This window comes from Antechinus flavipes, chromosome 6, assembly GCF_016432865.1.
Source record: "Antechinus flavipes isolate AdamAnt ecotype Samford, QLD, Australia chromosome 6, AdamAnt_v2, whole genome shotgun sequence".
NCBI classification, from domain to species: Eukaryota; Metazoa; Chordata; class Mammalia; order Dasyuromorphia; family Dasyuridae; genus Antechinus; species Antechinus flavipes.
Window position 1 is genome coordinate 218,354,771 of NC_067403.1, and position 72,089 is coordinate 218,426,859.

Consider the following 72,089-nt stretch of genomic DNA (forward strand, 5'->3'; position numbering starts at 1 on the left):
ATTTGAAGAAAGATTTGGGGGGGGGAAGATAAGTTCTGCCTTGGGCATATCAAGTTTGAGATGTCTATGGGACACATTGTTACATATTTATGCCTGGAAAATGCTAGTTTGTAGTCACTGTCCAAGGGAAGGTCCCTTATGGAGATGTTATCTGGAAGTTCTGTCTCTACTCCATCCCCAGCAGCCATAGCTGCTAATCATCCAGAAAGGAATATTGATGATGTCCAAGTTCCTGGAAGATATAGAAATTGATGATGTTTTATAAATGAAAATGATACTATAAAGAATATGCGTTACCATCTGCCTTGCTACTACATCCTAAGGACCCCAGGGCATTTCCATCTGCCCTGATGCTAAAACCTGTATATTTTGTCTTCTGTTAGAATAGAATGTGAGTTTTATTTGTGCAAACAATGGTGATTTTCTGTTTATATCAATTGTTTTGCTAAGTCCTATATATAATGTGTTTAAAAATACTTTTTCATTCATCCATCTATCCATCTAACCATCTAATCATGTATTTAGTATGCATTCTGGAGCTGAAAAAAAGGCACAGATGTTTAATAGAGCAGATAGAACATATGAGAACGCTAGCACTGAAAAGGAAATAGGCTGGATTCTTAAAGGTGAGACCAGTAAGATATAATTACCATACCTATGCTATAACCTTTTAAGTATTGAATAGATGGGAAAATACAAACAAGTGTGTTCTTTAAAAGCCATAGTCCTCACACAATGATGTCTTGAGAAAGGGAGTGTCACATGCACCAGAATTGTGTAGGTGTAGACAAGCTGGGGAAAGAGGCATCAACTATTGCAGCTTGGAAACTTTCCCATTAACTGACATGTCCTCACCTCATAAAAGCGGTATTGGGTAAGTGAGAAAAGCAAGCACACACTATTGTTGGGATCTGATCTTGCCTCTCCTTGTATTTTTTCAAAGGAGTTTATTGTCTTTTTTTCTTTTTATGTATATATGTAGTTATATTATATTATTCATGTTATTTTTAAAAAATAATTGCCACATCTCTTCCTCCTTCCTGCTCCTTTCCCCCTCATTGAGAAGGCAAGAGACATATCAATCATACATGTAAAGTCACATAAAGTATTTTTTCTATATTAACTATGTTTCAAAAACAAATCTCCCCAAAACATAAAGAAAATGAAAACAGTATTCTTCAGTTTGCACCGAGTTCATCAGTTCTCTCTCTAAAAATAGCATTTTTAGCATTTTTCATCATGGGTCATTTGGAATTGTCCTGGATCCTTGTCTGATCATAGTAACTAAGTCTTTCATAGTTGGTCATTATACAATATCATTGTTACTGTGTATGCTGTTCTCCTGGTTTTATTCACTTCACTTTGCCTCCATTCACTTTCCCAGTTTTTCCTGTTCATCATTTCTTAGAACACAGTAGTACTGCATCATAATCATATATCATAATTTATTTAGTCATTTCCTACTTGATGGATACTCTCTCAATTTCTAATTCTTAAAGCAGGTTATTGTTGAACAAAATCTGGTCTATTATTCATAGCATAACCTTTTTGACAGTGTTTAGATACTTTTTTCCTATTTCCTGGTTGTATGAGTTCATCTCTTTCACAAATATGATCATTTAGATCTGGGTCCAGGGATTTATAACTTGTTCTATATATAATGGGAAGAATTAAGAGTCTTTAGAAAGAGTCTTCAGGAAGAATTTTTCAGTATGTGGGCAATTGAAGGAGTCTGGAGATCTGGTCTGAAAAGTTCTGATGAGTAGACACTATCAATTTTTGAAAATGGCTCAGTATTATAGGTCTCCATTTGGTTCTTGTTAGGGAATGTGTTTGGAAAAGTAGCAAACGTCAATGAAGAAAAGATATTTTACAGAATATTATCATTTTATAAGAACTGATTTCAGGCTGATTTCAGAAAGGTTTGGACTTGCATGAACTGATGATAAATGAAGTGAGCAAAACCAAGAGAACATTGTACACAGGAACAAGATCATGTGATGATCAACTCTGATGGACTTAGCTCTTTTCAACAATGAGATGATTTAGGCCAACTCTGTGTCTTGTGATGGAGAGGACCACCTGCACCTAAAAAGAGCACTGTGGAAACTAAATATGGATCATACTATAGTATTTTCCTTTTTTGTTGTTTTTTGCCCGTTTGTTTTCTTCTTTCTCATTTTTCCCGTTTTGATCTGATTTTTCTTGTGCATCAAGATAAATGTGAATTCTTAACTTTAAGTAACTTTCCATGTGTCCTGGCATGACCTCAAGGGAAAAATAGCCAACAGGTGAGAAGAAATGTTTCTCATTAGAGATCAAATTCTTCCAGGCTTAAACCTACAGACCACAGATGAGGGGATAGATCAGCACTCAAGGCCCTGATTATTAGCTAATTAAGTCACTGTTTTCTGCATTTAACAAATGCTTGTTGATTGACAAACATACACGCATCACAGATATAGATATTTAAACAAAATTTATATATATATATGCTTATACATTTATATATATGTATATATATACACATATACATATAGATAATAGATGGAAAGACAGATAAGATAGATAAGACAGATAAATATTTGCCAGAGAGCATAACTATCTGTCTGTCTGTCTATCTATCTATCTAATTGCCAGAGAACAACTAGAATAGCTTATTGGACAGGGAGCAATCAAGACATTATTACATCCATAAGTCTTGGAGTTATCTGAGGTAAAAAGATATTTAAGTGATTTGCCTAAGGTCAGGAAGTTACTCTCAGGAGTCAGGATTTGAATAGAAGTCTTCCAGCTCCAAAATCATCCCTCTACTCTCTTTTTCAAGTTTTCTTGATTCATTTCATATCTCTCATAATAAGTAACTTTCTCAATTAAATTCAAGAAGCACCAGACAAAATATTAGCTCTCAAGAGCAGAGTTTTTTCTATTTCTTTTTGGGGGAAAGGGGAAAAGGTTTGATTATATTGCCAGTTCTTTGCATATCACCCGGTGAGTAATTAAAAATGTTTGATTAATTGACTTATGTATGGCAATGGGTTATCTTCACTATAGGAATTTACCCTAGCATGGATTTCTCTGAAAAAATATTCAAAATTAAAAAAATAACTCATGAATATTTTTAAGGCCCAATCTTCCCCACCACCCCCATTCCACTTCAAAGTTGTTTTTCAGACCATGGAGAGCTACAAAGAGTTTTACAGCACAGTCCAGAATCTTATTTTACCATTTTCACATCAGCAGGACATATCAAACTCAGTTTTTATTTGTTTGTGAACTTAAAATGAGATTTTTTTCTCCCTCCCAATTACATTATATAACTTTCATTCTGTTTTTCTGTGATCATTTTTTTTGTCTTGTAAGTTATATTTACTTACATCAGATTTCATGGGTGAGATTTATTGGGCTATTACTACTTGATAACTGCAGCAGCCTAGGGTCCTCCCAAATGCATAAGAAACTTCCAACAGGCCTAGCTGGCAGAATTGTTTGGACCACATAAAATGAGAAAATATCTTGTTCTGTGCTTACCTCCTGGTATAGTGCACACCTCCTCCTGCTTTATTCCAGTCATTACTTTTTCACTCTAGGGATGAAGACACAGTGTTCTACACTATTCTTATTTCTCTCTATTATAAGTGGAAAGAGAGCTTCTGCTTTTTTTTTTTTTTTTTGATCCAGAACAATAATTTCATCTCATTTTGGTGTGGAAATTCTCTCTACTGAGGCTTGTTGAAATTTGATCTACAATAACATCTTATAGTACTGCCTGAAACACCAAGAAGTTCAATAATTTGCTTGTGGTCACACACCTAATATGTTTGAAACAGGACATGAACACAGGTTTTTCCTAATTTCTATAATCAGTTCACTATCCCTTACTTCCAGCTGCCTCTCATTTATCCTTTTAATTGTTTTTATATTTACAATTTCCTCTCCTCTTACCTTTTATAATTACTGATTACAGTTTCCACTTATGGAAATAATCAGAGTGCCTGTTGCATATCATTAAAGAATATAAAATAAATATTTTTCCGTGAAGTCCTTTCATTAGTAATAGGGAAAGTCTATACAATTTTCCAAAAGTCAATGAGGTAGATTCTCTCTCTCACTTTTATCTGTAGTCCATCCTGTGGAGAGATAAAATACCCTAGAGTCATGAGGAAAACTTGAGTTCTAGTCTCTATTTTTCCATCCCTTCCTTCCTCCCTCCTTCCCTTTCTTTCTTTTCCTTCCTTCCTTCTTTCCTTCCTTCCTTTAACTTCCTTTTCCTTTCTTCCTCCCTCCCTGCTTCATTTCCTCCCTCCCTTCCTAATTTTCTTCCTCCTTTCCTCCTTTCTTTGTTTCTTCAGTCTTCTTAAGTACAAAATAACTAATGTGGAAATGTTTTATGTGATTACACATGTATAACCTATATAAAACTGCTTACCATTTTAGGGAGGGCAGAGAGAAAGGGAGGGATAGAATTTAGAACTCAAAAAAGGTCTTAATTTGTAATTGGGGGAAAATGTTATTTAAAAAAAGAAGTAAAATGTTTTAATGCAGTATTGATAGAACTATGAATTTTTCTAGCCATTCTGGAAAGCAATTTGGAATGTTTTAAAAGTCATTAAATTGTGCTTAACCCTTTGAAAAAAATAATAAATGGAAATGGTTTATCAATTGCAAAGACTCTAAAGAAAATACATTGCTAGCTACCTTTTATTGCCCTCCAAAGGCCACTGGACTTCTCTCTCTCCTTTCAAGCTGAACCATTCTATTGCATGTGCATTGTCTCCCCAAATCACAAATCAAAACTGTGTTTTACCTCCAGTGATTTTCAGCAGCAGAGAGAAGATGGCCAGATTTGAAATATACTAAAGCTCAAATGATGATAGAACTAGAAAGCAAGAAAATTTATAGAAGAAGGTCACATATACCTGAAATACTTAACTATAATGTTAAGACTGAGAAGGGAAGAAAATAAGGCAAGAGAAGAAGTGATATAGACTGGGAGTTCAAAGAGGGCTGCAAGGCTAAGTGAGGAAAGAAAATAAATATAGGCAGCAGAAGTCAGGAAGAGAATGAAAAGGGTTCATAGTTGTGAGCAGAGACAAAAATTTCAGAGTTCTGGATCATGGTTGTGAAACAGTTATAAGTGATGGTATATAAGGTATAGCTACACTTTTTCATCTTTCTGATGTGGAATGAAGACAAAGGTCCCATGATTTGGAGAGTTGTATAAACTGGGAGTCTAGAGAGCTTGAGGAGATAACTTCTCATATATAAGTGCAAGAGTTGGAATAAAAAGGGCTATGATCCAAGCACAATATTTCTTGCCAAAGAAAAGTAGGATGAACCCAGGTGATAGATGGCTGCAACAAGGATCTTTATAGGATGATGCAGAATATGGTATGAATCTCAAAAATAAATGATTTTCAGTTCCCTTTTTGTTCTAATGGTCTATTCACAGTATGTTTATCTTCCTTCAAATGTGTCATAAAATCTAGAAATTCAAGAAAATCACAAGAGGGAAAGGTCCATTTCTTTTCTTTTTTCTTTCTTTCTTCTTTCTTCTTTCTTCTTCCTTTTTCCCTTACCTTTAGAATGGGAAATATATCTACTTGTTGGCTACAAAAAAGGGTTTACATCCATTATTTTACTTTGTATTTAAGAGATTCAGTTCATCTTCTCTAGAAATTAATGATATCCTGAAGTGGTTCAAATATCTCAGGTGATTATGTTTATAAGGTATGTTTCAAAGGCTAATATTTTTATCCTTTTCTCTCTTTTACTCAAAAGTAATGATGACAAATAAAGGATGCCTTCCCCATATGCATGATAAAAATGAGTGGAAATGATAACTGAGAGATGGGGGATGGGTACGTGGGAATGAAAGTGGGCACTATTCTGGTAAATGACCAGTGATAACCAGGAGTGAAATACCTAAAAGATTTCATGTCCTTCTTTTGAATTGAATAGATGAAATTTAGAGGATTGGAGAATTTCATATCAATAATATATTTATTTATTTATTTTGTATAACTTGAAAACAGCAAGCCAACTTGATCTGAAAAATTGAGGCACTGGGCTTCCATGTTACAGAGTCATGAGGAGAGACAGAAAAGAGACAGATAGAAACACTATTCACTCCCAATGCTTTTGAATGACAGCAGTCATCTAAAAAGTGTTAGGCAATGACAAGACATGATGAAGTCTTGTATTAGAAGGGTACTCCTTGTGCTAAGGATTGTTAATGTCTGAGGATTGCCATACATCTTTTGGAATAAAAGTTGATGATTTCTATTTTCCCATTTTACCTTATTCCTTTAAATACCTGTAGCACTCTGCACAGGTGGCCTTAGACCGCTGAAAGACAGTCTTGTGTCAGTGTGTTACTGCAGGAAGATGTGATTCCTGATTGGTTGAGAGACTTCTGAAGGAAATAAGCAGAGAAGAGAAACAGAGAAGAGGCAATATGAACTTTGAGTGGCAGATAGAAGACCCTGACACTGCAGGCATGTGGGGAAGAATTATCAACATATCCTAAGCATATCTCTTGATTTCTAATATCTTTATGCAAAAATTGCCAAGAGTAGGCTAGATCATGTTCTCCTTGATTGAGCCAAGGTTTCATCTTACTCCTGAGTTTTGAAGCCCTCAACTCTTCTGTATTTTGTAGCTTAAACTAATCTTTATAACTTCCTTGATTACTGTTTTATTGTCTGCTTTGATAACTATTTCTGATGATTGTGTGCGTGTGTGTGTGTGTGTGTGTGTGTTAAGTGTTCAATGGGAGGAAAACTAAATTGAAGTTAAACTAATTGTTTTCCTCCTAATCTGAGGAGGCACTACTTTCTATCCAGAATGACCAGGGAAAATGTGTTTTTTTAAAAATCCTGACCCCCAAAAGAACATTGTACTTTTAGACTGCACATATTTAATGTGTAGTAATAGATAGAATACTAGCCCAATATCTCTCCTGAATTTGAGAGAGCAAAGCTGTAATTTTCCAATGATGGTTATCATCTTTCTTTCCACAAAATTACAGTCTTCCTTGGAGACCCTGAATGAAGCATTCCAGATCCTAGATCTCTTTACATAAATCCCAACAATACACACTGCTCTGGGTCCTCATAGCCCAGTTCAAAATATTACATAGATTTTTTCTTAATAATATTGTTAGCTGCATGCTAGCATGTGGAATATTGATTTAATTCAATGAGGTTGTTCAAGTCAATTCCAAGATCTGTGATGGAAAGAGTCATTTGCATCCAGAAAGAGGACTATAAGAATTGAATGTGAATCATGACATAGTATTTTAACCTTTTTTTGTTGTTGTTTACTTATTTGTTTTTTTTTTCTTTTTCATTTTTCCCCTTTTGATCTGATTTTTCTTGATTAATATGGAAATAGATTTAGAAGAATTGCACATAGTTAACCTATATTAGGTTCCTTTCTGTCTAGAGGAGGAGGTGGGGTGAAGGGAGGGAGAAAATTTTGGAAAACAAGATTTTGCAATGGTGAATGTTGGAAACTATCTTTACATGTAATTTGAAAAATAAAAAGCTATTATTTAGGAATAAATAAATAAATATGAGGAGCATGGTGGTGAGGGGAAGAAAATTGGTTTAATTACACTAGGATTACCATGCTTAACTTTTTCCAGGGGGGAATATGAGTTAGGACAGTTAGAAATTGCCTCAAAGTGAATCTGGTCTTTTGTTCCAAAAGAGTATCTAAACTGTATGTAGATTTTGTATACAGATACAAAAGAGTATCTGGAAAAAGTGTTTTCTGTCCTGTTACATAGTACTATTTATGTAGAAATTGGTGTATGTAGAGAATTTTACCATAAGTATGGATTCCCATTGCCTTCCTCTCCAGAAGAATTTAAGCTTTTTGAGCTCAGTGACTTCCATTGTTGTTCTTGTATTCCTCTCAGCATAAAAGTTCTTTGAGGGCAGTAACTATCTTTTGTCTCTTATATTTAACATGGTTCCTGGAACGGAGGAGGATGTACTTTAAAAAATCTCTATTGATGTATTTGTAAATAAATATTAACTAGATTGAATTGAATACCCATATTGTGTTGAAACTTACAGATACCAGAAGAGGAATAAAGATATTTATTTATAAGCAGATTGGCTCTCAAGAGTTTACAATTATAATAGTCTTCACAAAGGACTTTGTTCAAAACAACCCTGTGATGTGGATAGTATTACCTCCATTTTACTTGTGAAGAAGGTGAAATTCAAAGAGAAAGCCCAGCACTTACTCCACAAAAATCTCCCTCAGTAATGGTAGAAATTTTAACCACTGTTATATTGGGTATATATTCTAAAATGGTTAAAGAAAGAGTCCAATATATGCAAAAATATTCATCACAATACTTTTTGTGGTGTTAAAGACCTAAATCAAAGTGGGTCTCCATCTATTGAGGAATGAGTAAACACATTATAGTATACCAATGTTATTGATTATTATTGAATAATAAGAAATACCAAATATGAATTATTAAAATAAGCATGGAAAGGTTGCATGGATTGATAATGGAATAAAATAATCAGAATTTTAAATGATTTACAAAATAATTACCAAAACAAATAAAACATTACTGAAACGGAGTTTATCTCTGAGTAACTTAAGAAACAATAATGGTTCCAGAAAAGAATTAAACACTTCTCTCCACTTGGTAGAAAGACACAGGATTGACTCCTCAGACAAAATGATGGCTATGTTATCACATAAGGTCACTATATTGGTTGATTTTGCTTTATCTTTGTTGTTTTTTGTTTCAAAAGAGGATTCAGCAGGGGACAGAGGCAGAATATAATTATACAGAAATGACTGTCATAAAAAGGCAAGTCATAAACCTTTAAAAATTAATCCCACCACTAAAATTTCACAATTCTCTACCATTAAAATGTGGCTCTGAGAAAAATCGCCACAAAATCTTAAGTGAACACTGTGTAATTGTAACGATTAATCTTGACCCTAAAGAAGAGAGAAGAAAATGTACTTTTCTCCTTTTTTCTGAGAAGATAGAAGACTGTGAGTGCGAACATTGCCTATTAATGTCAAACTCGATTGATATCAGTTTTGCTGAAGTTTTGTTTCACTCTTCTTTGTTTTATATTCTTTGCCAAATGAGATGGTTCTCTGGGAAGGAGGGAATAGAATGATATTTTTGGAAACAAAGGTAATATAAAAACAAAAGATATTAATATTTGTGTTTCAAAAAAAGTTTTTTTTTCTCTTCTAAGATGCAAATAATTCTGATGATCAAAAGTTACATCCTTAGTAACTTATGGAAGATTCTCTCCCAGTGCAAGGGGAAAGATGATTGATTAAGGTCCTTAATAATGTTAAATCAAGGGCTGACCCCACTTTGGAAGATAATGTTTTAGACTAGAGGAAAAGGTTTGGCTTCTTTATCTGGGATTTGCAGTTTTCTAAATGAGCAAAGAAATTTGACCAGATCATAGGTTTTTCTGGGTAGGGCGCTCACTTAACTTGTCTAGCAATTCCTCTGCCTGCAGTGAGAGGGAAAATGGTGCAGGGGAGGCAGGGCTATGCAAATGAAAATATAAATAAGGCACAGCCCTAGGTCAGCCAGCACCTGGTCTGGAAGCTACCACCAGCTCTGCCGCAGGCCATTCATTTTACAAGGGCCAGACACTGGCAAAGCCAGTTTGTTTCCCTGAATGTCATTTGTCCTGAATTTATTTCATGTTCAGTGGGAAAAAAGGGAGTGGGACTGGTAAGGACAGATTGGGCAGATATTGGTTATTTGCAGACTAGTCAGCCTGTTCGCCATCTGCAGCTTCCTTGAGCCAGGCTCATTAGCAAAGGTTTTTCTGTGGCCATTTTAAAATCAGTGTTAAGCTGGTTTGCTTCCTGCTTACTTCTTCCACTTCTCCCCCTTTCCCCTGCGCCCTGTAAGACAAGAAACCTCCAGGGCCTGTGCTTGGATTTCTGATATATTTGCTCCCACCTGTTTCTACCAACATGTCCCCAGAGCCCCACTTGCATGCCAGGTTTCATGACCAGGCCAGCTGAGTGTGTTATAAATTATTTATGTGCTAATTATGCTTCATTAATTTTTAACTCCAAGTCTTGCTTTCACACCAAAGAGAGTTCCTACAATACTGTCATTTCCATGGTTTCTACAGAAAATGTGCTTGGAAGGGGAGGGGTGGAATTGGAGTTAGGATAGGGCTGAGGGGTATATAATCTTTTAATAAAGATACATTTTATAGTTTTATAGGTGTTCATATAATTTGCAAAACTTGTGGGCTTATATTTTTGATTTTTAGTAAAAACCTAAAAGTAGCCCTTTTTAGAATATAATATATAAGCCTGTGTGTGTGTATGTGTGTGTGTGTGTGTATGAGAGAGAGAGAGAGAGAGAGAGAGAGAGAGAGAGAGAGAGAGAGAGAGAGAATAAGAGAGAGAGAGAGAAAGAGAGAATAAGAGAGAAAGAGAAAATAAGAGAGAGAGAGAGAGAGAGAGAATATCAGAATATCAGAATCAGTATATATGAATGATTTTAACTTCACTGAAGTCCTCAGAGACCCAGTTCAGAATTTTCATAACTTGTATCTTATGTTTTTTTTTTTTTAAAGACCTTTAAAAATGGAATCTTCTTTGGATAGTATCTATTCAGTTTCATCCTTTGCTTTACAATATGTCTTCTTCTCCCTTAGGACTTAGTGATTCAATCTTAGGGACATTTCTATCAATCTTTACCCCACTCAGCCTCTGGAAATCACATGTGACTATAGTGTTTGCTTTTTAATGGGGAAGAGAAGAGGAGGAGAGAGAGAGACAGAGAGTGACAGAGAAACAGAGACAGAAACACAAAGAGAGACGAGAGAGAGAGAGAGAGAGAGAGAGAGAGACAAAGACAGAGATAGTGAGAGAGACAGACAGAGACAGAAAGAGAGAGAGATCAAGAAAGAGAGACACAGAGAGAGAAGCAGAGACAGACAAAGAGATTTGGAAAGGTAGGGGAGGCAAAAGATAGGGGACGCAGAACTAGGCTATAGAGAACCTGGCTGAATTATTTCTCTGCAGATTGCCCTTGGAACAATGCTGCACCTCTCAGTTCTGATTTCATTAGGGGGCCTTTCCCTTTCCCTTCATACTACCTTTTCCTAAGTGTATTTTCATTCTGGGACTCATTTTAGTTTGGTTGCTTTGGGTATAAAATGATATTGCGTGTAAGAATTTAATTTGCCTTTGTGTGAGTGTGAATTGTGCTGCCTATCTGATTTTTTATGTAGGAGGGTGTATTTTATGCAGTCGTTAATCAATTGATTTTTATTGAGCTCCTATTATGTACAAGGGAGCATTGGAGATGGGATATAGTGGAGAGACAAGAAAGATCAGTTTCTTCATCTTGCTAGCATCTTGCTTAGAGCTGGTGCTAGTTTCCCAGATTTAGACTCAGCCCCTAAGAGCAGCACTTCTTTCTAATCTGCACCTGCATTTTTTTTTAAACAATAAAACTGGTCTATTCAGGGGAAAGCCTGAAAAAGAATGGAAAATGAGGTTTCTAATTTGCGCTGGAGCTTGCAAAACTGTGGGATTCATAGAATCACATGCTCACAGATGAATGGTGCGATTTCAGAGACCACTGTCAGTTAAGAAGGAAACAGGAATCAATACAGTCAAGACAGAGAGCTGTCCTTAAGGAGTTGGAGAGGGAAGTTTACCTGTCAATAAATCCTGATGAAACTGTCACCTGGAGCCCAGGAGGTAGAATCCTGCAGGAGATAGAATCCTGCTTGTATATGAAGAAAAAAAGAGGAGAGAGGTTGATTGTGTACATTTAGGGCTTACATGTCTCCTATAAATCCATGACACACATACTCCCATCCCTAAAGCAAACTAATATTGTTCCTTGGCCCTTAAATCTATTTTAATGCTGATCCCTTTTATTAAGCAATAAAACAAATACAGTAATAGGTTTTCTATACGTTCCAGGCGTTATTAATGAGAAGTAGTGCAATATCATTGATGGAGAATGAGTTTTGGTGTCAGAAGGACTTCCTGCTTCTTCCCTGTGCTGGCTGTGTGACTCTCCACAAATCACAGAAACCTGCATGACCCCAGACAAGTGGCTAAGATTATAAATTACAGAACATTCCCATTTTGCTCTATGGTTGTGGGTTCCTTACACAAATGAAATCACAGATCCAGGGTAAACAACAAGCACAAACCCAAAATACTATTATTATCATTATTTTCTGTAAACACTCACACAAAAGATGATTCCTACCCACAAGGAGCTTACATTCTCTTAGGAGGAGGCAAGGCACAGACAAAATAAATGCACAGTGATGCATGACTTCTTTTAACACCCTTTGGAGGTTCACTGAATAGGGTTCTACCTGCATCAAAAACCTGGAAAGGAGATGGGAGGAGTGTCTTCTGTGCCTTGTCACTCAGAGTGGATCCTGGATAAGCTTTTCCCTAGCACCAGCCTAGTATTTGCATCCTGATGACACTTACATACTCCCCATCTCCCTCATTTTTCTTACCCTTCTATACTCCATATAATGCTTTTACTTTGTCATCCCCACTCATGACAATGGAAAAATGAATGTTTTCAAATGCAACTGCCTGTGCAAAGGGGATCTCATGGAATGAAAAAAAAAAAAAAAAGGCTTGTCTGCAATTGTACACATAGTGTGATTTTTTTTTTCCCTCTCTGGAATTCCTGAAACAATATACTGACTGGAAAGCTGCTAAAACCAGAAGTTTCAGAATATCAATCAAAATATCCATGGGCATCAACCCCCACCCCCACTCCCCATCCCTGACTACTCAGGGACCTCAGTTACTTGGCTCATGTCTACTATGGTCACAGATCAGCCTCAGGATCTGAATACATTTATAATCCCCTGCCCCCACCTGCTTTGTGATATAGCCACTTGTGATTTAGTCCAGGGAGGGTAGTCACCAGCAGTTTGCAATGCAAAGCAAGGTTCAACTCCGAGTTCACTAAGAATCACTAATAGGTTTCAGCTCTGACTTCAATTTGTGCTTATTCCTCAGAAATTAATTAATTTTTAAAGGCCAGAACCAAGGGAAGAGCCAACAAAGCCTTTGGGAGTCTAAGAGAGACTTATTTAGAAATCAATTTTTAAAAGCCAGGTGGAAGAATTTTTTTTAACTAAATAGACATCTTTTGGTTTAAAACAAAGAGTCTGAATAAATACAGATTTAGATTCATATAGCTATTAAAGAAAAAAAAAAGATTAGGGATCAGAATGTGGTCATTTTATTTGCTCCTCATATTGCAAAACACCCTGCTTTTTTCTGAATGTGGCATTTAAAATGTCTCCTCTTACATGGAAAAGCCCTGTAAGGTTCAGCACATCATGAAAAATTAATAGGGTTTGAGTGGAGAAGACCATTCTTTTTCCCAGACTTCCTCCCTGTGGACTGTTATCACATGATGTTAAGAAACTGACAGGTTTTCAATGGCTGGCCAGCATTGCTGAGATAGATTTTGTTCATGGTCCCTGGTACATTTTCATTCATTTTGGTAAGTCAGAGAGTATTGTCAGGTGCCTTTAAGACCATTAGTTCACTCCCTCTAGATATTGCCCTCGTGATAAGAAATAGGAATAAGAAAACAAATCTCAGCATCCTATGGTTTAATATTGTTCAAAAATAACTCAAAGTCTTCCCTCCCCCCACACTCCTCTAAAAGCAATATACCAAGCAACTACAGGAAGAAAAAAGAACCAAAAACATGAGCATTGCACCATAACTCTTCTCCCAAACAATAATGATAATTCACATTTATGTAAAATTTTAAAGCTTGCAGAGAATTCCAAACACATTCTGCTTCTTTGAGTTTTATTTTCTTCCCCTGTACAATTCTCATAGTAATAGCAGCCAATCTCATAGTGTTATTGTGAGAACGAAATGAGTGATTGTGTCTAATGTGTTTTAAAAACCTTAAGAGTCATTATAAATACCAGAAGATGTTAATGAGAATTAACATGATATAATCGATAGAGAGCTGGTCTTGGTACCAGGAGAAGGATCTAGACTCCCAAATCTGACCCATATTGACTATGTGACCTTGGGTAAATAATTTAACCTTTCAATGCCCTTGACTATTCTTTAAGAATGTGTAATTTGAAGAGCAGATGAAAGTCTGCATGGTACACATAGATTCCTTGCTAGGAAGCTCCTCCTGATACTGAGAAAATTAAAAACCCAGGCCACCAAAAAAAAAAAAAGTTTTATTATTTTTATTATCACTTTATTTGTGTCTAATGATAACTGAAGTAGGTACAATTAGAAACATTTCCATTTGACATATAGGCAGAAGCTAAATGAATTGCCCAAAATCTATCTTACCTATCTGTCTGTCTATGTAGCTATATTTACCTAATATATATGTCTGTCTATCTAATGTATATGTGTATATATGTATATCTATTTTATATGTATATACATCTATATCTATTTATCTATGTCTACATCTATATCTTTCTAGTACATATATGCATGTGTTTATTTATTTAATATATATGTATACATACCTATATCTAATATATATGTAGAACTATCAAACTATCTAATATATATACACACATATATATCTCTATCTATCTATCTATCTATCCACATGTATATACATACACTTCTCTGAAACCGGATTCAAAAATCCAACTTTTCCTGACCCAAGTCCTGCACTCTATCCACAGTACCACACTGTCTCTTACTTTATATAAATACCTTTCCTTTTAGCTTACATAAAAAAAGCTTATGTAAGCTAAAGAAAGTAAGAAAAAAAGGAGGTTGAGGAGAGATTCATTCCCTTTTTGGGCTTGGGTGATTGCAAGGATGATAGTGCCCTTGGAATAATAGAGAATTTGAAAAAGAGAATGCAAAGTGGGGAGAGTGGATTCTGTTCTGAATATGTTGAGCTTGAAATGCACCCCCTCCCAAACTCTTCATTAGAGTGCTAGGTGAAGAAAAACTGATGACTTTTCTTTAGCAACTGCAGTGCCCTGAGAAGAAAATTGCTTTGTAATTCTGCAGTTCTGGTGACTTGCAAAGAGATATGACATAAAAATCAGAGCTGCTAAGCTTTAGAGGAGCTGTTCTTAAGCTTTATTCAAATCTGAGCTAATGTTCAGAACAATATCAAGACATGGTTGAGGTTATGTCCAGTTCAGAAGCAAGTAGTGATAATAATATGGGAAGATTGGTTTGGCTCCATACTGGACCCAGCTTTGGGGATAGAGAGAATTATGGGACTTCAGTATTTGAAAGGATCTAGGGGACCCTCTAGTCTAAAGCATATATGCACAAACTTCTTCTCTGTAACATGTGCAGCAAATGATCACAGAGCCTTAATTTGAAGACCCCTCCCCAATGAGGAGAAGCCCACTTCCTCCCAAGACAGACAATCTCATTGATTGCTAACTCTATGAGTTAGAAAGCTTTCCTTTAGGCAACTAGATGGTGCAGTAAACAGAGCACAGGACCTAAGCTCAAATTTTATCTCAGATACTTAACGCTTACTAGTTCTGCAGCCCTGGTCAAGTCACTTAACCCCAATGACATCACCCCAAAAAGAGTTTTCCCTCACATCAAGCCTAAATTTCCTTTTTTGCCTCATCCATCCATGGTTCTTGATTAGGACAATCTTTGGTCAAACATGGCAAATTTAATTTCTCTTTCACGTGACATCCCTTCAAATACTTGAAAACAGCTGTCATGTTTCCCCCCAGAGTTTCTAGGATCTAAACTAAAAATCCCTCATACCTCCAACTGAATCTCCAAGTCCTTCCTCATTCTGATTGTGTGGACACTCTCGAGCTTATCAATATGGTTCCTGAACTGAGGCGATCTAAATGAGCACAAGACTTAAAAAGATGCAAACTGATTGGGGCAAAATCAAGTAGGGGTACCAATCACCTCCTTATTCTTGGATAATAATAAGCTTCTGAATGCAACCCAGCTGTCAAAAGCAATTTATTAAATGCCTAGTATACATCAGCAAAGTGCTGACTGGGTTCACAAAGAAAGGCAAAAATAATCTTGCCCTCAAGGAGAGTACATTCTGACTGATACAGGAGAATTAGGTACATACAAGAGACATACAGAGTAGATAGAAGGTGAAATGAGAAGGAAAGGCATGCTAAGATCTGGAGGAACTGGACAAAAAAACCCCAAAACTTTATTTATAAAATGTGATTTGATCTGAGACTTAAAGAAAGCCAGAAAAACAAAGACTGATTCGAGGGAACATTGCCTCCCAGGCAAGAAAGTCAAGCAATACAAACGCCCAGTGATAGGAGTCAGAGTCTTATAGGACAGTAATTGCTAAGTAGTAGAGTATGTGGAAGAGAGTAAAGTATTAAAAGTGGAGAAAAATAGGAAAAGGTAAGATTTGAAAACTTTAAATGCCAACAAAGGGTTTGCTTTTGACCCTGGAGATAATAGAATCCAGGAGGGTTTCAATGGATAGAGTACTAAGTCTAGTGTCAGAGACCTGAGTTCAAATTTATCTGTGGGACTCTGGGAAAGCTGCTTGATCTTGTTTGCCTCAGTTTGTTCATCTGTAAAATGATTGTAATAATACACCTACTTCCCAGATTGTTGTGAGGATCAAATGAAATAATAATTATTGCTTGCCAGGGACATGATAAAGTGATGATGATGATGGTGGTGGTGATGGTGGAGTCATTACAACTCATTGAACATGGCAGTGATATGATCTGATTTATTTTTTTGGAGGGTGGATCATCTTGGAGACTGAGTAGAGGATGGATTGGAGCAAGGAGATACAGGAAGAGGGGGTAAATGAAGGTCATTGAAAAAGTTCATGTAAGAAGTCATGAGAGCTAGAAGTAGCCCAATGGTTGTGAAAGGAGAGAAAGGGATATGAGGAGAAATGTTGTGAAGGTAGAGATGATAAGATTTGGCAACATTCAATTAATATTGAATGAGTGTGAGAAGCCAAGCATGACACATAAATTGTGAACTTGGGCGTCTAGAAGGATGATGGTGCTTGTGATGGGGATAGGGCAGGGGCGAGTGAGTTCTGCTCTGAACAGCTGAGTTTGAGATGCAAACGGATCATTCAGATGTTCATGGGACTGTCCAGAAGGCAGTTTATGAGGCAAGAATATGGCAAAAGGAAAAGACTAGGGTTGGACAGGTAGATCGTAGAATAGTATCTGTTGAGAGATAATTAAATCCACAAGAGCTGATGAGACCACCAAGTGAGAGAACATGGAGAGAAAAGGATAAAGACCTAGGACAGAGTCTGAGTAAGTTAGTGAGCATAGCATGGGTGAAGAACAAGATTTCCAGACAGGTAAATGGCACAGTGGGTAAAATGCTAGACTTAGAGTTCAAATCCTATCTTAGTTCCTAGCTGTGATCACTAGGCAAATCATTTAATTTTTCCCAGTCTTGATTTCTTCATCTCTAAAGTGGGTTAGAATAATAACATCTATGTAAAAATGAACTGAGATGGGGGGCAGCTAGATGGTGCAGTGATAGAGTGCTAGCCCTGAAGTCAGGAGGATCAAATCTGCCCTCAGACACTTAATATTTCCTAGCTGTGTGACCCTGGGCAAGTCACTTAACTCCTCAGCAAAAAACCAACCAAACAAAATGAATAAACTGAGATGATATTTGTAAGGCACTTTCTATCATTATACAAATGATAGTGATCATTATTGTGAATCATTATTCATGAATCATTACCTGTGAGTCATCATACACCTTTGGGATGTGATGGGGAACAGTAAGTAGTACTCATTTTGTTAAAGAGGTAACAGGAGAAAAGGCTGAAAAAATAATATTTTCTGGGCTTCAATTTGAGATGACTTTAAAGGCCAGCCTAGATTATGCAGTAACTAGCACTAAATTTGGATTTCAAGAGTCAGAGGATCTTCGTTTGAATACTGTTTCTGCTATTTATTATATCTGTATGACTTTGGACAAGTCACTTCAGTGCTCTGAACCTTAGTTTACTTATTTGTGAGTTATATTGTGGACTTCAAAGCTTACATTCTACTGAAACTCACAAGTTGATGTGTTTGATTTTTTTCTCAGATTACAAACTGTCTACTTTGCCTTTGTTATCATTAGACTTTGCTAATGTCAGCCTAATCATCTGGATCAGTCCAAGAATTATTTAGAGCAAATGTGAAGTTTGTAGAATTGCTTCAGAAAAAATTCTGGCTGCCCCAGAATTGAATTGGATGCCAGGAAAGCATCAGGGGGTACAACCCTGGGAAAAAATAGAGTTGATAAAGACCCAACAAGAGAACAGGCCAATGGAGGACATCTTCTATGTCTAAAATCCCATTTGGTCAGGCATTACAAATTTAAATATTTACAGAGCAGCTATAGGCTTGGTCTTCAACATAAAGCTAAACTAAAGGTGTGGCAGTGTCTCTGACCTGGAAGTTCTTAAAATCTAGCTTAAAAGGCAAGATAAAAATAATATTAAAGGATAACTAACAGGAAGTGAGACAGAACTTTAGTGTCATGGAATTCAGAATGAGATTACTGGTGAATAGACCAATATTCACCAGTAATAGACCCTGGAGGAAGGAGGACTTGAGGTGAGTCTTTCTTTCTTCCTTCCTTCCTTTTTCTTCCTTCCTTCCTTCCTTCCAGAACATTAGTGTCATGGAATTCAGAACTGGGATTTCTGGTGAATAGAACCTGGAGAAGGAGGACTTGAGGTGAGTCTTTCTTTCTTCCTTTCTTCCTTCTTTCCTTCCTTCTTTCCTTCCTTCCTTCCTTCCTTCCTTCCTTCCTTCCTTCCTTCCTTCCTTCCTTCCTTCCTTCCAGAATATTAGTGTCATGGAATTCAGAAATGGGACTTCCGGTGAATAGAACCTGGAGGAAGGAGGACTTGAGGTGAGTCTTTCTTCCTTCCTTTTTCTTTTTTCATTTCTTCCTCTTCCTTCCTTCCTTCCTTCCTTCCTTCCCTCCTTCCTTCCTTCCTTCCTTCCTTCCTTCCTTTCCTGAGGCAATTGAGGTTAAGTGACTTGCTCAGGATCACACAGTTAGGAAGTGTTAAGTGTCTGAGATTAGATTTGAACTCAGATCCTCCTGACTTCAGGACTGGTGCTCTACCCACTGTGATACCTAGCTTCCCCTTGAAGTGAGTCTTAAAGAAGGTATAAGACATAATGAATGAGAATGAACTTGAAGCCCTCAATTAGGGAGGAAAATTTCAAACAAAAGCACTTTGTAAAGTGGTTCCCACTGAGGTGAAATGAGGAATGGTAAGTAGGTACATTGTTAAAGAAGTAATAGGAGAAAAGACTGGAATAATAATATTGCTTGGGTGTCAATTTGAGATTACTTTAAATGTCAGCTTAAGTCAAAAGATTTTGACTTGAATCCTGATTCTACTACTTAATATACCTATTCGACTGACCTTAGATAAATCATTTAAGTTATCTGAATTTCAGTTTGCTTATCTGAAAGTGGACTAACTGACCTTTAAGACTCCTTCTAGTTCCAAATCTATTATCCTGTAAGCTATTCTATAAACAATAGGGAGCCATGGAAAGTTCTATGGTATATATATATATATATATATATATATATATATATATATATATATATATATATATATATATATTTTCTTTTTTACTAAACAGGAGCTTTTTTGATTTCTTTTCTTTTCCCTCTTCTCAAGTTTGCCTTAAGACTAGAGCTTAGCCTTTTTTATTAATACCTTTTTGCATTCTTTTCACCTATCTATTAATAAAGCCAAAATGTGGATTGGTGCCTCTGCTCCTTAGCTAAGCAAATGTGATTTTTATTTTCTAGTAAATGAAAATCTACCCATTGCTGGCAGGAAGGCAGATTGGAAAAGACAGTGTAAGGGATTTCTCAATGGGACTCTTCTGCTTCAAAAGGCAATTAATTGGGAATAAGGCTGGAAGTAGAAATAAGAGAAGGCAAAGAGTTAACGTAGTCCTAGGATAACTTTGTCCCAGTCCCAGATGGAATCTCTCAGAACCTCTTAACTACTTTGGCTGAATGTCTGAAACAACAAGGGTAAAATTTCTTAAAAGATTTAAGTACTTTACAAATCATTTTGCTTCTAGAACTGACAGGAGCAAATGAAATATAATCACTTCAGCAGAACATTGTGTATATTGTATCAATCTCATGTAGCAAATATTACCAAGTCATATACAATAAATTCTTATCCAGTGTTGTTGGGAAATGTAATATTCTGGGTAATATAAAAATTAGAATTAACAGAGAGAGCTGCCATATATACCAGATGTGGACAGAAGTTGGGCCCTGTCCCCACTATAACTTTTGGCAAGTAAAGTAACTTCACTCAGCCTCAGTTTTCCCATCTGCAAAAAAAGAGAGAATTATACTTTCCCCAGACAGCTTCTCTAACTTTTAAAGTCTGGCCATGTTGGGATTTCCCATACCAACAACATTAGAGGCCCTTGGATATAATACTTTCATAATCCATCTCATAGGGTTGTTGAGAGAATCCAATGAGACAATCAATCGGCAAACATTTATTGAGCACCTTATTTGTGCCAGAAACTGTACAAGGTCCATGAAATACAAAGGCATAATTGAAATAATGCCATGCATCTAGGCACTATGCCAGTGTGGTTAGGCGACTTGCCATGCTGGAAGGAACACTGGATTTGGAGTTAGACATTTTGACTTTGAATTGTGGTCCTGTTAGGAACCACCTAGGTGAGCACCTTCAAGTCAGTTCCCCTTTCCAGGATTGCTTCTTCATTTATAAAATGAGGCAGTTTTATTAGATGAACTCCAAGTCCTTTCCTATAATATCTAGAAAGAGTAGACAGCCTTGCACAGAGGGAAAATACTATGCTCTGGCTCCAGATTGCATCCATAATCAGGATGCAGTAAACATGGATGACTAGACATAACATGAGCTTGGCTTTTGTTGTTTTGACCTTCATTCCCAAAGAGGATCCCGACATCAGGAAAGTGATGCCATGAAATGTGTCTGCCTCACGTTCCCCTCCAGAGCCTTCTGGATCCAGTGGTAAGATATCGATCAGGATGACTGGAGATGCCTTTGGATGAAATGGAATACTGGCCTTCAAAAGCTAAGGTCTTCAACAGGTCACTGGTGAAAGAATATGAGTGATTCAGCCCAATCCAGAAAGAAAATCAAAGTATATGCCCTCTTGAGAATGAATTATATATTATTATATATTATATATATTTATTTATTTATACTCACATGTGTACTTAGCATCCATTCAACTTTGCTTCTTTCTCAAAACAGATTTCTAGAATCACTAATCTTAAATTCACAGGAAATAATTTCCTAACCACGTTCCATATTCTAGATGAAATTTATTTTCATTTCCTTAGAATACTGGCTTTGTACATAGTTCAAATAGGCATTCACCTATATGTTCTGAATCGAGGGATACTATAGCAAGGTCCTAGAGCATTTTTTCACATTGGCTTGCAGAACTCAACTACCTACCATTTGAAATTTTTCCCTTTCATGGAGTAATTGCAACTTCTAGGAATTCATTCCTGAACCAGACATATTCCTGGAAGTAGAATATTAAAAGCAATTATCATCCATTACCATCTTAACATGACATGGACTATCTGATTAATTTTAGTCACTCTGCAAATGTCAAGAGAATAGGACTCGTGGTAGATAAGTTTCTCTTGGCGGTTGGGCAGGATGGTCCAAGTTTGGCTGAGAAGAGCTCTGAAAAGTAGTGAAACATGAAGAAAAAGAGACAAAATGAAGTCACCTTTTCCCCAGGGGAGGGAACATCTGAGTAAAGACAGAAAATGACAGGAATCTTCTGCCAGAGGATCTCTCATGTTTGAAATTGTTACATGTATTTGGAATTTGAATATATCTCTGGGGTAATGGTTATTCATTCAAAGGTTTTTGTTTTTCCCTTTTTGATAACACTTTTCTTAGTATAGCAAGTTTGCTCTGGCTCAAAATACCAGAGCTAGGAAAGCTCTTGGATTTGTAGATGGGTTCCATCTTCTTTAATGCCTTCAGTTCGAGGCCCCAGCAACTGCATTTCTCCCATTGCTAGGAATCCATGATGGGCAGTTATCAATGTTACTTAACCTTTTCTAACTTTTACAAAGGAATAGTTCCCTTAAAAATATAGCAGTAACAAAAGTATAAAGATGTCATCCTCTAATACTTTGGTATACTTTCCCTTAACCCACTTCACTCTCTGGGGAGAGCAGGTTCAACAATGAACAGTTTCTATACAGAATTAGTCCCACTTAGTACAAATGCAAAGGAGATATCCCAGCCAGACGAGTCCCTGTCTACTAAAACAGTGCCCCTACTAAGTGGCATTCCAAGATCACCCCCAAAAGCCATTTTATGTTTTTCAGGACACTGATAAAGAACCAGGGGCAAAAATCCAGATTCTGAGATGAAGAGATACTGTTCTCTCCTCACATAAAATGCAGGAACAAATGAGAATCCAGGGTCTCTAGTCACAATGCCACATGGCCTCCAAGGGGAGAACATCCAAGATTCTTCCCCTTACACCCCAAGTGAAGCGGTCAGAGATCCATGAGCTTAACAAAATGTAGCCAAAGGAAAATAATGGCTAAGATCCACTCAATTTTGAATGCTTCCTATTCATTGTAATAAGATTGTAAACTATAAGAATTGAACCAGAACCAGATAAAGATCATTATCCTATATTACTCCAAGTACTTCTATCATATTTCTTCTGGAAGCATGCTCTCTCACATAGGGAGATGCCTTCCGAGTTCTCTGCACATGGGCCAGACCCTGTTACATTAGTAATATTATAAACTGTCCACTTTAAATTTGGGAAATAGTCTTAGACTACTCTCTCTGTCTCTTTGTCTCTCTATCTCTCTTTGTCTCTGTCTCTCTGTCTCTGTGTGTGTGTGTGGGGGGGTGTGTGGGTGTGTAGGGAGAATTAGAATTTCTGCTTTCCTTAGAAATGGAATATCAGTCTAAATAAATGAGTTAATCTCTCAAAATGTACCAGGTTTTCTATTCCTTTAGGTTTCTGACACAAATATATCCCAGTTTTATATGTAAAACAATAGAACTGTTGTTTTTTGCTCATCACTGCTTTAGGAATATAATAACAATGGCATTAACTGACCTTTATGTAGTGCTTTGCAGGTACAAAAAGCTTCCATTTGTTTTCTTCAGTTCCATCCAAATTGGTCTTCTTCATATACACCATTCCATCCTATTTCTGTGTCTTTCCTTAGGCTGTCTTTCCCCCATGTCTGGAATTCTAGTTTCTCCTTTCCTTTGTCTCTAGGAAGCCCTTCTTCAAAATTCAGCCCAAACCCTGACTCTTACATCAAGTCTTCCCTGATTTCCCTGATTCCTCTGAACTATTTCTTCCCACCTTCCAAAAATCACCTTGTGTCTCTTTTGTATTTTGTTATATATTAACATGTACATTAAACATGTTGTCCTTCCCTATAGAGTGCAAGCTCTCTGAGGACAGGGACTGTTTCATTTATTCATTTGATTCTCAGAACAAATTGGGGTTGGTAATATAAAAATGAGATGTGATTTTGTTGGTAGGGAATTTTCAGTGCATTCATTTCCTATAAGTTGGTTAGTTTTCTCGAGCAATTATGATTCTCTGTCTCTATCTCTCTGTGTATCTCTGTCTCTCTTATGGTTAAGTGACTTTCTCAAGATTAGACAGCTGGCTAGTGACACAGCCAAAATCAAACCTAGACTCCAGATCCCAAGTTCCATCCTCTTTTTCCTATGTCAATATGCTACTTAGAGAGCTCATTAATCTTTTTAAATATGCATTGGTCTTGCCACAATTCCACTGGGCAACCTACAACTCACTTTTCATGTGATCTTATGCTGAAAAGAAATTACCAGTATTTTTTCATTAATATAAGTCCAAGTCCCAAGAGAAATTGCCCACATGCATGTGTGACCTAATGTGCAGACTAATGTGGGAAAATATTTTATTAACAAAAGGACATTTTGGTTCATAAATTTCAACATGTCATGGTTGCCAAAAAGAAAAAAAAATCAGTCGAAAAGCATAGGGTTTCTTTTAATAATGAAAAATGCCAGATGAGTGCCCCACTAGTGTAATGTTATTGTATTGGAAGGAGTTATAAATTTTATGAGATGTGACTTATTTATGAAAAGAAGGAGGAGGGAAATTGATTTTTTTTTTAAAATATTTCTTCTGTATTACTATCTAAAGAAGGAAAGACTGCAGAAACTCATAGTAAAGTCTACAAAGACAATAATGCACTTTTAATAGAAGATAAATGCTCTGAGATATTAAAATGATTAATCAAACAGATAAACCTTCCATTTGCATCTGTCTGGCATCACGACAGAATTTTTTGAGGTGATAGTTCTGGAGATAAAAAATCGGAAGTGTACCAGATTGTAGATGTACCAGGAGACTTGCTTTCTTCCACGCTGCAAAATCCTGATGGGGAAAACAAGATAGATATTCAAGCAACATGCACAAAGAAGATGTGCTCTCCCTCTAGCCTGCCCAGATTCAGGTTCAATGAAATTCTGGTCACGTTGGAGGGAGCCCAGCCCTGCTTGCATTTAATCAGCTTGCAGAGAGTTAGTGGGGCATAGAGCCTTGTTGATCCAGCCCCTACATCCATAATTTATTTCCCCTAAATCAGGCTGGGCTCATTTCCCAGCATTTGACACATGATATGGGAGGCTATATAGGAAAGACTATATGCTACACTGTGTGCATGTTCAAAGCACTTACAAATGTAGATCAATTCTGCCACTTACACAAAAGGCAACCTAAGTGGAAAGTATTCTCATTAGAGTGTTGTGTAGAACCCTACTTGACCCCCTTTGGCAAATGGGGTAGACACCAGATCAAGGAAATAAAACCTCCCACTCCCTGCAGAAATTGATAGGTCGGCGGGTATACCATATTCATCATCTTTCAAGCTGGCACACCATCTCTGGGATCCTGATTTATTCCCATTGTATCTGGAAGGATTCTGAAAGAGAAACAAATAATAAGAAAAGGTGGACATAAGACTTCAAATGCCAACATATAACCTAGAATGCTGATACTGGTACTCAGGAAGAGCTCAGTTCCAATCCTGCCTCAGACTGTTAGCATCTGTCTGATCCAGGCTAGTCATTTAAATCCTTTAAGCCTGTTTCTTCATCTATAAAAATATATATATGTTAATAGCGTTTCACATTGTTGCACTAAAATAAAATAATGTGTGTAAAGTGATTTACCAACCTTAAATTGGTCTATAGACCAGCAGGGTGGTAAGGAACTTTAATGAGGAGCTTTGTCCCCTTCAAAGTGGAAATTTCAAATGAAAGGTTTTCTTGCTGAAATGGCAGGAGCATCATATTGTGGAAGTTCTACTAGAAAGAGAATCAGTTTTCTTGTGCAGCAAGATAATTGTATTAATATGTATGTATATATTGGATTTAACATATATTTCTACCATATTTAACACATATTGGACTACTTGCCACCTAGGGGAGGGGATGAGAAAATTGGAACACAAGGTTTTGCAAGGGTTAATGTTGAAGAATTATTCATGCATATGCTTTTAAAAATAAAAAGCTTTTATAAAAAAATAAAATAGATCTTCAAAAAAAAAAAAAAAAGAAAAGAGAATCAGAAGAAAGCAGGAAATCTTTCTTTTGCCATTTAACTACCTCCATCATCACAGGTGATTCACTTATCCCTTCTGAAACTGTTTCCTTATCCATAAAATGGGAGTAATAATATCTGTCATGCACATTACTGTGTAGGATGTTCTGATGTTCAAATGAGATGATGCTGTAAAGTGACATATTCTAATAACTATATATATGTGTATATATAGTAACTATATATATGCATATATATTAAAGTCTGGATTCATGATTTCATCAATTATAGAAACTCCTTCTACCAATGAATGTTTATAGAGAATTGTCTTAACTGAGGACAACTTTATCTACTGGGCGATGCTGCTTCTCAAAAAACTATACAAATCTCAGATATGAATTTTGATGTCAAAATGATGACATCATTTTTGGTTTATTAATGACCAAATCTAGTTAGCTATTTTCTTACCTTACTAGCAATTGAAATATAAATATATGATGTTTTCCAGACTTCACTTACAGTTTTCAAAGATCTTCACATATATGGTCTCATTTTGTTCTCATGACAACCTTGTGAAATAAATGAACCTGGCATTTTTATCCCTTGTCATTTAACACTGTCTCTCTGTCTCTCTGCCTCTGTCTGTCTGTCTCTTTCTCTTTTCTCCTTTAAATCACTTAATCCTGTTGGCCTCAATTTCCCCATTTGTAAAATAAGCTGGAGAAGGAAATGGCAAACCACTTTAGTATCTTTGCCAAGAAAACTCCAAATGGATCTCAAAGAGTCATACTGAGAAACAGCTCAACAACAACAATAAAAGCCTTGGAATCTCTATCACCTATGTAATTTGGGAGATTTAAATAAAAATCTGAAGCAAGAGAAGAGACTGAGGCTTTGAGGTGACTTGCCTCTGGTTCACAGACAGTGAACAGCAAAGTGAAAGTTCCAGGTTGATCACTTTATGAACTCATCCAATCATTTCAAAATGATTTCAAAAGTGACAGAGTGAAGCATCCAGCCCATTTGCAAAATACACAGCTGTTCCAGCACTCCTCTTCTGCTGTTGCAAAAAGAACCTGATTTGGGGGACTGCTGGTATTTATAGCCAGGCAACATCAAAAAGCAGTTCCTTGCTTATTTGCCATTCGAAGGCTAGTCTGGGTGTCCCTTGTGACTCATTTGGTATTCAGTGGGGGCTCTGGGCCTGCCTTCCTTAGTACAGTTCTCATGAATCCTTAATTCCATTTGAGTTCAGTAATGCCAGAGTCACTTTCCATCAACCTGCCCACTCAGCTGCTTTGAGTCAGCCTCCCCAGTGCAGTGTCAGACTCCTTTTCTGAGATGGATTGGGTGCTGGACAGCTCATGGTAAGCGACAAAGACGCTGAAGGTCACTGGTACTGTAATCTTCCAAACTGGTGCCATCTCCGTTCTCTTGATATGGATTGTGACAAAACTATATATGCAGAGAATCCAGAGTCTTAAGATTGTAAGGAACCATAATTCTCCAGTCCTCACTAATGTCCCTCCATTTTAAGCTAACGAGATAGATTCAGAGAGGCTAAATAAGTTGTCCAAAGCTACGCAGAAAATGATAAAGACTAGACTAATTCTATACCATCTCTCCATCTGTTAGGATCTCTGTGCATGTATTTCTCTGTCTCAGTTCTCTGTCTCTCTGTCTCTGTCTCTGTCTGTCTCTCTCTCTCTCTCTCCCTATGTCTATCCCTCTATCCATCCTTCCATTCATCCATCAATTCATATATCTTTCTTTTCTCCTTTCTTTCTTCACCTCCTCTTTCTTTTGATCCATTGATCTATCTACCAGAGAAGGACATCTAAGATGGTAAAGGGTCTGAAGACGATGCAATATGATTATCATGTGAAGGAAATGAGGGTTTTTTTAACCTATAGAAGACTTGGAATAGGGGGATTGCTAAAGGAATCTTTAAATGTTTGAAAAATAGTGATATGAAAGTGTCATTAGACTTGTACTACTTGGCCTTAGAGGGCAGAATTAGGAACAATAGAAAGAAATTTCAGAATGTTCAGCCTGAACATGAGGATAAACTCTCCCATTAGAATTTTCTAAAAATGGGTATGGGATGTTTTGGGAGGCCTTTACTGGAGGTCTTTAAAGTGGGTCTAGATGATTAGTCATGAATTATGCTGTAGAAGGATTCCTGAAATCTTTTGATTCTGACATTCTACAGTTCTGTTATTTGAACAACATAGAAGGAATATTTCATATTTATCCCTTCTTTACTCTCAATTACATGAGTTATTTTGGCAAAAAGTAGGTCTGGAATATCAGCAGTTGGTGGTGCAGTGGGTAGAGCACCAGGCCTGAATTCAGGAATACTGAGTTAAAATTTGGATTTAGATACTTCCTAAGTGTGGTCTTGGACAAGTCATTTAATCCTGTTGACCTCAGTTTCCTCATCTGTAAAATAAATTGATCAGGAAAAGGACCTGATATCATCACTATGTAATTTCAGAAGCTCAAATTAAAAATTGAAATTTAGGAGGCTCAAATGGAATTCATGGGGATTTCAAGTGAAACCAGCTCAAGCTTGGTGGTGAATTAGGAAAACCCAATTAATAGCAGGAGCAATTAATGCCAAAATGATAATTTGCTGAGATGTGCCATGAAATATACTTGTTTTCTACTGGCAACTATCTTCAACTGCATCCTTTCTGCTAAGTTTCACTCCAAGTTTCACTATCTACAGAAATACTAAAGGGCATAGAATATTTCAAAATAAGCCTATATAGCAAAGAAATGCATCACACTACAACCCCTTCAGAAGATCAGCAAGTCCTGGTGTTTGTCACCTCACACTTTTAGGGATAAAACCAACATTGAAAACAGCTTTATTCTGTCGAATGAGTTTGGTAGCTGACATATATTCATCTTGTTGACTAGTTAACCCAGTAAGTCATGAAAAATACATGGAACCCTTTACTTTAGAGAGCTGATTATATAAAATATCATTTGCCCTTTTTCTTAGAAGTGGTGGACTACAGGGACATAATGAGGCATATGCTGCTGACTGCTTTGATTAAATTTTCTCCTTCCTCCTGGAGAGTTTTCTTGGGGGATTATTGGAAGATGACAGCATTGTGAAAGAAAAAAACCAATATTGACATATTGAAAAATATGATGAATGGTTTCATTTTCTACTGGAGAATAGAGACAAAAAAGAAAATATAGCCACAAATACCGAGAGCCTGAGTTACTTTCAAAGTCCCCCTTTTTAATTCCTACTGGATTCTTTTGTCCTGTGTCAGGTTAGTATCCTGTTTGGAAGTCTTATAGCAGTGAATCTCCCAAATGCCTGTCCTACCAGATGGGTGGGCGGAGCTGTAAAAATAATTCATACAATGATTTATTCAGAAGCTAGGTCCCCCTGGAAGAAAATAAAACACAGGCTTAATAGCTGAAGTATGAACATGACAGGTATCTAAATGATCAGAAATTTACAGCTCCCTGAAACCCACTACACATGTGTGGCTGGCACACACAATTCTTTAATCAACCTGGGCTCGATTCTCACATATCCATGGCAGGTCAGAAGGGGTGAGCGATTCCAATCAATACCCAGTTGTTAGAGTAACAGCCATGTCCGTTCTGGATGGCTGACGGGTGAAAACATGTTTGTTCTACTTAATGTGACACAGTCCTGTCAAATTAACAAGCACGATGGCAGAAGCAAGTTTGCTTAATGGGTCAGAGTCCGTTTCACAGAGGATTTATCATCAACCTCCAACCAAGGGACCCCAAACCTCATTAGCAAAGGTTTATTTGTGGGTAATAACTTGAGGCAAATCTTGTACTTCTGCTAGCATTTGTCTGTTCTGCAAACAACCGTAAGTGATTTTCCTTATGAAAAAGTGCCCTTTTTGCTTCCGTAAACTTCTCCTCCTCATGCTTGGGTTGGGCTAATGTATTCTGGACAACATGGAGGATTTAAACTACTGTCTTAAGAGATTATTCATTACCATATGACATGCTTTCCTGAAACAGCTAGACAATTAAGGAGCAAGGGGTTTCAGATAAGGTCCTTAATCTTCATATTACTTTTAATATTGAGATTTATGCCTAATGAAAACAATATATCTATGTACACATAAATGCAAGTGGAAATTTTTGTGACTGAAGTAAAGGGCACAAAAAGTGACTTCATTGAGGGGATAATTGAGAGGTATCATAAAGATCCCCTGACGCTGGTATGAGGATGCTCTTAGAAAGGTACCTTGGACAGAGAAGCTCACATTAGTCTATGAATCCACAAAAGGAGTTTTCAGCATCCTCTGAGTATGGAACTCTGGGATAAAGCTCTGATTGCCTAATCCTAGTTTATGTCTCTGAGGATAGCTAAGAGAGGGATTTCTTCTCATCTCAGCCCTGGAGACTTGTAGCAAGGGCACATACAGGCCTGAAATATTCTGATTTTTTAGATCATCTCTTCACTCTATAACATACAGCAATATGTGTTAGAACACCAATTAAAAGGTTACAGGAAATAGATCAAGAGTTTGAATGGGATCTTATAGGTCATATAGTTAGAACCAAGGCTAAGGAGACTAAATCACTTAGCCATGGGTGTTCAGGTAAAGTCAGAGGCCAGATTTCAACACAGGTCCTCGGATATGAAAACCACTGGACTTTTTGCTGCACATTGTAGCTGATCTCAAATAGTGTGTATATAGCCTAGAGTCTTGTCTTAGTTCCGTTTAACAATGGAAATAATTACATGACTTTAATAGGACGAGGAATTTGAGACTTGAGGTTAAAATACCTGGTTCTTAGTCCTGGTTTCCTAATAATCTCATTAAGGAGCAATGAGCACATCCCTTATCCTTTATGAACCTTAGTTTCCTCACAGTACTGTTATGAGAGGAATGAGGAAATGAAAGTAAGTCTTTTCTGTGCTCCAGATCTTCTATAATCTACTATAGTATACACTACATTATACTGCACCAGGGGCGGGGAACCTTTTTTTTGCAAAGGGCCATTTGGGTATTTATAACATCATTCATAGGCCACACAAAATTATCAACTTATAGAATTCAAAGAGGGAAAGGTTGTTCTATCTAGCTTCCAGCTCACCATCACCTCCAATTGCTTTGACAGAGCCAGTAAAAATGATTTCATGAGCTTTATACGTTCTACAGTCTGAATGTTCTCCACCCCTGCATTAAACTATAGTATTATGGCATTGTTGTTTAGACATTTTTAGCCATGTCCAACTCTTTGTCTCCATTTGGGGTCTTCTCGGCAAAGATATTGCCATTTCCTTCTTCAGCTCATCTTACAGATGAGAAAACTGAGGCAAATAGGTTGAGGTGACTTGCCCAGGTCACACAGGTAGTAAGTATCTGAGGATTTATTTGAATTAGATCTTTCCAACTCCGAGCCTGGTACTCTATCCATGAGCCAACTAGCTTCTCTTATACTATTATATTTCATTATTACTATATATTAGTCTATATAATCTGTTTTCCTAGACCATATTTAAACCATAGTATAACCTTTGCATTCTATAAACTAACTAAAACCAATTCCTAATATAGAAGATAGTTTACATTGAATAGAAACATTACTTCAATACTCTAATATTTTATATTTCTGTATTGCCATTCATGTGAATAATTACACTTATCCATGCTGTTCTATTTGCTGTGTTTCTTGCCTATTTCATCTGGCACAAAGTGCCTACCTAAGTATACCAATAGAGTCCTTGGGCTGTCCATTGATTTTTATCCCTCTTTTTCACACTGTGAATGCCTATGGAGTTAGATGACAAACTAGAATAGGAATAATGAGGCTATAAAAAGAACTCTCTCTCTCTCTCTTCTCTCTCTCTCTCTCTCTCTCTCTCTCTCTCTCTCTCTCTCTCTCTCTCACACACACACACACACACACACACACACACACACACACACACAAGAACCAGCTAAATAAATAAAACAAGTGCTTTTTAAAAGACATATAACCAACTAGCAAAAGACTATCATAAAAAATAGTTTAAAAAACCAACTTCCTGATTTAAGAATCTTAAAGTGAAGATATTACCTGGGTCTACATGGAATGGGGACAATTAGAAGCAATTTCCAAATCAAGCCTAAATGATACTTTTCCAATGATAGAAAAAATCCATTATAATATGGACTTCTTTTTGCAATCTGTTTATGCAATGAGTTTGGTTCACTATTCAATCACTAGTCAATCAACAATCAATCAAACAAACAACAATCAACAAGACCAAACAACAATCAACAAACAACAACAATCAAGAAGAATTTAAGCGCCCACTATAGGATAGATACTGTGCTAGGTAGCACGAAATACAAAGGAAATGGAAAGATGTTGTCCCCCTTACCCCAGAGGTAGTTCCTTATAATTTGGATCACAAGGGTCCTCATTTGGGAGGGATTGATATAGAGGAGTAGAAAATTTCTTGGATTGGGAATCTAGAGCCATGGGTTCTAGCCATAGTGCTAGCAGTCATTAATACTTATTAAGTGCCTAGTATATATTAGGCACTGTGTTAAACCCTGAAAATACAAATAAAAGCAAAATATGGCCAATTTCTTATAGAAATTCACTGTCTAATGGATAAGAAAAAAACATGCAAGTTGTTATGTATGAATAAATTACTATATATGGGATAAATTGGAACTAGCAGAGGGGAGACCCTAGAATTAAGGTTTTTTTTTTTTTTTCTAGCTATACGATCTCAGGAAAATGACTTTGCTTGTCTGCAGTCCTTTCCTATTTCTGAAGGTGATGTAGTAACTGCTGCCTCAAAGTCCTTTTAGCTGTAATCATCTCTGATTTGCAGGCAAAAGTAAGATTTGAAGTTGGATTTCCTAGAGTGGCCATTCGTGCCAGTCTTATGCCTGATGTATGTGGGCGTTTCATCAGGTTTCTTTGTCTGCATAATACACAGCTGAGATTGCACATTGTTGGATGGGAAGCAAAGCACTGTAGCTTAATTTCACTAGAGCTGCAAGATTTGCTATAGGGAAAGGACAGTGGTTTCCCTAAGGTCACCAAGTATGTTATCCATCACTTCTGAAAATTGCTTCCTGTCTGACCCCATGGTGTGACCTTCCTTATGAACCTAGGGCTTCAGACTCCAGAGCCAGTGTTGTTGAGAATATAAGGAATTGGTGACTGAGAGACTTGTAAATCATTCCAGATAATGACAGTCAAAGGAAAGGGAATGATTACCTCGAAGAAGCAAAGACTTATGGGAAATATGATTACTGTCTTCAAATATCTGAAGGACTGCCAGGGGTGAAAGGGCTTAACTTTATTCTGCTTGGCCCCAGAAGGCAGACTAGAAGCAATGAATGAGGAAGACGCAGAGTCAAGCTTGATGTCAAGAAAAACTATTGACAGAGCCATCTATCAAAAGTGTGATTGGCTGCCTCACAGATTTAGAGCTAGGAAGGATGCTTCTGGAGAGAAGGAAGTATCTTTTACCTTTCTGTGCATTACCAGTGCTTAGCAGTGCCTTGTACACAGTAGGTGCCTAATAAATGTTTATTGATGACAGAAAATGAAGGAAACTCAAAGAGTTTAAATGATTTACCTGAGCTTACCTAGCGAAGAAGTGTTAGTGCTAGAACTGAAAGCCCTTAGCTTTCATGCCAAAATGAGAGCTCATCTCACTATACCATACTGCCTCCTGGGTATTGAGTTCCCTGTCACATTTCTCCAGAACTGGCTAATGACCTCTTGTCGTATTTCAGAAAGGGGCCAGAGTAGGTGACCTCTCAGATCCTTTCCAACTCAGAGATTTCATGATTTTTTTCATCATAATTACTTCCTCCTTTATTGGTTTAGAGCAAAAGAGTTTCTATCTCTTGACATGACTGATTTGGCTATTTTTAAATGGTTACTTAACTGCTTCCCCAGGAACCCAAAAAGTCATTCTGAAGAAATGGAGCACAGATGAGCTTTTCCTGAGTTGTTACCAAATTGCAAAAATCTCTAGAGGAGAAAACATGAACTTACATGTTCCTAATTAAACTAGATTTTTTCCATTTTCTATCTGACTTTGTTCCTTAAGAAATACAAGCAGAACTTAGGGAGAAAGGAAAGTTGACTTCTTTCCTACTTTTTACAAATCCCCAATTAATCATTCAAATATCTATAATGTTTTAAGTTTTCATTTAAAATTCCCTTTTTTCACAATAGCAACATGAGGAAAAGAGAAAAATAATTTTACACATGGGGAAACTGAGGCTCAAGATAATTATATGACTTGTCCAGGATTACACAGCTAGAAAGGAGCAAAACATGTTGCTAGAGTTGAAAGCCTAGTCTACTGGAAAGGTTACCGGCCCAGGGATCAAGACTGGTTTCTGGTCCTAACTCTGTTGCTAGTGTGTCATATGACACACTGATTTTCTTTTCTTTGTTCTTTACCTTCGTCTAAAAAATGAAGAATCAATATAGATGGTCTCTAATCTCTCTCTCAACTCTAAGAGTCTGTAAGTATACTATACCCTTGTCCAGCTCATACCTAGGATCCTCCTTTTCCTGTTTTTATACTCCCTGATTGTCCCCTCTGCTTCCTCCAGGAGTTTCAGAATTTTGTTTAAGTTCCATGGCTGTGACATAGAATTTGGTAAGAGGGCAGAACACTTTGGGGGATGGGACATCATCTTGCTATCATTGCACCAGATCAGGACATGCTATTATGTACTATTTTATACTTCTCAAAAAAAAAAAAATCACTCTGTATACAAGAATTCCTCTTTATACATTTGAATTTTTAGATTCTATAGACTAAAAATAAGTTTAAAAAATTATTAAGTCTCTATTATGGACCAGGAACTAAGGATATAGGCAAAAGATAATCCTTGTTTTTGAGGAATTCATAGAGATAACATGTAAACATTTCCGCAAAAATAAGGAATATACAGGATAATTTAAAGATAATCAACAAAAAGAAGGCACTAAAATTATGAGGGAATAAGAAAAACTTCCTGTAGAAGGTGGGATTATTTTAGCTAAGAGTTGGAGAAAGCTGAAAGTGGATATGAGAGGAGAGGAAATGACATTTTCCCATTTCCTTAATATATTAACTCAGGAGAACCTTTAAAACCAAATTTAACTTGTTCTTATGCAAGAGAGGCACAGCAATCAGGCTTATATAAACTGGAGCCTGTCAGTAAACATTGTGCAAAACCCATTATGAAGCTAAGACCTCAGATATGCAGTAACTTTCTTCTCCAAATAAAATTTAGTAATTGACTGACCTTGAGAGGCAGAGAAGCAGTAGAGGGAGAATGGGGAGGGGCAGTGATTGGAATATTCAGTGCTTAGGCCTTGAACTTTGATATCAGAGGAAGAAAATGAGCTCTATTTACAGGCAGAAACTGAGAGTCTGGACATTGACATTCTTCCAAATACTAAGCTATTAACAGCTTCTTTTTGACAGGTACAGAAACCAAGATATTAATTGTGGAAGCTGAGCCTCATTCATCAAAGATCAGCCCGAACTGGCAAGAACATTTTCTAGCACAAGACAGAAGATTCATCAAGCTTTTTGTTAAAATATCCTGCAAATGATGAGATAAACAGGATAATGAATTGCATTTTGGATTCTGATAGGGAGTGCATCAGGTCCTAGGACAATTAGTGAGCAACCATTAGACTACAGAACAAGGCCTGGGTATGACAGATGTATTTTACAGCAAAATAATGCTCAGTAAAAAATTTCTAGTTAGTTTAATTTTCCAGTTAGGTAAGAGTTATTTAAGATTTTTGTAAATTTTTTGTTGAGAAAGCTTTTTTGTTGAGAATTTATTTTTTTAAATTAAGCTTTCAATTAATAAGAAAAAAGCTTTTTAAAATGTCATCTTCCCTTAATTTTGGTATATATATGTAATTATCTATCTATCTATCTATCTATCTATCTATCTATCTATCTATCTATCTATATTTATCTTAGAGAGAGGTAATGCCAGTGTAGTTTAGGATAGTGGTAGAAATGGGGAGGGCAGAATATTTTAAGTAAAATCTGTAGGAATTAAAACTGATTAGTAGTTCAGGAAGATGAGAAAAGAATCAAAAATTGAATCAATGGCACACAGTAGGTACTTAATACATATGTACTTAGTTAAATCTAATTTATACAATACAATTTAAAAGTTTTATTGTTGCTTTTGGTTTCAATTATATTTTCCCTCATTAAACTCTCATAACCATGAAAATTCATGAAGCCAAATAGACATTGTGATAGCAGCTGATAGCATGTGCTACATATTTTATCCATGGTCTCTTTTCCCTCTAGCTAGGAGAAGAAAGGTATATTTTTTTTCTTTTTTCTCTAGGAACCCAACTGATTTTTCAATCAGAGTTCACCTCTTCTTTTATATTGTTTTCCTTTTTACTTCAATCCTCAATCAATTTGTTACAGATTTAAAACTGAAAAAGACTTTGGACTTTGGGGAGACCATATATTTCATTTTACAGCTGAGGAAATTGAGACCCAAAAATTAATGGCTTATTTCAAGTCATTCAGGTAGGGTCCTAGCATATGTGTTTAGACAAGGAAAGAGACTTAGAGGATGTCTTCTCCAATTCCTTTACTTTTACAAATAAGCAACTGAGGTCTGAAGGCTGTGATTTGCCAAGTTGATAACAGAACCAGGATTTGAAGTTATATGCTATAATTCTACTTCTGGAATCTTTCCCTTATATCATGCTGGATTGCCTTAGTAGGAGTGCTTTGTGGGAATGGGGTGGGAGTGGGGCGGGAAGGAGCATCTAAAAAAGAGGAAGATAGTTCTACAGAATATAGGTGGCAGAACCTTGTTTATTTTCCAGTTTTTCCCAGGACTCAAATTACAAGACAGAAAAAAAAGCAGTTTTAATTCAGAGAAATTCAATTTACGAAACGCTAGCAATTATATCTCTACCATTGCTCATGATGTTTCAGGAAGGCAGCTTACAAATAGAAGTGTGTTACCCAATTGATTTTTGAGAAAATTGATACCAACTTTGAATACAACCAAAGCACCAGTATCTTGATTACAAATGCCTGTGGCAACCACAGAGAAATTTGCACTGAGAAAGAGCACCAAAACAAAACCCCAATTGCTAGAATCAAGTTCTCAAAAATTCAAGGCTTTGTCTCTTTCCATCATAATCAGATCTCTTCATGGCACTCCAAAGTGCCAGCAAAATCACTCCAAATTATAATAACTGATATTTCCATAGCAGTTTAAAAGTAATAAAGCAATTCACACACATTTTCTTATATGATCTTATCAGCCCTATGAGATAGGTACTACAGGTATTTATTATACCCATTCTACGCATGGAAAAGCTGAGATGTCATATAATATTTCTGATGCCCATTTTGCAAATGGGGAAATGGAGGCTTAAGGAAGTGAGAATGGATTTATTCTGCTTGGAATCAGAGACCATAGTCTCTTTATGTAGACCATAGTCTACAACTTACCAAGGTTGTAGGAGCAGTGGAGGTAGCACAGAAATTCTTACTGTAAAGTAGGGTCTTTCTAGCAACTGGAATTAATCAAAAGTGATTAATCTTACAAGTTTCCCCCTCACTTACAGTTTTAGCAGTTTGTCAAATATGTTGTAAAGGGGATTTTAATTCAAGAGTGAATTAGCCTCCAAGGTACCTTCTTACTTTGAAATTTTGTGACCTATGACTGGCCCAAGAACATAAAACTCATATGTATCAAAGGTGGGATTTAAAACTAGGCCGTCCAAATTCTAAGCCTATTAGTGTTATGCCAAAGTTTTCTTGAATTGTTCTACCTCAGTTTCCCTTAATTATTCTACTTCAGTTTCCCTGAATTGTTCTACCTCAGTTTCCCCCCCTTCATGACCATTAGAATTGATATAAATTAGGACAGAGATAAGTAGCCCTGACCATTAGCTTTCCATAGAGCCAAAAATTGTAGAGAGGTTATTTAGAGATAGATAAGTTTATCTTCTATTTCAGACATCCTGGCTTCTAGGTCTTGCTAAGTTATCAAGAATTTATGGTCCTCATCCCCAACTTGTCAGAACCAAATTTATGGTCCATTCCTAAAAAGTTCCCTCTCACCAGTGCTCTACCCTAACCCCTGCCTTTGTTTTCCCTGATTGCTGGAGCCCTATAAAAATCCCTGGAATTCTTCACTTGTTGCTGGATACTTTGAGACTTATTCAGCCCTGGGGGCAACATGGATCCTGTTTTGCTCCCAGCACAATCTCTCCCTCTCAAATAAAATATTAAAAACTTTCTGACCTCTATCTTGCCTCAGTTTCTCCAGCATTACATTAGTGCTCCCCTATGTTTTTGAAACCTTTGACTTTAATGATGATGATGATGATTCCTGGCCCTAGAGTGAGGACAAAGAGTATTTTGACATTAGCTAGATGTTTAATCATAGGCAAATCATTTAACCTCTGAGGCTTAGGCAATTCCTCAATTTTTAAATTTAATGCTTTTAAAATTTAAATTAAATTAAAAATTAAAAATGCCTTTTCAATTATAGATGAATTGTATCATCAATATCAACTCTATTGATGATATTAATATCAACTATATCAACAAAATCAAAGATTCTTGATGTATTGGCAAGGAGTTAAGAAAGAGGGAATGGATTTGTTTAAATTGGTCCCAATGGGAAGAACTCAAGGAAATGAATGGAAGTTGTTCTGATGCAGATTTTGACTTGATTGAAAACAATACAAGGCAACCAACAACAATAGCTTCCATACAATTAGAGTTATCCAAAAATAAAATGGTGAGAACTTGAGAAACATTGAGTTCCCACTGTTGAAAACTAATGCTAAAAGACTACTTGCAAGGGTTATTGTGAAAGGAATTCTTACTCATATGTGCTTTGGGCTACATGAAATCCTTACAAATTTGAGATTATGTGGTAAGGGCTGCACATTAATTCTGAGGATGTGATATATGGGGTAGATTGGAGTGAGCCTATATTGGAAGGAGAATAGTTTAAAAGCTATTGTAAGGTGTAGTAGATAAAGCACTACTCCTGAAGTCAGGAGGACCCAAGTTCAAATCTGGACTAAGACACTTCACACTTACCTGGCTGTGTGACCCTGGGCAAATCACTTAACCCCAGTTGCCTCAGCAAAAAAAAAAAATAGTAGTAGTTAGTTTTGGGAAGAGGTGATGGTGGTCTACATTAGGGTGGTAACAATAGAAATGGAGAGAATGGACAATGTTAAATATAAATTGTACAAGTAAATTCCACGGGACTTGCAACTGATTTGTTTTGGTAGATGAAGGAGAAGAAAAAATCAGAAGTTGGATGTCTGGGATGATGATTGTGCCATAAATAGAGAGAGGTCAAGAGGAGAGGCAAGTTAAGTGTAGAGGATGATATGATATGATATGATATGAGGAAAAGCACAAAGTATGAAATAATCTGTGAACAGAAAGCCATGAACAGAGTCTTTGGAGATTTCCACAGAAAATAAAAGAATTTGTGGGAGCATTAGCTCTGGAGTCAAGGGATTTGGTTTTAATTTTCATCTCTAATGCTTGATACTTGGGCAAGTTATGTAACATCTTTGGGCCTAATTTCCGTATCTGTATAGTAAGTGGGTTGACCTAGAGCCCTCCTTTCTGCTTTAAATTACCCAGATTCTTTTTTTTTGTTACATTCTTTCACTAGTACAACCCTTGCATCACCAATTAAAATTTAAAGAATATTTACAATGCATATAATGTGACCTCAGAGCCTATGAGATGCTAAGACTCCCCCAAATCATTCTGCCCAATAATAAATGGTAACTTCTAGAGCAGGAAAGAAAATATGAAGGCAGCATTTAGCTGTTCTTTTAGCAGTTACTTCTATACCTGGCTCTCCCTTGGTCATGATTCTCATTGCACAATCTTCCGCTTAGTCTGTTTTCTCATACTAAAAATGAGTGAGTTGAATTAGATGATCTTTAAGCTCTCCATCAGCCCTAAGCCAATGCATCGATGACTCTATGACTAAATATGGCTTGGGAAAATCTATTAGCTTTTCTTGAGAGAAGTGTCCTTTACAAATTGACCAACTCAGAAGGCTAGAGCCTATGGTCAAGCTGCAATACCCCATTTCTCTTGGGGAGCCATTGTATGTACTATAGGCACTGGAATTAGTACTACTTAGAATTAATCCATCAAGATAATGAGACTCAGGAGAATAAACAAAGGGGAAAAAGTCTTGAGTTCCTTTGATCTGGCACTTCAAAATTCATAAGCCAGTAAATAAGTTGTAGCATATTTAATCAAGACACTTCATCACAAAATCTTAGAATCCTAGAAATGAGAAGTACCTCAAATTGTTCTATCCCCATCCAAAGTAAGAATCTTCTTTATGTTATCTCTGAAAGAAGATTAAACTTAATTTATTGATTTTTTTTTGCATTTCTTAAGTCATGTCTGACTTTTCATGACCCTTTCCTTTTCAGATAGGAAAAGTGAATCAAACAGGGTTAAATGACTTGCCCAGGGTCACATAACTAGTTTGTATTTGAACTCTGGACTATGATTCTTTTTGACTCCAACCTTGACGGAGAGGGTATTGAAGTTGGAGTTGAAGAAGATCTATATTCCAATCCTGCTTCTGATGGTTACTAGCTGGGTAACTCTGGGAAAGAAGCTTAATAACTCTATGTCTCAGTTTCTTTATCTGTAAAATGAAGAGATTGGATCTGATAGCCCCAAAAGTCTCTTTCAAGGCAGATCTAGGATCCTATTAGCTACAATGAAGTAATTGCCAAATCTTATGACTTCCTCCATATTGGTTCATTAAATATGTGTTGCATACAATCTTACTTAGCAGATATACACATTCCCTTGTAGCTGTTATAATTGTTCTTTTACAAGTTTTGCTTTCCTTAGCAGCGCCATGTCTTTGATATTCCTAGCACAGTCCCAAGTGTTCTTGGAGCAAGACAGTGGCAATACTTCAGGAAAGAAGCCAGGGGCAGGAATAAGATGATATAAATTTTCATCACTTTGGCACCAAAAGGGAAACTTTTCCCTTGACATTTTTTGAGTAAACTTTTTGAAGACTTCAAGCTTTACATACATTGTTATTGATCAAAGTCTTATATTCAATTGTGAGAAATAGAGATGGGGAAATTCAGCTGAATAAACAAGGAAGGATTGCACATTTCAAAGGCTTCTACTGTTTCGGAGCTCAGGGTTAATTAAATACTCCAGAGCTGGAATGAGCCCCTGAATTACCAAACAGATGTCCCCGAGGTCAGGAGCCTATGTCAAATGATACTTCATTTCTTTCTTCTCCCATCTTGGACAGAAGTAAAAATTCTCTCAAAACTGCTCAGGAAGCCACTAAGTGCACTGGTAAATACTAATAATGGTAAAGAGGAAGAGGATTTGTAGATGTTCTCCAAGCACTTCATTAACAGTTTAAAAACTTACAGAAATTGCCAGGTCCTTATTAATGTGAATAATGGATACCATGGAATGGTTGCATTATTCAAATTCTACTATTTGAAGTTATAATGTAAAATATGGTAATTGGTTCCAGTCTAGTGGAAATGTGCAACATGAATTTGAATAATGCAACCAGCCATGGATTCATTATCCACACTAATTGGGACTTGAGCTTACTTTAAAAACACTTCACTGGACACTAGGTATATGCCATTACATGTAGAATGTGGTCAAAAGTGTTCTATCTCAGGAAAGGGATATTAAACAGCTAAGATTCAAGAGTAGAGTCAAAAGACTTTCTATAGATAGCAGGCTAAGGATCTTAATCAATAACGTAGACATGGGAGCATTGAATAAAGTAGTGATGTGGATCTGTTTTTTATAGCTAGGGTTGAGTGGAGGGATCCACAGAGTTAACCATTTTTATTTCTGTTGCCATTCTCCTTCTCCCAACTACTGACTCATTGCCTAAATGGGTCCCCCTCTTTTCTTCTTCCTCGCCTTCTCCCTGTCACTCACTGTCAAAATACTCGTGTTAAAATTTTGCTCTTTCTCTTTTCTGGTAATCATCTTGCTTCTCCTTGGTTTTTGGTGACCTAGTTTTACATAGCTTCTCCATTTCCTTATCTTTTCTCATTAGGAGCAGGGTTCCTCTTCTAGCTTGACTCCTGCATGGACCCAATCTAATACAAATCATTTGGTTGTCATAGTTTCTATCAACTCCAACTTAAGGGCAAGCTTCAGGTGGGATAATGCTATTTTTTTTTTTTTTAGAAAGAACAGATTGGCAAAAGCCTCATCGATTATAATCCTGAGGTTGGCCATCTCAAAGTCAGGAGGTAAGAGATCAGGATCATCCTGAAAAGACTGAGAAAGAAAGCAAAATGCAAGCAAACAACAACCAAAAAAGGTGGAAATTCTATGTTGTGATCCACACTCAGTTTCCACAGTTCTCTTTCTGAGGGTAGATGGCTCTCTTCATCACAAGATTATTGGAACTGATCTGAATCATCTCATTATTGGAAATATTGGTTCAAAATTTAGCAACACTTCTGTGTTTGGAATACATATATATATATATGTATATATATATATATATATATATATCTATATATACATATATATTCACACACACACACACACACACACACACACACACACATATATATATATATATATTCATATACACATACACCCACAAAGATACATTCATGCAGATACTTATATGTGTATTATGTATATATACACATATTCATATGAATATACATTCATGTATGTGTGAATATATTCTCCATCTATATATATTTAAGAATGGAAAAGTTTGTGATGACAATTCAGGACCAGATCATAACCACCAGAAATTACAATTAGGTGATCCTTAAAGATCCTGGACTTATTAACCTATACATTCAAAGAAACATTATTGAACATATCATTTTAGGCTGAAAAAAAATTATATCTATCCAATATTTCTTAACAAATCACAAGTAGAAACTATTTTTTTAATAAACTGATAGATAACAAATTTCAATACCACAAATATAGATATGAAAATATGAGAAATGATCAAGTAAAATTTTCTGGAACCTAATTATTATCATAGATGGAACTATTTCCCACAACCCCCCAGACCATAATCAGATAATCACACCATTGATCTATGAAAACTTGAAAAAAACATTTTAAATATCTGCTATTATATCAACTATTCATAATCTCTACTCACTTGAAAGCTTTCAAAATATCATTGTTGTAACATAGCATTTTCACTTTTTATTGTTATTTGCATTTTCTTTTCTTTCCCTTTTTTTTTTTTGTTTGATTTGATTTTCTTATGCAGCAAGATAATTGTATAACTATGTATGTATGTATATATTGGATTTAACATATTTCTTTTTTTATCATAGCTTTTTATTTACAAGATATATGCATGGGTAATTTTTCAGCATTGACCCTTGCAAAAACCTTCTGTTCCAACTTTTCCCCTTCTTCCCCTCACCCCCTCCCCCAGATGGCAGATAGACCAATACATGTTAAATATGTTAATGTATAAGTTAAATATAATATTAACATATATTTCTACCATTTTCAACATACATTTAACATTTACCTACTTGCCATCTAGGGAAAGGGCTCTGGGAAGGGAGGAAATTGGAACACAAGGTTTTGCAAGGGTTAATGTTGAAGAATTATCCATGCAGATGTTTTGAAAATAAAAGGCTTTAATAAAAAAAAGAAAAAAAATGTTGTTGTTTTTTGATCATGTCTGATTCTTTGTGTTCCCATTTAGCATTTCCTTGGCAAAGATACTGGGGTGGTTTGCCATTATCTTCTCTAGCTCATTTTATAGATGAGGAAATTAAGATAACAGAGTTTGATGATTTGCCCAAACCATACAGTTGGTAAGTATCTGAGGCCAGGTTTGATTTCTGATCTTTTTGACTCCAGGTCCAGCATTCTATGCCCTATGTCAGTTAAGTGGGGATAAAGTTATATATCATCCTCATTTGTCTATCTCCTTCTGAAGATATAATGCAAATATTTTCAGAGAGCCTAAAGAAGATGAACTCATATAATAATATTTTTATTTAACAACAAAAAGTAATTATTTCAACTTCCTTCATAGAACATTAAATAAAAGATAATAATAATAGTATGTATGGCTACTTGTTCCAGCACTATTTCTATCCAAACTCCTTCTGAAAAGATAAGAAAAAGATGAATAATAATAGGGAAAATGATAGCAGCTCACATTTATACCTTTTTGAGTTTTGCAAAACATCTTAAATACATCAACTCATCTGGGTCTTACAAGAACAGATGCTATTATTGCCCCATTTTGCAGATGAGATAATGGGCTCATAGAGGTCAGAGGATCATAGATTCTAAATAAAAAGAACCTTGGAGATCAATAATCCAACTTCTCATCTCACAGATGAGGATGCTAAAGTCCATAACAGCATTTTTATGCCAATTTCAGTATTCTATTCATTGGACTCCACCATGTTTCATTCTTCTGAGTCTCATCTTCTCTTGGACCAAAATTTTCCCCCTCCATCGTTCAATGAAAACAATAGCATTGACCAAACTCATCATGCTAATGTCAAGATTTTTTCAAAGGAATTATTGGTGCTGGCTTCAGGTCATTGCCTCTGATCCAACTGGATAATCTTCCTTGAGGAATGCAGGCTAATGTCCAGACAAGAATGTGAATACCTTCAAGAGACTTCTCAACAGTACCTGATGAAAATGAAGGATTGTGGATAGTACAGAGGAGCCACAAGCTAATCTGCCAAAGGATAACTTAGAGGAAAGAGTTTGTTTGCCTCAGCAATTACCTAAATTCTACCTATTGTGTCAAACAGGTAGACGGTCTACAGAAGAATCTTGAAATGTTGATTTTGTATCCCATTGGCCAATTTGCTCACAAATTTCCCTTTCTTAGGTTGCCTGCCAAAAAATGTGACTTAATATATGAAACCAAAGAAATTAAATCACTTCTTGGAGAGTGTTCCTCTGGCTCACTATTGCATGCCAAGTTGAGAATATCTGTGTTGTATTTTCAGCCACATGTGTTGTAGTAATCTTGTGAGGGTAATGAGTTGGCTGCCATTAGAAACTTTTTAAAAATTTTTACAGCGACTGAGGCTGGAGAAAGATATTCTGTGGCAGTTGAAGCCAATACTTTATTTTGGGGGAAAGAAAAAGAAAAAAAAAAGTTTAGCTAATCAACTATGATGAATTTCTTAAGAGCCTCTTTGGTTTTAACCATTTGATCACTGTTAGTGTTAGTAATTATAACTGAAAACGGTTTGAAAAAATGTACCGTACTGTTGTGTAATCCAATGCTGTGTGAATTGTCGATGATATTGGAAGGAAGCTCAGGGGTACAGAAAGATTTGAAGGTTTAGAGGTGGAAGTTTAGAGGAAGAAAGAGTGATCATCTAGGCTATCTCTCATTTTAAAAATCAGCAAATTAAGGCTCAAGTTAAGTGATTTACTTGTGGTCACAAAGATATTAAGGCAGGAGAATTCAGGACCTTGCCCTCCAGAACTAGCTTGTATTCCGGGGTACTTCCCTTTTAAATTCTGCTTTATGATTTTCAGAGAGCTTTTTACATAATGAATCCATGAAGATGGTAATATAAATGTTATTATTCTCTTATGACCTATATGGAAACTGAGTTAACTTGATATAGTGAGGATGGGAGTTGGTGCTGGATCTGCCTTTTGTTACTTATTCGATGTACATCCAATCCAATCCCCCATCTCACAGATGAGGATGTTTAGACCCAAAACAACTTTTTGACTCCAAGTCCAGAATACTATTTATTGCTTGTGAGCCCCATCTTCTCCAGGACCAAATCTTTCCCTCTATGCCTTTCAGTGAAAACAATAGCACTTGTCGAGCTCATTGTGCTAATTTTAGATTTCTTTCCAAGGAATTATTAGTTTTGGTTACTCAATCTTTTTTGAGCCTCCCTTACTGCATGTGTAAAATAAGGAGATTTGGACCAGATCAGATCTCTTCTAAGTGTAAACCCCCTGAGCCTCTCAAGGTTCAGAGCTTATGTTCTGAAAACCCCTAGTCCTGCTGATGTAGCAGAACCTTCATTATAAAAAAGTGACTAGAAGACAAGCTGCCAAATCACCAACTATTCTACTAACTCAGTTCCTGCCTCTTGCCTTACCTATAGGAACTGCTATCCCAGGCTTACTCTAGCCTAGTATCCAGACTATTCTGATTGATGACAACAATCACTATGCTCATTTTTCTCAGAAAGTTTTTATTTATTGTTGTTGCAACTAACTCTTTGTGACTCCATTGTAAATAATGTTCTTTGACATGCTTAAATCATTTTTAATTATTCCCACTCTCACCCCAATCCATTTTTTGAGGAACTCAAAGAGGCTTTTTGACACTTTTCTTGGTATCCAGATCACCAACTATTGAATTTTTTATCTCTGGTAAGGGAAAAGACTGTGATAAAACTATCCCAGTTCATTTCTAGATCCTTAGTCAGGATGTGCTATGAAGTGTCTGTACCCTGGAAGATCAACTTTTGTATGGTTTGGCAGTGCCCGTTTAGTAATTTCTTGGCTCAGGAGGAGGCTACCACTAGTTTTAGTTGGCACTGCCTCTCCACCCAATCCCCTTTGGTCATGGCTAAAGTGATTGCTCTCACTGTATTTTCCTTATGTGCTTGGGAAAAAAGAGACCTCATAATGTAATGGAAAGAACACTTGATTTGGAATTATTGGACTGGAGGTTAAGTTCTGATTTTGTTGATTGCTACCTGTGTGACCATAAACAAGCCACTTAAACCTCTGTGAACCTTAAATCCAAATCTGTAAAATGAGGGAGATTGGATTAATCTAGGATTTAACATTAATTTGGACTATGTAGTATTTTACACAATGTGTGGTACATGGAAGGTATTTAATGAATGTTTGACTTGTCTTGAGCAAAAAAAAGTCTCTTCTTGGTCTAATCTATGATTCTCTGTGGTTGTGCAGCACATGAATTGGGGAAAAACAGGAGATTTAGGAGGTAGGTATCAGATTTTGCCTATCCCCCATATATCGTTAAACGCTCCCCAGGCCTAGGGCCAACCACATACTCATCTGAATTGCAATCATATCTTTTTTCCATCTGTCCAGACCTAATCCATTTCTTCTGACACTTAAAATTGAATATCCCCAACTACAGGATACCTTTGTGAATATCAGGCATTTACTTACCTAGTGGAAAGCATCCCCAAGAATTTCCCAGTGGTGGATTAAAGGGGAAAAATATGGGTGCATATTCTGGACCAGGGATTTAGGACTAAATTTTGCCAGGCTGGTCAGTAGGCATTGAATAGCAGTCAAATAAAAATGTAATCCAGTGGAAAAAAAGCAAAAAAAAAAAAATGTAATCCAGGGCTTCTTAAACCTTTTCTACTCACAATCCTTTTTTATGCAAGAATTTTTTTTTAATCTGACCTCAGCTAAATCTGAACTGAAGTATTTCTGAGAGTGTTCATACACACACAGTGAAAAATACACATGTTGTATGTTCAGAATGTAGGCTGTGATGAAGTCACATGATGCAATACAAGTAAGCTCTCCCCAAAACACTACCAAACTCCTTGGATTCATTATGTGTTTGAATTATTTTTTGGTTGCACTCAGAAAACTTTCACTGCTGCCAAATTTTTAGTGACCCCCATATTCAGTTATATGACCCCATATGGGTCACAATTCACAGTTTGAAAAGGCTTTGATATAACCTACTTCTCCTGCCAATGGTACTGACCTCTCAAGAAATTTGCAGCATAACCGGGAAAGGCAACTTGTGGATATGTATAAGGCAACTATATATATGTAGAAAATTTATACAAGTCATGTAGAAGATCAAATACTCATTGAAATGAATTGCATTAAATATTTAATCACTAATAAAGGTGAGAAATAATTTGTGCATGGTGAACTTGACCTTGAATTAGAAGGTGAATATAACTCCAACTATAGGTTGGGTAGTCATACTCTAAGAGCCTTGTTTTCTGATACCATCATCAATTAGCTTTACCTAAGGATTGATTCTTTCAGGTTCACTAGCAAATTTATGCAATCATATGAATTATAAAGCTGGACTCAGCCTATGATGTTACCTAATTTACAGTGGCTGCTCTCGTGTGGTCTACGATGCTCTATAATGCTCATCTTCTCTATTGAGGAGATGAGAAAAATTTTGTCTGATTACAAGCAAGTTCACTCAAAGAATATCAAGGGGTTGAAGAGTCGGCATTTTGTTTTGTTTTGTTTTATTATTAACTAATTATTTAATAGTTTAAAATTTTTATTTGTATAAAATAGAAACAAATGGGGGAGCATTAGCAAGTAGTCCAGTGTCATATAGGGCTATCCTTAGTTAATTTAATTTGAATTAATTGGAATCTTGGAATCTTAAATGATGGGTTTAAAAATGGTGATATGCTACATAACAAAAGAATGGTCCATTATTCAATGTGGGAAAGCTTCACCACTGCCCAGTTTGGCCTGAGTTTGCTAACCCAATCCTTGGAGATTCTGGTGGCCAAGGTTTGATGCAGCCACAGGACGCAAGCTGATGGTAATGTTTGGGGGAGGGACAGGTAATATGATTCAGGGCTTGGCAGGGGACACAGACTTGACTTTAGTTACAGAATTGTATCCAAATCATAAAATCCTAAGTGGCTGAGAATGGAGAGAAAGCTACAATTAAATGCTTAGCCTCCCTTTTTTCTTCCTGAAACTAAAATAAAGCTGGAAATGACTTTTGGCTTAGTTTGTGGGGTCAGTTCCAAAGGGACTGAATAATTTAGAATTTTTGGAAAACACCAGCGTTGCATTCATATTTTTGTGATTTCTTTAAAAAATTAAGAGAAATGTCATTCAAAGAAACAACTGCATAGTATATATAGTCTTGGGAGGAATTTCATAAATATTGGGATTTATGGATGTAAAGGCTTTTACATGTCAGTTCCAGTCCATGGGATTGATATGAGAATCAAGTAGGATAATATCTGTAGGGCATTTTATAAACCTTTAAAACCTACAAAAAGAGGGAGTTATCATTACCACTCCTGATGTAATAATCCTTGTGATTCTAATGTTTTAGTGGAAGGGTTGAGTGTCTTCCATGCCATCTACTTGATTTGGGAAATATGTACCATTGTTGTTATTTTTATTAATATCAATAACATAATCTTTTGATTTTAAAACAATGGAAAGTTTTACAGAAATGGTCATATATTGTAGCCACACAGTACCAAAAATATTACCAACAATATGGTTTGATAACACAATGTTATTTAAACTCATGGTACCTCTCAAAGACTTAGAGCTGGGAATTAAATTTGAGTTTAGCGTCCTCATTTTGGTGATGGGGAACCTGAGGCACAGAGTGGTTAAGTTATGTGTCCAAGATCAAATAGTCAGCAGCAGCAAGGATTTAAGTAGGTTGTGGCATCTTAATTTTGAGCTAAAAGGAGCCTTAAAAGTCATCAGGTCTAGTTACTTTATTATACAGATAATTAAATGGTGGCCTGGGGAAATAAAGTATCTTGATATGGTCACATAACCTGTGGGCAGGTGAGGCAGGATAAGAAGCTAGTCCTTCTTGGCTCCAAGTCCAAGTCTTCTTCTGATTTCTGTTTCTTCTGGGCAATAATGCCAAGAATTCCATTCAATAAGTATTTATTAATGATAACATCTGACATTTGTATGCCATAAAGTTCACTTTTTTTTCAAAATCTCATTTGAACCTTGTAACTTGGACATTACAGTTAGCATAATTCTCATTTTTCAGATGAGAAAACTGAGTCTCCTCCACTGGAAGACTTGCCCATGGCCACACATTTACTATCAGAGATGGTATGCTACTCCTGGATAGCTATAATATTTCCACTAAGATTTTTCTTATCCATGTTAAACATCCACAATGATCTACAAGCAGACTTGGAACCATTAGGGTTATTCTTTGCTTCTACTTATCCAAATATTTCCTAAAATCCAGGTCTTCCAGATTCTGAGTTTATCACATGACATTTACTTATATGTAAGGCATTTTTTGATATCCCATTAAAATACTACAATGTTCATTGTGTACATTTGAAAGAAATAAATAATGTCTTTAAATAAATGTTTAAAAGTATCTTTACATGTAACTGGGAGAAATTAAAATATTATATAAGTAAAGAGATATATGCATACTCACAATATATTTAAACTTTTTTTTTTCAGCAATGCTGGAAAAATAATTCATCTTCCTGGAACAAACAGTCAAAGAAAACTAACCTAACAAAGTGTTAAGATTGATGTTTTATTGTCAGGAATGAATAGATCTTCAAAGCCTATTTTTTTAAGAAGGATGAAATGCTTTATCCTTTTATCCTTAAAGACTTGATTTGGATTTTGGGAGCCAAATAGTGACAGTTCTTTAATTCCAAAGCTATGCATTCATAGAAGCGCTAAAAGATATATCATTCGCTTTCTAACATCACTGAAAAAATGATCAATTACATTTTCTTGAAATCCCTTGGAAGAACACCCAATTCTTCCAAGGTAACATATTTCTAATTTAAATATTTCTGTTAGAGAGTTTTTCCTTAAAGTGGCCTGTAACATAATAATGCCATTTACATGGTGCTTTCAGCTTAGCAAAGAATTTTGTAAACATAAACTCATTTGATCTTCATGAAAACTTTAGACATTTTCTAGATGAAGATATTGAGATGGGATAAAGGTGAAGAATGCTGTCCAGTGTCAGCCTAGTTAAGTAACAGGGTGCAGGATTTGAATTCAGATCTTCCTAAGTCTTGATCCAACAACTATCTGACTCTCTGAAAATTTTATCTACTGCTCCTGATTTTTGTTCTCTGGAACCAAACAACAATTTTTATTTATCTTCTATTTGAGAGACTTGAAGTCAGTTATCAGGACCCTCCCAAGAATTTTAAACATTAAACTTTAATGTAATTAAACCTAATTAATTAATTAATATTACATAAACATTAGTCTATAAATAATTATATATAATTTATATGTAAATATATATAATTATATAAAATGAATAATTAAAAAGTTAAATTAAACATTTAAACATTAAACATTACTACTTTCTTCAAGTGATCTTTTTTCTCTTTTTGTTTTAATAGTATTTTATTTTTCTAAATATATGCAAAAATACTTTTCAACATTCATCTTTTTGTTTCAAAATTTCCCCCCTCTTCCACCTCTTTTCTCCCCCTAAAATCAAGCAATCTGATATAGATTAAACATGTGCAATTCTTCTAAACATATTTCCATATTCATCATGCTCTGCAAGAAAAATCAGATCAAAAGAAAAAAAAAACAAAACAAGCAAAGAACAACAACAAAAATGTGAAAATACTATATACTTTTATCCACATTTAGTCTCCATAGTTATCTCTCTGAATGCAGATGGTACTTTCCATCCCAAGTCTATTGGAATCACCTCTTCAAGTGATTTTAAAAAGAATTTTCCAGATATTTTATTTGCCAAATTCTGGACATTATCCAATCCATCTTAAAATGTGACACAGAGAATTGACTTCCCTATTTCAACCAGATATGGTCAGACAAAAGCTGAGTATAGAGACTCTATAACCTGCATCCTTCTGCCCTCCATGTGGTGCAAACAAAATAGTATATGGCATCAGAAAAATGTGGAATCAGATACTGGGTCTTCTATTTTTTAACTGAATGACTTTGGGCAAATTACTTACCATCTCACCTATAAAATAAGTGGGGAGGTATAGAAAACTTTCCAATTTTAATTCTGTGATATATGATAGTGAAATAGGACAATAATCACTGAACCCATTCCTTTTGAGTATATATAGAGTATTGTTACTGTAATTTCTCACATGGAAGAGAGTTAGGGATTCTACTTTTACAGCCATGATAGTATGTAATGGAAGTAACTTGCAGGAATTTGGAGGATGCCCAGACATTTGGTAATTGGTCCTGGTCTAGAGGATGCAAAGATATTTGGTAACTGGTACTGGTCTGTTAACCATATGATGAACAGGAGCCAAAGCCAGGATCTGGGAGCATTCAAAAGTCATTGGTTGGTCTTGCCCTTTTTCTTAGTCTTATTTCTCTTTGGTTGATTCCTTCCTTCTGATAGAAGTCCAGTCTTCCGAATTTAAGAATTCTGGTGACTTTATTCTTTTAAAGAACACTTCTTTATACATGACAGCCTGTAGGATGGAGGTTTTTTTTTTCAATTTTCCCCACCTCTTGTTATTGTTATTCTGACTCTCTATGACAATATTTGGAGTTTTCTTGGTAAAGATACTGAAGTGATTTGTCATTTCATTCTCCAGCTCATTTTATATATGAGAAAACTGAGACAAATTAGTTTAAGTGATTTGCTAGTAGGGATCTGAGGCTGAATTTGTACTCAAATCTTCCTGACCCAAGGCCCAGTACTCTATTTACTGATCCATTTACTGTCCATCTCTTCTTCTATAAAGTGTCTGAAACAGTGACTGATTTTTACTCTGTGCACATATTAGCATTACTTTGGCACTGGCAGATTTCCCATCCTTCCCTACAAATCACTGAAAAAAAACCCCTTCTTTTCTTCCTATACCTTTGAAGACAGATTCCCAGGTCTTTGTTCTATTTTTTGGTAGCTTTCTTGGCTGAATCTTGGAGCTGTCTGCTGTGGCAGACTCTGCCATGCTCTGTGATATGCTGAGGGCTCAGTCATGGGAACTACTGAGAGAGAATTAGCACATTTCAAGTGAGTTTCTAGGCTTTTCTTTGAACAGAACTACAAACACTGCTTAATTATCTACTTTTAGAGAATCTCTTTTGCCTTTCTTTGTATTCTCAGCCATTGGCACAGTGTTTGGTTCATAGCTAGTATTTAATAAATGCTTGTTGACTGTCTTTAAGTGGCTTAATCTTTTATTAGCACATATGTTGTTGTTGTTTAGTCACTTCAGTAATGTCTGACTCTTTGTGATCCCATTTTGAGCAAGAGAAAGGATTTGGCAAAAATATTGGAGTGATCTTCCATTTCCTTTTCTAGTTCATTTTATAGATGAGGAAACTGAGGCAAACAGGGTAAAGTAACTTGTCCAGTGTCCTGCAGCTAGTAAAACTAGATTTGAATCCAGACTTGGCACTCTACTGTGTCACTTAAGTGCTCTTACCAACATATATAAATACTCAATCATATTATTGATCAACCATATACATATATACATATATATAGTATGCATACATACGTATTATATCTACATACAACACTATATCTATCATCTATCCATCTATTCATCTATCTATCTATCTATCATCTATCTATCACCTCACTAACCAAAGTCAGACAGGGGCACCCAGAATTGATGTAATCCTAATCGGGTCAAGTCATATAACCTAATTGGCCCATAGTTTTGACAGCTGTGAAATTTTAATAATAGCTAACATTTATATAGGGAATTACTCAAGGTTACAGGGATCTCAAATGACTGAGAGAGCATCTGAAACCAGATCCTCTACTTTTAAAACCACTTGGATTTCTGTTGTGCTGCACCACTATTTTGATTGCAGAATCTACCCTGAGGACAGGGTGACATTCTGAAGCTGAAAACAAATCTTTCTTCTTTTTGTTTTTTAAAAAATTTCTCCAGCAACTTGGCCAGCATTGGAATAAAGCCAGTTGTTTCTAGGTCTCTGAACACTGCTCATATGTAGGGAAAAGGAAGAATGGATATGAAAGAAACACTAGTCATAAATATGCCAGCTGTATATAAGCAGCATTAATTATATGCACTGAATGTGATGGAAGATTAAAATTCACCTCCACAAGATGCCTGGATTTTATGCTTCCACTTTCTTTTTTATTAAAAAAATTCATTGTGTTCCTTGGCAATGTCTGTATTGAATTATTCCGATGGTGTCTAGAAGCAGAGACCACCTGGCTGTAACGCCTAGCTCTTCATTGTCTCACACGCCTTGTCTGAATAGGGAACTTCTTCCTTTATAGTCTGTGCTGGGGAAAAAAATAGCATGAAAATGATAAACTAAAGTTTTTGTCATTTCTGTATGTCCCAGTGGAAACAGATATTTTAGAATCATGTTTATCCTGCATCTGTGTCTACTACGCACATGACACAAAATTGAGAAATGAGACTCCTCCTTGTCCAGATAATTTGGATTTTTCTCCATCAAAGGCATTACGAGTTAGCATTTACTAAGTACTTATTGATCAATCATAAGCAAATCCACCAAAACCTGTCCCTAACAGTGTGATGTCTCTTTGAAAACAAAAGATAAATAAAAACTATATAGTAGCCACTGAAGATATAAGGATACAATGAATATTCCATATTGTTGCATTATATAAGAAGAAACAATGTTTTCATCTGTTAAGCCCACCCAATATAAATTCAAAGTAATTGAGTAAGGAACAGCTAGGAGTTCAGAAAGGCTTCAGAAAAAGAACTTTCATTTGAACTGGTCTTTGAGGGAACAAAAGCAATCGAAGAGTGAGAAGCAAGGAGAGAGGGCATATGAGGAAAAGGGGACATATGGGGAAAAGGCACCAAGATGGAGGAATAGAAGGTTATAAATGAAGAACAGGAAGCAGACCAAGTAGGCAGTGAAAGAGAATAATGTAGAGCAGGGCTGTAAACATGAATTGGAAGCCAGTTATGAAGAGCTTTTGTGGCCAGACAGAAGAGTTTATATTGGATTCCAGAGGCAACAGGGAACTTACTCGAGCTTATTGAGCAGAGGAGCAACATGGTTGATTCTGTGCTATAAGAATATCATTGGTAACTGTGCAAATGAGTATTGAAAAAGGAAGACTCAAAAGAGAGAGAGAAACCAATTGGGTTCCTACTGCAATAGTCCAGGCAAGAGGGGATCAAGTCTGAAATAAACTGACAGATCTGTGATTGAAGAGAAAGGGGTGGATTTGGTAGAGGTGGATATTAAGTGGATATTTCAGGTGAAAGGTTTTTTTTTTTTTTTTGATGAAATTGTAGAAACATGGAATAATCATAATTAAGGTGGACTGGGAATCGAATGACCTCTGGATTTGAATCCTACCTTAGACATTACCTACCTTACTAACCAGTCTGTTATAGCTGCAGACAAGCCAGTTACCCAATCTGAGCCTATTTATTCTTCTGTACTATGAGAGTAATAATAATGGAAGTCCTTATGCTATGTGCCTCAAATGATATCATATATGGAAAATGCAATCTTTATCTGTCTGGACTTGCAGTTAGAATAGGAATTCCTGGTGAAAAAGCTCCTTCTACTAACACAGAGCAATAACTGTTCTATAATTTATAGACTCAGAGAGCTGTTGGTGGGGAGAGGGGATTGACTTGTCCAAGATTACAAAGTCAATATGTGTTGTCCAGATCTTCCAGATTCTGGGGCTGGCTTTCTATCCATTTATAATAAGGGAATGACTCCCTCTGAGAGTCCCTAGTAAGTGAATAGGACCAGTGAGCTTGGTCCATACAAATATGTAGGCAGTTTCCATGTGGTCATTGGTACAAGCATAGACATTTTACTCTAGCCTTCTAACTATATAGTGAACAGAAAAGAAGCCTCTTCAATTAGTATGATGGAGAAGCTAGAATTGGGAATTCATTTAAAAGGCAGTAGCTGACTTCATTCTTTCCCTCTTAATGGAACAGGATCAAAGAAGATGTATTGCTTCAAGACTGGAGGCATTCTGGTTTGAGACAATGATACAAGGGGAGAAGTCTTGAGTCATTGCTATAGAATGTTGGTTCTCTACCTCAACATTTGTTTTGTGGTTTCAGGTGGAGAAGCCTGGTGGCTATGACCTTATGAGTTTTGAAAAGTCATGAAAGTTATGTGCAATTATATAAAACACATTTCCATATTAGTCATGTTGTGAGAGAAAAAATATACCAAAAGAAAAAAATCATGAAAAAAGTAAAAAAATCGTATGCTTCAATATGTATTCAGACTGCACTAGTTCTTTCCCTGGATGCAGATAGCATTTTTTTAAACATGACTTCTTTGGAATTGTCTTGCTTAAAATAGTTAAGTCATACACAATTGATTATTGTACAATATTGCTGTTACTGTATTGTAATTCTGCTCACTTCACTTGCATCAGTTCATGTAAGTCTTTTTAGGTTTTTCTTAAATCAATAGGCAAGTTATTCTTTATTGACCTCTTGGTTGTGCTTCTGACTCTATGAACTCCTCATTCCTTTCACTCCATCATTTTTTTTTCCTTAGTTCTTTTTTATGGATTGTCTTCCTTTATTAGAATGTAAGCTCCTTGAGGGCAGGGAATACTTTTCTTTACTTATATCTGTATCCCCAGAACTTAAGACAGTATCTGGCATATAAGTGCTTAATAAATAATTGATATCTACCTTCAAGGAAATTGTGTTCAATCTGAATCTACTCTCCCTAGAAAATAAGGTGTTATAGGAAAGAATGTCTCCCCAAAGAGTTGGGAGGGGATGTTTGTACTTCTTTTCTTGTCATTTTTGAAGTAAATAGCCCTTTGTAAACTATTATGTTATGGAAATATTTGTTTTATTTTATAAATTAAAAATAAAATAAAAATTTAAAAATAAAAATATAACATAAATGCTAATTGATATCCATTGGTTAAATGTAACTGATGGTAATCACTGGTAACTAACCCTGGAATTAAGGTTTGTGCTAATAGTTAGTAGTACCTTTTGAAGCCTGAGGGGAGATGTCTTTGGTCTTGTTCTGAGAGAGTGAGATTGTAGTACTCAGTACAGCATGGTATCTGTAAAGAGCTATATAAAAAAGGTCATTATTATTTTAATTACATCTAATTCATAAAATCATAAAATTTTAAAACTGAACAACCTCAGAGATATCAAACATAGGGCCCCTACTACATTAAAATTCTTTTCATCAATAGTTAACAAAATAAGTAAAAAGACCACAGACCACAAACAACAGTAATATATAGTTTTCTAAGTCAATGCAGCTTCGTAATCTTTAAATAAGGTTTAGGGCCCCATTTCTTTTTGAATTTGACACCATTGATCTCATCCCACTATTGACATCTTTCCATTTTGCAGGTGAGATAACTGAGATAATTTCAGAGAAGTGATAGAACTTGCCCAAAATTATAGCTAGTTGCCACAGTCTTCCTTCCCTTTGGTGCTGGGCACCAGATGCGAGACTTTTGCTCTCTCTCTCTCTCTTTTTTTTTTTTTTGCTTGCATCCCCAAACTTTTATTTCCATATAAATGTACAAACTCACAAATTGGATATGACATGAATGGATTTTTTTCTTTGGGGTTGAAAATAATATTATGCCCCTTTCACACAGTCTGCCCTGTTTTTGTCCCTCTGGATCTTTCTGGCTTTCTCTCTCTGTTTATTGCTTGATTATGCAGCTCTCTCAGAGATGTGTCTACTCTCTAACTCCTCAGGTTCAAAGGAGTCTGGCATCTCTCTTTCATATATGGGCAGTGAATACAGCATCCTCTCTGCTGGGGGAATAGCCTGAGCTATTGTCTCCTCAATGAAGAGAAAATGAGAAGCACCCCAAAGGTCATTCTTCGACTTGCCTCACGTATAGAAAATAATCATCCATTTTCAGAGGGGGCTCAGATGAATTTGTTTGAGCACAAGGGACTAAACCAAACAGACTGGAAGCTAGAACATTAGAAACATAAATAAAATAAGTTCTCCTTTCAATTGTTTATGATAAAGAATGAGCTATGTTCTAACTGGATTTTCCATTAAAATAGGAATAGATACTGCCTTTGTTTCACTTTAAAAAAAAAGGAGGGAGGAACACAGATGATTTAAGCAGCCTCCAATTACAACATACCTAAAATAATAAAGAAATCCAGTGTAAAAAAATAAACTGAAGGTGTAAACCTTGCTACGGACCCAAATGGTCTTGTCATATTTCATCCTCTCGTTCTAAATCAATGCTAAGCAAAGCAAGGAAATGTTTACCTTTGTCTGATCTTTAATTCCCTAAATTTATGTGGAATCATGCACAGATGCGCTGGAAACCAGCCTGGAAAAGCCTGGCATTTTAATTGATCCCAGAGCTTCAAGCCTCATGGCCCCTGCTGTGATGAAGTCTGCTACTTGTTCCAAAGATTCTCCGCCTGGTTGCCTAGCCACCAGTGGTTGGCCAATCAAGGTGGACACATGCCGAGGAGGAAGCAACCAATCAATTTTTTAATTTCCCTATGTAAACAGGGGCCAATCGGGGCGGATTCAAAATCTCATTAGTTGGAAGTAAGACACATCTTGCGTGCCTTTTAACATATGTATTAGCCAGATTCATCTGGAGTCTTGCCAGCAGTTGTTGGCTCTCAGCTATTTTTATGATGACCCATTTCAGGCAATAATTTGGACCTGTACTTTAAAAATATTAATTTTTCAAAATCAAAATTGCTTCAGGTCACAAATTCATGTCAGGTCAATCATTAAATCAACTGGTAGATTATTTTAATTTAACACCTTCTCCCCAACAACCATCTCTCCATCCTTCCTTCCCTTTTTCTGTCAATAGTACCAACATTCATTCCCTCTCAAAAGGGCACTTTTGCTTTTGATCTTCCTTTTCCTTTCTCCCCATATAGTTAGTAATTAAAATCCCATTTGCCCCACTTTATAATATCATATGACTTAAAGTTTGGAACTTAAATCCTAAAGAGCAAAGGTGAGAAACATGAAATTGGCTTCTCTCATGAGCTCTACGACACTCTTGAGTACAGTCTAAACCAGATTAAAATTTGTTCCTATCTTATTTTCATATGTGACATATGATATGATTTCTGATATTTCTTTTAGGGATAAGTCTGTGACTCTGACTATGAATACTTGAATTATGAATTTCAACTATTTATTTAATTGATTACTTCACTATGAAGCATCTATGTGCCAGACAAGGGGAACACAAGGAAAAACTACTACCAGAAAATAACCTCTGCCCTACAGAAGCTTTCATTCTATTTCCTGAACCCATTATGCTCCTGATCACCCTTTTGGGGACTTTTCAGTTTGATACACTCTGGCAGGGATAAGATATTTGGAATTTGTCATATATCTTCAAGGTCAGATGACCCCGGAATTTCTTCCTCTCTCCCAAGTAAGCATGTAAATGCTGGTGATGACAGATAAAAAAGACAGTTTTAAAAAAATACTATAAAATGCATAATATCTATTAGCTAATTTTATCATAGAATTCTAGCTCTGAAACTGGAAAAGAGTTCAGTCAGTCAGTCAACTAGTATTGATTTTATCGTTGTTGTTTGGTTGTTTCTGTAATGTCCAATTCTCTGTGATCTCGGAGTGGTTTGCCATTTCCTTTGCCAGCTCATTTTACTGATAAGGAAACTGAAGTAAATAAGGTTAAATGGCTTACTCAGAGTCACATAACTAGGAAGTGTCTGAGAACAGATTTGAACTTAGGAAGATGAGTCTTCTTTATTCCAGTCCCGGCACTCTATTCACTGTGCCTTCTAGCTGCCCTGTAACATTTATTAAGCACCTACTATGTCCCAGACACTAACAGACTTCCTCATTTCATAGATGAAGAAACAGAGAACCAATATTATTAAGAGATTTGCCTAAGCACACAGAAGAAGCAACAAGCATTATCTTCATGTTCATTTCAAAGTTGAGAAAACTGATATTCAGAGAATTTTATTTCTTCCTTAAGCTCTCAGTTAGTAAACCAGTCCTACTTCCATGCTTTAACCTCTATACTCCATCTTCCTCCCTTCCTCAGGCTATAAACCATATTTTATTGCCTTTAAATTAGAATGTTAACATAGCTTGTACTTTTTTTCCTGGGATCCAAATTTGCCACTTAATATCAAGAGAAACCAGAAAATTCCATATTTCCTCCCACAAATGCATAATGTATAATTTGCTCCCAAGAATAGATAGCATCCTATATCTCCTTAGATTATTTTTTAAAATATTCTAGAAGTTTGCACTTTCCATATATCCTCTCCAAAGGACTCAGATTTCAAATCCTGCTTCTGATATCATCTGTAGAGACTTTCATCTCTCTAAGCTTCTGTTTTCCTCATGAATTATATTTCTCCCTACTCACTTTACAGTCTTGTGATGAGGAAAATACTTCATGATCTGTGACAACTTGAAGGATTCATGTTTTTGTTAACATGGGAAGCTCCCAGTGTGAGAACTCCCTCGAGCAAATCAGAAATTATCTCCATTCATCAGAGAGGCCCATGTGATGTGCTTGAGACAAATAAAGAGGGTTCAAGGATGTGCCCACTAAACATCAGGGGTTGAACTTGAACCACCTCTGCTGGCTTCCATGCCAGTACTCAAACTGACTGTAAACATAAAGGGCGTATGTATCCACATGTATGTTATTTACCTTGTGCTCTTATTAATGCCATACAGATTTTTCTGCCCTGTTTTCCTTTCATCTAAAAGGGAAACTTCCTGAGGGCAGAGACCATGTTTTCTCTACAAGGAGTAAATCACTCACAGAACTTAATGCTGTGTAATGCTCTCCACATGCATGGAAAGAAACTGAATGAGTATTTGTTGATGAAAATGAAGAGGAATTAATATTTAATGTTTTCTGAGGACCACAATATGTTGGAATCAGAAGTGAACATATGCTATCGATATGTCTCACTTTCCCCCCAGACTTTGCTTACATAAAATCTGAAGATGGCTTAAAAGTGGTGCTATTTGTGTGGGTGTATATCTACACACAAATATATATGTATACAGACATATTTGTATGCATATATATGTACATATATAAACACTATATATATGGATGTATATATTTATATATACATGGATGGACTATTTGTGCCCATCCTATGCTAGAACCTTCAAGCTTGTACAGGTCTGACACATTATACCTTAACATAGTGATGCCATTTTGATCCTCTTCAGGAATGAAGGATGACTGGCCTGTATCCCAAAAATATCACAAAGGCTGGGGAAAGGAGACACATGTGTAAAAATGTTTGTAGCAGCAAGTGGCGAGGAGCTGGAAACTGAGTTTATTCCCATCACTTGAGGAATAGGTGAATAAATTGTGTTCTATGAGCATTATGGAATATTATTGTTCTATAAGAAATGATCAGCAGGATGAATACAGAGAGGCTTGGAGAGACTTACATGAACTGATGCTGAGTGAAATGAGCAGAACCAGGAGGTCATTGTACACAGGGACAACAAGAAAATGTGTTGATCAATTCTGGACATGGTTCTTTTTAATAATGAGGTGATTTAGACCAATTCCAACAGACATGTGATGGAGAGAGCCATCTGCATCCAGAGAGAGGACTATAGGGACTGAATGTGGATTACAACATAGTATTTTTACCTTTTTATTGCTATTTGCTTGTTTTTTTTCTCATTTTTCCCCTTTTTGATCTGATTTTTCTTGTGCAGCATGATAATTGTGGAAATATATGTGGAAGAATTGTATGTTTAACCTATGTTGGATTACTTGCTGTCTAGGAGAGGGGTAAGGGGAAGGGAAAGAGAAAAAATTTGGGACACAAGGTTTTGCAAGGGTGACTATTGAATATATCTTTGCATATATTTTGAAAGTAAAAAGCTATTATTTAGGGAAAAAAAGAATGAAGGATGATACTTTGATGAAATCCAAGTATATTTTGTCTGTGGATTTCAGCAACCCATATAGATGTTTCTCTATTTTAAAATAAACTTTTTAGTTTAGAAAAAAAATTACAGATAACAACCAGTTATACACATGAATATATACATATATTAAATAACCACACATTATATACATATATTATAATGTGTTTATATATATATACATATATATTAAACATATGTTTATATATACAGATACATATCAATATATCGATCTTATGAGGCAGCTTGGTGGCATAATAGATAGAACACTAGACCAAGAATCAGGAAGACAAATTCAAATCCAAATTTGAACATTTATTAGCTGTGTGATCCTGTGCTACTTAATCTCTCTCAGCTTCAGTCTCTTCATCTATAAAATGGGGAAAATAATAATAGTACCTACATACCAGGGTTGTTATGATAATCAAATGAGTTAACATACATAAAAAGTGCTTTGCAGATTGTAATGCACAATATGAAAGCTATTATTATTTTTTATTTATATGTCTATATATTTTCCCTTTCATAGAAATCTCTTTTTGGATGAATATGACAATAATCTTATAGAGCATTTCCTTTTAAGTGCCTTCTCCCACAAGAGAAATTATTTTGTATTTATGTTGCATTCATTTTATATTTACTTTTCTTCTTATATGTTGTTGCTAGTAAAATGTATTGCTTGAAGACAGGGACTGTTTTGTTTTTGTATCTCAAACCTATAGCACAGAGACAGGTGCTTAATAAATGCATATTGACTATGTGAATTTGATCTATAATGATTTATCTCATCACCACTGCACTCCTCTAGGGAGACTTCCCAAGGGAGAATTGGAATCGAAACACATCTCTTAGAATCATAGTCAAAGAGAAGAAGTTAAACTAAATAAGAAGTACAGCTTATATAAAATACAAAACTGTAGATTTTAATGTGAAAACCAAACAGTAATATGATATGGAAGCCAAACAAAATCATGTTATCTCAGGCTATGACAGTATTAATTGCTATAGTAATTAATCAATAAATTATCAACATACATTTATTATGTGCCTTCCATGTCCTAGCCATGGGACCTAGCCCAAGTCCCTTCCAACTCTAATATTCTGTGATTGCATTCTAAATTTTAGAGGTCATTCAGGGTGAAATTCCAGTAACTTTAGGAATTTTTTTCTGTAGAATCTCTTCTAAGAATGATTATCCAACTCTTCCAGTTACTAATTTGTAAGTCAGACCATTCTCTTGGTGGCTGGTTCTCCTGATGAGAGTTATTCTGAAAACATTTGACAGAAATCTGCCTTATTATAACTTCTAACCTCTAGTCAATATTCTTTCCTTGGCGTTATTCTACACTGAATAAATCATACATAGCTCTCTAGATATTGTGTCTGCTGAAAAAGAGGAACCAGCTTCATTAGCTGCTATGAGGTCAAACTTGCCATTGTGTAAGCAAGCTGAGGGCATGGAGTATCAAACAGTATAAATGACTCCCTGGTCACCTGTTAACCCTGCTGCCAAATGGCCAACAGTTTTCACTCAGACACAAATCAAATATAGGAATGAGGTCTCCAGAGAACTCTGCTATAAACTTCATGAAAGTAATAGACACCAGTGTTTGAAAACATGGAATAAGAGCTAACTCATTTTTTTTCTGGGATCTGATGAGAATTAATAGCTACTTCTCAACACAAAATTCACCTTAGGAGAGAATGGAAGGAAAGGATGCCATTGAACGATCAATTCTTTTAGCTAAGTGATGGAAATGATGTTTTTTTGTATTAGGACAATGTTTAGGGATGAAAGCTTTAGAGGTGGTCAGGGGACTGAAGGACAGAGTATAAAATGGAAGTTCTCTCTAGAGCAATGTCTAGAATACGGGGGATATTCAAGAAAATGGAGTGCAGGATTCTGTCTTAGTGAGACCATATCTGGATTATGTTGTTTGGTTGTAGGTGCCACATTTTAATTATGACATCAATAAGCTGGAGCTCACACAAGAAAAGGTAATCAGGATGGGCAAGGGAATAAACTGATGCCAAGTAAGGAGTGCTTAAAGGAACTGGGAGGATGAACGTGGAGAAATTTCAAGGACATGAGGGCTGCCTTTAATTAACTGCATGGTTGCCATTTGGAAGAGATTAGACTTGGACTTCCATAGAACACAGGTAGCAGTGATGATTAGAAGTCAAAGAGGGGCAAATTTAAGTGTGATTTGGGATCTTAGAATCCACTTTCTTCAATGTTCAATTCAGTGTCTCATTTCCTGACCCACACACCCTAATCATATCAATCTCTTTACTAAATTTACATTGTATTTGTTTTAAAATATATATTTTGTTCTTACTCATCTATATACATGGTATAATCAATCCAAAGTAGGAAGGGACTTTAGAGAATATATAGTTCACATCCTTCATTCACAGTTGAAGAAATGGAGGTAAAGGTAATTAAATGACTTACTTAGGGCACACAGACAATAAGCACACAGCATTCAGATCCTGATCCTCTGGCACTATTACCTCCATGTTAAGACCCCCTATCAGGAAGGGGACAATTGCGGGAAGGGACAATTGTTTCCATATTTGGAGCCTCCATGACTAACTTATTATTTTGCACATAGAAGACATAATAATCATTTATGGAAAGATGTGGGACAGCTAGATGGCTCAGTGAAGAGCTCATTTGAGCCTGGAGTCAAGAACACCTGAGTTTTTGCCTCTTTTTGTATCTCCAGTGCTTAGCAAATGTCTAGCACTCAAAATCTAGTGTTCTTTTCAGGGATGTAGACAAAGGTGGAGAGGTGAGAATGAGCATAGTATGAGCTTGAGGGGATAATGGACAGGGAAGGGCAGTCATAGAGGAGAAATAATGATAACAAACATAGATAGGACAGTATAACTTTTACAAAGAGTTGTCCTCAGGATAATTCTATGAGGCTGGTCATGTGACTATCATCCCCATTTTAAAGAAGAGGAAACAGAGTATTAGAGAATTAAAACGACTTATCTAGGTGAAATAGTGGCTAGGGGGTGCCCTAGTGCACAAGGCGCCAGACTTGGAGTCAGGAACTCATCATGAGTTCAAATCTGACCTCAGCTACTTACTAGCTGTGTGACCCTGGGCAAATCACTTAATCCTGTTTGTCTCAGTTTCTTCATGTGTAAAATGAGCTAGAGAAGGAAAATGGCCAACTACTCCAGAATCTCTGCCAAGAAAATTCCAAATGACTCCACAGGTGACTCAACAACAACATCCTGATTCAAGTACATAGCCTGCACACAACTGAATTCAAATTCAGCCTCAGAGAGTAGTTATATGATTCTGTTTGCCTCAAGTTTCCTCACCTGTAAAATGATTTAGTAAAGGAAATGTCAAATTGCTCTAATATCTTTGCCAATAAAACTTCAACTGTGATCATGAAAAATCAGACACGCTTGAAAAATGAATAATGAAAAGACTTCCTAAAGTTAGAACCACCTGAAAGGAATATGTTGCCTCAGAAGGAAGTGGGATTTTCATTTTCTAGATGTCTTCTCTTGGAAGTTCAAGTAGTCCTTTCCAACTTTGAGGGACTAATTTTGTGAGTGTAAAGAATTATCAGTCCAGTTGCAAAGTTAGCTTTGTGATTAGGAGCCCCCATAATGAAGGGCATTGAGTATTTATTTGGAAGATTGCTATCCCTCTTTAATTTAAAGGCCAGTTCCCCTACAGTATCCATTTTCCATTCAAAAAAAGTTATAATGGATATATCCTATTATATTATGTGGTCTATATGGGGATTATTTGTTTCTTTCCCCTATCTTAAATTAACTCTAATGGAAAATAATATTTGATGGTGAAAATAATGATCTACATTATTAAATGATGAAAAGGCAAAAAAACAAAACAAAACAAAACAAAACAAAAAACCAAAAACCTACCAGTGGTACTAGTAAAATCTTATGAAAGAACATCAAATTTTATTCTACAGAAAATTTATAGTAAATAATAACTCGTGTTTTCATATCACTTTCATGTTTGCAAAATGCCTTCTCTAAACTTTTCTAAACTATCTCATTCAATTTTCACAATGGCTCTGACAGCCAAGTATACTAAGTACAGAAGACTTTATGGATCTCTATTTTGTAGATGAGGGAACTGAGTTCAGAGAAATGAAAGAACTTTCCAAACACACAAAGGATGTGTTAATGTTTCAGAGAAAATATCTGAAGTTGGACCTTGTGGATTACTAAACCTAGCATACTTTTCACTATATCATGCACAATATAATATCAACAATAGTCTATATTTCCGAACACATGGATGAGTCACCTTCCAACATATGACCGAATCACTCCAAGACTGGCAAGACTGTTAAGCAGATGTTGGGACAAATGTGAATGTGGTTTTTGAATAGTGCGAAGGTAAATTCTAAGTTTAATGGTAATGAATTTTTTTGGATAAGTCATAATTTCTAAGTGTGTTATTTTGCACATTTAAAGACATTATTCTAAGGAGAGGATTGTAGACTTCACCAGATTACCCAAGGAGTTCAGGACATATAGGAAACATATAGCAACTTTTGAATGAATCTCTTCCTTTTAATTCTACTCAACTAAACAAATATATTTTAAATACCTGCTATGCATTGTATGATCCCCCCCACATAAAGAGGGGGGACACAAATATAATTATAGTTCTAGTCTTCAAAGAACTTAAAATTTACTAGAAGAAGACAAAATATAGACACAGATAGAGATGGCAAGTTGAACTTCAATTAATTGGTTGCCTTGGACATTCTTGAATGATTGGTTACCACCAATCTTCAGATAGAGATTGCAAGGGAAAAGTGGATGTCTCGTTCTTAAAAAATGCCATGGAAGGGATTCCTATTCAGCTATGAATTTCAGATGGATGACTCAAAAAGAATTGTCAGATTGATGATTGTGTGAATTGTCATATTGCTCTTTTCTAAAAAATTTATGCTGTGGAATCCATTTTGGATTTTGAAAATATTTTGCCTCTTTTGGTCCTATATAGGAAAACTTTGGGTTAGAATTTTAAATGGAAGTCTCATTGGTCAAAGTAGAGGGTTTTTTAAGGCATAATAAAGACTGTAAAGGAAAGATAAAGATAAAGGTAAGACAAAAACTTAAGACTAAGGCATCCATTTTCTTTTTTTTTTTTTTTTTTTTTTTTGAGATTTTTTTTTTTATTTTTTTTTTAATTTTTTATTTAATAATTACATTATATTGACACTCATTTCTGTTCCGATTTTTTTCCCCTCCCTCCCTCCACCCCCTCCCCTAGATGGCAAGCAGTCCTTTATATGTTGGATATGTTGCAGTATATCCTAGATACAATATATGTTTGCAGAACCGAACAGTTCTCTTGTTGCGTAGGGAGAATTGGATTCAGAAGGTATAAATAATCCGGGAAGAAAAACAAAAATGCAGATAGTTCACATTCGTTTCCCAGTGTTCTTTCTTTGGGTGTAGCTGCTTTTGTCCATCATTTATCAATTGAAACTCAGGTCTCTTTGTCAAAGAAATCCACTTCCATCAAAATATGTCCTCATACAATATCGTTGTCGAAGTGTATAATGATCTCCTGGTTCTGCTCATTTCACTTAGCATCAGTTCATGTAGGTCTCTCCAAGCCTCTCTGTATTCATCCTGCTGGTCATTTCTTACAGAACAATAATATTCCATAACATTCATATACCACAATTTACCCAGCCATTCTCCAATTGATGGGCATCCATTCATTTTCCAGTTTCTAGCCACTACAAACAGGGCTGCTACAAACATTTTGGCACATACAGGTCCCTTTCCCTTCTTTAGTATTTCTTTGGGATATAAGCCCAATAGAAACACTGCTGGATCAAAGGATATGCACATTTTGATAATTTTTTGGGCATAATTCCAGATTGCTCTCCAGAATGGTTGGATTCGTTCACAACTCCACCAACAATGCATTAGTGTCCCAGTTTTCCCGCATCCCCTCCAACATTCATCATTATTTTTTCCTGTCATCTTAGCCAATCTGACAGGTGTGTAGTGATATCTCAGAGTTGTCTTAATTTGCATTTCTCTGATCAATAATGATTTGGAACACTCTTTCATATGAGTGGTAATAGTTTCAATCTCATCCTCTGAAAATTGTCTATTCATATCCTTTGACCATTTATCAATTGGAGAATGGCTTGATTTCTTATAAATTTGAGTCAGTTCTCTATATATTTTGGAAATGAGGTAAGGCATCCATTTTCCTCGATCCTAGAGGTCAAATTATGAAGAATGGATGGAAGTCTGATTCAGGGAGATTTCAGCTCAATAAAATACAGAATAAAATAAAATAAAACAACAAGTTTAAAAGCCTGATAACACTGAGGGACATCTCCAATAAGAATAACCTAATTCAGAGGATCCCCAAATCAATACTTCTACTATGTGCCAGGCACTGGAGATACAAGGAAAGGCTTTAAAACAAGACTTTTTTCTTGAGATTTTCACTGGAGGTCTGTAAGCAGAAATTAGATGTACATGTTGAGATCATTGTTGAAAGGATTTCTGTTCAGTATAAAAATGCCTCATGAGTTCTCTTTTAATCTGATTCTATGACTTAGGTTGGCGTACACTTTTGTGAACTGGGTTCCAATGTTTTCTTTTTAGTAATATGGAATATGTAGTTATGTTATGAATTGATGTGAAAACACTTTAATTATAATTATAGTAATCAGAGTTGTCTCATTTGCCACTATTTCTGAAGACATGGAGACTCAAGAACATAAGAGCAGCTAGAAATTTGGAAATAACAGGTGATGTCCTACAGTTAAAGCTAGAGAGCAGATTTTCCATCAAGAAGCAACTGGTATACCAATATGTCATTTCATTTTTATATTACTCAATGAAAGGAGTTTTTGGAAGCTTCTAGGGAAGTCATTCCATAGTTTTTAATTTAGTTTTATTTTGAAATTATTAAATAAATAAAATAAACATGTTAATATATAAAGTAGGACAGAAAAATAGGATTACATATGAATCTGTGAATTTCTATTATGTATAGCTTGTTTCTCTTTTTAGGTATAATAAATTCAACATGACCTTTCCAAGCTGTCCTGCTTGTCTATGTTTCCTTTTGGACATCCTTCTGATCTCTTTTATATATTAAAATTTTTTTCAGTGATCTTTTCCTTCTTTTATGTGGGGGGAGAGATATCCTATTACTATTTCTCTTTTAATTCCAAAGGACCCCCCTAGAAAAAAATTTGAAATCCTTGTAACAAATATGCCTAGTCTATCAAAACAAATTCCCATATTTGCATTGTCTGAAAATGTATGTTTTATTCTGAACTTTGAACTCATCACCATTTTCTGACATAAGGTGGATGGTACACTTCATCATCTGCAATATAAAATTTTATTTCCCTACATTCTAGCTATTGGTGATGGCTCTGAATAATTAGGGATCCAATTAGAAATTTCATTCTGAGTGACAGCTTAAATATATATATATTTAAAAGTCTTACTTTCACCCTCACAAATATTGGGAAAATTTGGCCTTTTAGTGTCATTAAATGTCAGTGGAGAGTGTTTTAACTGTTCCAAAATTTTACCTTTTTCTTCTACTTCAACTGTGAAATTGACCTTCCCATTTGGAATGGCTCAGATCCTCTCTAGCTTGGGAAGGAGAATTTAATGTGTTTTCTTTTCATCTGTAGACATCTGCACTCTGTTTGACTCTGGATTGTAAACTTGCTGGGCAGGAAGGAGGAAAAGGATGTATGTAACTGCTTTGGGACTTGTTCTATTAAGGTCAAAAGCTCCCACAATTCTTTTACTGAGCATCTTTGAAAGACAGTCTCCTTGTACTAAGACCAAGAACTTTTGACGTGAAACTTTGACTTGTTGGATTCAAGAAGACAATGTTTTCTCTTTGAATAAATATTTTTCAATCTCTCATTTCAAAATCTCTGAATACACCAGTGAAATATATTAAAATATTTTGAAAGAAAAATGAAAAACTTGAAAAAGGTATCAGAAATTTCTATATCATTTTACAAACTTTGTCAACTTGTTAATGCATTATATAGAGCTCTCAGTTATTAGAGCTTTTTTCATATTATTGTTCCTATTTAATAGATGAAGAAACTGATTCAACAAGATTAACTAAATCACTTTGTCAATAAGCACTTATTCAGTGCTTATCTCATGTGCTAAGTAAGATACTGTATTGGATAAGAGACCTCATCTTAGAATCAGGAAGTCTTGGACTCAAGTTCTATCTTGCTCACCTGAATGTATTACTTGGGCAAGTAAATGAACCTCTCAAGGTTCCAGGAAGCTCTAAAACTGTAAGTTATGGAACAGTGGCTGATCTGCATTGGTGAAGGGATTTTCCTTCCTGGGACTTCATTTATTTACACAGATGATATCATAAATCTAGCCATTAATAACACTATGTGCCAAGCACTTTGCAGAATCTGCAGATTCAGGAATGAAAATAAAATAGTCGCTTATTTCAAAGAGTTTTAAACTGTATTGGCAAAATCAGTATGTACTAATTTTAGTAAATCTAAAATATTTATATTGGAATTTTAGCAACTAAGCAACTAAGGGAATTAAAGAAAAAAAACTTCATGAAGGAATGTTCTAAAGGAGGGTAGGAAGGAGACAATGTATGTTGGGGCTATGAACATCTATGCAACTCCTGCATGTGGTAGATGGAATGTGGTGTGCAGGAGACAGCAAATTGGTCTGTCTGGAAGGAAATAAAGTACAGTAATAAATCTAGTTAATGTAGTCTTGCATCACTAATTACTACTGGACATTTTGAACTGGATATCTGATAAACATCTTGATGATGTGTAATAATAAATGTGGAAAAATAGGCTATTGTCAGATTATGAAGAAATCTAGATTTCAATCAGAGGAATGTTTATGGTCTCAGAAGCAATAGGAAGCCATTAGGAGCTTTTTGAGCAAGGTAGTGATGTGGGGCAACCTATACTTATGGAAAAAGGGAGAATAGATTAAAGAGAGGAAAAACTCAAGACGAAGAGAAAAATGAAGAGACTTTTGCAAAATCCAGTTGAGAGGTGATCAACATCTGAATTAAGGTGGTGGCCACATGAATGGATAGAAAGGAATCAGTATTAGTGATGATCTAGAAATAGAATAAATACAAGTTGGTAAATGAATGGATGAGGGTGGTAAGGGAGAGTAATAAATGAAGAACTTCAAAGTTGTGAATTTTTGCAGCTAGAAAAAAGAAAGGTGATATCCTTAATGAAACAGAGAAGTTAGAAAAGAAATGGGATTCTTAGGGAAAGGGGAGTGACTTCTATTTGAGACATGTTGAGTTTGAGAAGTGTATTGGATATCCAGTATCCAAAATAGGCAATTAGTGACACAAGACTAGAGTTTGAAAGAGAGACTAAGAATTGGATATAGAACTCTCATAGTCATCCATGTAGATGAGATTTTCAAAAGAATGGATCTAAAAAGAGAAAATAGAAAGTGGTACAGGTCAGAATCTTGAAGTATATTTATAGTTCGAAAGTGGGACATAGATTATGAACTGAGCACCATTGTTATTTGATATAGTGCCAGAAAAACTAATTATAGCAATATAAAAGAAAAAAAATTGAAGGAATAAACACAGAAAGTAGGAAACAAAATTATATATATTTTTTAGTTGACATGATGGTTTACTTTGAGATTTGTAGGGAGCCAACTAAAATTGAACCAATTGAAATAATTAACAACTTCAACAAAGTTGAAGAATGTAAAATAAATCTATAGAAATCATCAGCATTGCTATATACTACCAACAAAACAAAATTGGAAGAGAGAGAAAAATTCCAATTAAAAAACTACAGAAAATAAAAAAAATATGGAAAATATAAAACAATTACAGGAAATATAAAATACTTGCAAAGATATGTACAGGTTCTATATGATCATAATTACAAAACACAGTTTACACAAATATGGAACTTAATAATCTGAGAACTAATAATTTTTCATGGGTAAGACAAACCAGTGTCAATACTAGTTACTTATTCAGTGTTGGTTATTAATCAATTTATCTAAAGAATATTTTATAGAACTAGAAAAAAATCACATAATTCATTGGAGGAACAATAGCCAAAGCTATCTATCATGGGAAATAAGTTTTTTTAAAAGTAGAAAAGTACGCATATCTCACAGTACTGCATCTTTGACTCTACTACAAAACAGTCATCATCAAAATAACTTGGTGCTGATTAAGAAATAGAAATTTTGGTTAGTGAGATAAAGGACACAATATGCAGAAGCAAACAAGCAAATAGGGGAAAATTGGCTGGGGTTTTGAAAAACAGACAATACAGCCATACTCTTCCAATTTATCATCCATTAGAAGGTAAACTTCAAGCCTGACACATAGAAAGCACTTATTTAATCATCATTAATCAATCATTTAATCAACAAATATTTATTGATAAATTAGTATGTGCCGGGCATTGTGTTTAATGAGAAGGATACAAGAATAATAGTGAAACATTTCCTGCTTTGGGAAACTTACAGTAGGCAAAATTATTTCATGGGGACATTTATTTCCAAAGAACTGGTATCATAAATGGGTGATAGGCTAAGGAAAATTGCAATGAAGATTATAGTGCTTATTGATTTTAATGCATAAGAGGCCTCCTAATGAAGTAAAATTGCTCAGAACTCCTTTATTTATTTCATTCTATAATGATGTTCTTTGAGTGGCAAATAAAGAACATCCAAATTTCATTTTCTTACCTACGAAGGCTTTAACAATCTGACCAGATACCTTAGTTGCT